This window comes from Dama dama, chromosome 17 (assembly GCF_033118175.1).
Source record: "Dama dama isolate Ldn47 chromosome 17, ASM3311817v1, whole genome shotgun sequence".
Classification (NCBI taxonomy): Eukaryota; Metazoa; Chordata; class Mammalia; order Artiodactyla; family Cervidae; genus Dama; species Dama dama.
The window spans coordinates 11,162,403-11,234,491 of NC_083697.1; positions in this window are offsets into that span (position 1 = coordinate 11,162,403).

A 72,089-nucleotide genomic window follows, 5' to 3' on the forward strand; every position below is an offset into this window, starting at 1 on the left:
TGTAAGTGTTTTTAAAGACCAGAGTTTCCTTATTAATTTTCTACCTGGGTGATCTCTCTGTTGATGTAATTGGAGTGTTAAAGTCTTCTACTATTGTTACTGTCTGTTTCTCCACTTATATCCCTAAATATTTGCTTTATGTATTTATGTGCTCCTATGTTGGGTGCATGCTTATTTATAATTGTCATATCTTCTCAGATTTATCCCTTGATCATTATGTAATGAATTCTTTGTCTCTCATCACATGTTTTGTTTTAAAGTCTATTTTGTCTCATATAAACATTGCTACTCCATCTCTTTTTGCATTTCTATTTGCATGTAATGCTTTTATCCATGCCATCACTTTTGGTTTGTGTCTCTTGAGATATGAAGTGAGGCTCTTATAGTGAGCATATATATATATGTATATAAATCTTTCTTTTTTAAAATCCATTCAGTCACTTTTTGTCACTTGAGCATTTAGGCCATTTGTATTTAAAGTACTTATTGATAGGAATGTACTTATTGTCATTCTATTTATGGTTTTGGGTTGTTTTTCTAGTTCTTTTTTTGTTCCTTCCTTGTTTTCCCCCCTGACATATTTCTTTACGATTTGGTGACTACCTTAGCATTATGTTTGTATTCCTTTTTCTATATGTATATATTATAGGTTTTTGGTTGTGGTTATTATGTCATGTATGGATGTGAGAGTTGGACTGTGAAGAAAGCTGAGCACTGACAAATTGATGCTTTTGAACTGTGGTGTTGGAGAAGACTCTTGAGAGTTCCTTGGACTGCAAGGAGACCCAACCAGTCCATCCTAAAGGAGATCAGTCCTGGGTGTTCATTGGAAGGACTGATGCTGAAGCTGAAATTCCAATATTTTGGCCACCTCATATGAAGAGTTGACACATTGGAAAAGACCCTGATGCTGGGAGGGATTTGGGGCAGGAGGAGAAGGGGATGACAGAGGATGAGGTGGCTGAATGGCATCACCGACTTGATGGACATGAGTTTGAATAAACTCCGGGAGTTGGTGATGGACAGGGAGGCCTGGCGTGCTGCAATTCATGGGGTCGCAAAGAGTTAAACATGACTGAGCGACTGAACTGAACTGAACCATGAGGTTTATATTTAACAATATATATGGTTATTTAAAGTTGGTGATTTTGAGTTCAAATGTATTTCAGCTCTGCACTTTTACCCTTACACCCATGTTTAATGTTTTTGACATCATATTTTATATCTTTTTGTGTATCCCTTAACTAGTTTGTATGGATATAGATAATTTTACTACTTTTGTGTTTTAATCTTCTACTAGCTTTTTACTGCATATTTGCCCATACAAGTAAGATTTTTCCTTTCATAATTTTCATATTTCTAGTTGTAGTCTTTTCTTTTTCACTTTGAAATGTTCCTTTAATGTTTATTGTAAAGGTGGTTTGACGGTGCTGAACTCTTTTAGCTTTTGCTTGTCTGTAAAACTTTTTATTTCTTCTTAAAATATGAATGATAGACTTGCCAGGTTGAGTATTATTGTTTTTATGTTTTTTCTTTTCATCGCTTTAAATGTATTATAACACTCCCTGCTGGTCTTCTCTTCAGATTTTTTGCTGAAAAATTAACTGAAAGTCTTATGGGAATTCCCTTGTACTTACTAGTTGTTTTTCTCTTGTTACCTTTAGTATTCTCTCTTTGTTCTTAGTTTTTACTATTTTAATTATAGTGAGTCTTGGTGTGGACCTCTGAGTTCACCTTGTTTGAGATTCTCTGTGCTTCCTAGACCTGTTTCTCTGTTTCTTCTCCCAAATGAGGTAAGCTTTCAGCCGTTGCATCTTCACTTTTGTTCTCTGCCCCCTTTTCTCTTTCTTCTCTTTCTGGGACCCATATAGTTCAGTGGCTCAGTTGTGTCCAACTCTTTGTGGAGCCATATAATGTGAATGTTCTTATGCTTGGTGTCATCCCAGTGGTCTCTTAAACTACCCTCATTAAAAAAAATCATTTTAGGAACTTCCGTGGTGGTCCAGTGGCGAAGACTCTATACCCCAGTGCAGGGGTCTCAGGTTCAATCTCTGGTCAGGGAGCTGGATCCCATATGCTGCAATGAAGGCCCAGTGCAGCCAAATAAATAAAATAAAAATAAATGTTAGAAATTGCTTTAAAAGTAAAATAATATAATCATTTCATATTTTCCATTCTACTTGGGTGATTCCACTACTCTCTATTCTGGTTCACTAATCCACTCCTCTGTATCATCTGATCTGCTACTTCCAGTGTATTTTAATATTTCAGTTATATTATTCAGCTCTGTTTGGTCCTTCTTTGTGTTTTCTAATTCTTTGTTAAACTTTTTTTTTTCCTGTTAAGAGTTGGTTTATTTTTATTCAAGAATAACTGTGGTCAACTTTCATTCACTGTGTTCATTTCTTCTTCCAAGTTTGTAAAGCATCTTTATTACCTTGAACTCTTTATTGCATAGATTGCTTACCTTCACTTTCCTTAGTTTTTTTTTTTTCCTGTGGTTTTATCTTATTCCTTTGTTTGGAAAATATTCCTTTGTTGCCTTGTTTGACCTGACTCTCTGTTTTTTGTTTTTTCCTGTGTGTTAGGTTGGTATGTTTCCCAGTTTTGGAGAAGCAGTGTTACCGTGGGCGATGTCTTAGATCCAGCACCCTCTCCCCTCTTGCCAGCAGAGCTGTGTGCTGCAGAAGGGCCTCTCTGCAGGCTGCATGCGCCTCTGTTGTGGTGGCCTGACTACTGTGGGCATGCTGGTGAGCGGCCTGGCCCCTGGCTCCGTCTCCCCAGTCCTGCCCAGAGCGGAGGCTGCCGGTGTGTGTGTGCAGGGCTGGGTTCTGGCGCAGATGGCACTCAGTCTGGAGAGCGCCAGTCCTGTGCTGGGGAGGGTGATGGGTCCTGGTGTGAGCAGCTGCAGGGTCCAGGGAACCCTGGTGCTGGTGCGTACTCACTAGGGGCATGGCTGATTCTCAGGCGAGTGGCAGGGAGTCCTGGGGCTGGTGTTTCCTGCTGGTGGCTGGTGTCGGGACTCAGGGAGGTCCTTTGCCTTACACTGGTCTGCAAGTGGGTGAGTCTGGGTCCCAACCTGCTGGTGTGTGGGGCTGGGTCCCCACGCATCTGGCAGCTTGACCTGTGTTTCCATTAAGGCAGTCGTCTGACCTGGCTCTCTGCATGCTTGGCCTGCTGGGTCCTGGAACTGATGCTGACCGACTGGGTATGAGTCTTGACTATATCACATTGCTTCCCCTCCTACCCATGCTGTTGTGGCTTCTTCTTTATGTCTTTGGTTGCAGAAAATGCTTTCTATGGCCTTGAGGTCATTCTGATAGATAGTTGCTCTGTGTGTGTGCTAAATTGTTTTATTTGTATCCAACTCTTTGTGATCCTGTGGACTATAGCCTGCCAGGCTCCTCTGTCCAAGGAATTCTCCAGGCAAGAATACTGGAGTGGGTTACCATGCCCTCCTCCAGGGGATCTTCCTGACCCAGGGGTCAAACCCCCATCTCTTATGTCTCCTGCATTGGCAAGCGAATTCTTTACCACTAATGCCACCTGATAGTTGTAATTTTGCTGTGTCCATGGCGGGAGGTGAGTTCAGGGTCTTCTTACCCTGCCATCTTGACTGCTCTCCCCTTGACAAATTCTTAAGTATACAGTACAGTATTGTTAACTATAGGCATACCGTTGCCTAGAAATTAACCATCCTGCATAACTGAAACTTTATACCTGTTGAATAGCAGCTTCTTTTTTACCTCTCTCAGCCTCTGGCAGCCAACATTCTACTCTCTGCACCTGCGTATTCGATTATTTTATACCTCATATAAGTGAGATCATGTGGCATTTCTCATTCTGTCATGGCTAATTTCACATGGCATAATGTCCTCCAGGTTCACTCATTATCATAGATGGAAGAATTTCTTCTTTTTATTGAAGTGTAGCTGATTTATGATATTAGTTTCAGGTTAACTGCTGTAACTATGATATTAGTTACAGCAAAGTGATTCATATATATATATATGTATATATATATGTGTGTATATATATATATGTATATATATATACACACACACACACACACACTTTTTTCAGATTCTTTTCTCATATAGTTATTATAAAATATTGAGTAGAGTTCCCTGTGCTATACAGTAGGTCACTGTTATTTACCTATTTTATATGTAGTAATATATATATATGTTAGTCTCAAATTCCTAATTTATACCCCTTACCTTTCCCCTTTGATAACCATAAGAGGATCCGAAGACATTTCTCTGACAGTCAGTAAACAGTTGTGCAATTTTTATTGGATTTTTTTTGGATTTTATTGGATTTATTGGATTTTTATTGGATTAAACTTTACAATGTTTTATAGGTTTCTCCTGTATAGCAAAGTGAATCAGCTATAAATATGTGTGTGTGTATTTATGTATATATCCCCTCTTTTTTGGATTTCCTCCTCACTAGGTCACCATATGTGAGCTATACCATAGGTTCTCATTAGTTATTTTATACAGAACATCAATAGTGTATGTATGTCAACTCCAATCTCCCAGTTCATCCCCTGCCTTTCCCTCCTTGGTGTCTGTACATTTGTTCTCTGCATCTGTGTCTCTCTTTTTGCTTTGCAGATAGGATCATCTATACCAGCATCTATGCCGTTTTCTATATTCCACATGTATGCATTAATATACATTATCTGTTCTCTTTCTGCTTCACCCTGTGTGAAAGCCTCTAGGTCCATCCACATCTCTACAAATGACCCAATTTAGTTCATTTTTATGACTGAGTAGTATTCCATCATGTATACATACCACATTTCCTTTATCCATTTCTCTGTTGATGAAAATTAGGTTACGTTCATGTCCTGGCTATTGTAAATAGTGCTGCAGTGCATGTGTCTTCTCTGGGTATATGCCCAGTAGTGGGATTGCTGGGTCATATGGTAGTTCTGTTTTTAATTTTTTAAGGAATCTTATACTGTTCTCAATAGTGACTATATCAGTTTGTATCAGACTGTATCATTCCCACCAACGGAGCAAGAGGGTTCTCTTTTCTCCATACCTTCTCCAGCATTTATTGTTGGTAGATTTGTTAATGATGGCCATTCTGAGTGGTGTGAAGTGATACTTCAGTGTAGTTTTGATTTGCATTTCTCTAATAATTAGTGATGTTGAGCATCTTTTCATGTGTTTGGCCATCTGTGTGTCTTTTTTGAGAAATGTCTATTTAGGTCTTCTAGTTTTTAATTTTTTTGTATTGAGCTACATGAACTGGTTGTATATTTTGGAGATTAATGCTTTATCTTTTCCTTCATTTGCAAATATTTTCTCTCACTGAGGGTTGTTTCTTCATTTTGTTTATGGTTTCTTTTGCTGTGAAAAAGCTTTTAAGTTTAATTAGGCCTCATTTATTTATTTTTGGTTTTTATTTTTATTACTTTAGGAGGTGGGTAAAAAAAGGATCTTACTGAGTGTTCTGCCTATGTTTTCCTCTGAGAGTTATATAGTTTCTGGCCTTACATTCAGGTCTCTGATCCATTTGGAATTTATTTTTGTGTATGGTGTTAGGGAGTATTCTAATTTCATTCTTGTATATATAGCTGTCCAGATTTCCCAGCACTACTTATTGAAGAGGCTGTCTGTTATCCACTGTGTATTTTTTTTCCATTTATTTTTATTAGTTGGAGGCTAATTACTTTACAATATTGTAGTGGTTTTTGTCATACATTGACATGAATCAGCCATGGATTTACATGTATTTCCCATCCCGATCCCCCCTCCCACCTCCCTCTCCACTCGATTCCTCTGGGTCTTCCCAGTGCACCAGGCCCGAGCACTTGTCTCATGCATCCAACCTGGGCTGGTGATCTGTTTCCACTGTGTATTTTTGCCTTTTGTCATAGATTAGGTGACCACGGTGTCTGAGTTTATCTCTGGGCTTTCTTTCCTGTTCTGTTGGTATGTATTTCTGTTTTTGTGCCACTGGCATCAGTTCAGTTCAGTTCGGTTGTTCACTCATGTCCGACTCTTTGCAACCCCGTGGACTGCAGCATGCCAGGCCTCCCTGTCCATCACCAACTCCCAGAGTTTACCCAAACTCATGTCCATCGAGTCGGTGATGCCATCCAACCATCTCATCCTCTGTCGTCCCCTTCTCCTCCTGCCTTCAGTCTTTCCCAGCATCAGGGTCTTTTCCATTGAGTCAGTTCTTCACATCAGGTGGCCAAAGTATTGGAACTTCAGCTTCAGCACCAGTCCTTCCAATGAACATTGAAGACTGATTTCCTTTATGATGGACTGGTTGGATCTCCTTGCAGTCCAAGGGACTCTCAAGAGTTTTCTCCAGCACCACAGTTCAAAAGCATCAATTCCTTCATGCTCAGCTTTCTTTATGGTCCAACTCTCATATCCATACATGACCACTGGAAAAACTATAACTTGACTAAACGGACCGTTGTTGGCAAAGTAATGTCTCTGCTCTTTAATATGCTGTCTAGGTTTGTTATAATTTTTCTTCCAAGGAGCAAGCATCTTTTAATTTCATGGCTGCAGTCAGCATCTGCAGTGATCTTGGAGCCCCCCAAAAATAAAGTCAGCCACTGTTTCCCCTTCTATTTGCCATGACGTGATGAGGCCGGTGCTATGCTGTCTTGATTTTGGTAGTTTCTTAGCATCATCTGAAGTCAGCGAGGCTGATTCCTCTAGTTCCATTTTTCTTTCTGAAGACTGCTTTGGCTTCTGGATCTCATGTGTTTTCATGCAAATTGTAAAATTTTCTGTTCTATTTCTGTGAAAAATACCATTGGTAATTATATTGGGATTGCATTCAATTTGTAGATTGCTTTGGGTAGCATAGTCATTTTCACAACATTGATTCTTCCAACCCAAGAACATGGTGTATCTTTCCATCTGTTTGTGTCAGCTTTCATTTCTTGCATCAGTGTAGCTTTTTAATGTTCTGAGTACAAATCTTTTGACTCCTTGTTTGTTTTGTTGAGTCAATAAAGTTGTGTCTGACTCTTTGTGACCCCACAGATTGTAGCATACCAGGCTCCTCCACTATCTCCTGGAGTTTTTTGAAATTCATGTCCATTGAGTCAGTGATGCTGTCTAACCATCTCATCCTCTGCCACCCCATCTCCTTTTGCCTTCAATATTTCCCAGCATCAGGGACTTTTCCAATGAGTTGGCTCTTCATATTAGGTGATCAAAGTATTGGAGCTTCAGCTTCAGCTATAGTCCTTCTGATGAAAATTCAGGGTTGATTTCCTTTAGGACTGACTGATTTGATCTCCTTGCTCTCCAGGGGACTCTCAAGAGTTTTCTCCAGCACCACAGTTTGAAAGCATTAATTATTCTTAGGTAGGTTGATTTCTAGATATTTTATTCTTTCTGTTGCAGTGGTAAATGAGGTTTGTCCCCTTAATTTCTCTTTCTGATCTTCTGTTGTTAGTGTATAGAAATTTAAGAGATTTCTGTGTATTAATTTTGCATCCTGTGACTTTACTAAATTTATTGATTAACTCTAGTAGTTTTTTGGTGGCATCTTTAGGATTTTCTATGTATAGTATCATGTCATCAGCAAACAGTGACAGTTTTACTTCTTTTCCCAGTTGGATTTCCTTTATTCTTTTTCTTTTCTCATTGCTGTAGCTAGTACCTCCAAGACTATGTTGAATAATACTGATGATAGTGGACACACTTGTCTTGTTCTTTGAGGATACATTTTCAATTTTTCACCATTGAGGATAATGTTTGCTGTGGGTTTGTTTTATATGGCTTTTATTATATTAAGGTATTTTCCCTCTCTGCTCACTATTTGGAGAGTTTTTTATTATAGATGGTTGTTGAATTTTGTCAAAAGCTTTTACTGCATCTACTGAGAGTATCATGTGGTTTTTATTCTTCAATTTATTAATATAGTGCATCACATTGATTGATGTGTATATTGTACAGTAGACTTAGAGAAAACTTGATGAAAATTTATGTATCATTTTCATTTATGTCATAACTAATTTGTGCTCATAAAGATTGTGTGGAAAGTGACTCAACCATGTCTGACTCTTTGCTATCCCATGAACTGTAGCCTACCAGGATCCTCCATCCATGGGATTTTCCAGGAAAGAGTACTGGAGTGGGTTGCCATTTCCTTCTCCAGGGGATCTACACGACCCAGGGATCGAACCCAGGTCTCCCGCATTGCAGGCAGATGCTTTGCCATCTGAGCCACCAGGGAAGCCCCTCCTAGTTCACAGATGAGGAAAAATTTAGGTGAGGAAAAATTTAGGTAAGGAAAATGGATGTTTATTTCTAAGGTAACAGAGTCAGTGAGGGCTAGCCAGGGTATAGGCTTAGTGTTTGACTTGATCTTTATTATTTCTTTCTGCTAAAGAAGATCATAGTGAAAGCATATGTATTTATTTTTATTTTACTTGCCTGTGGAGGGCACTGACTCTGCAGGTTGCAATAGAATTGTATCTATACATGAGACTGAAGTGGCCCTCTTTCCAAGAGTGAGGAGTGCATGAGTCAAGAGCAAAATATTAAGCCATTCCACCCCTCATCCCCTATAAGACTGAGGGCCCTCTGGATGGAATATATTGAGTAAGAACTTGAGGATATTACATTTATGGTAGTTTGTGCTTGTCTTCCTCTGTTTCTAAAGGTCCTCTCTCTGTAAGACGGTCACCTGGCCTGGCCCTAGGCCTGGGCATTGCTTACCAGCTGATTTCACAAGGGTTCCTCTTTGCTCCTTTGAAGATTGGAGTGCTTCCTGAGACCCTGAAAGTTTGCCCACAGTGCCCAGTTGTCTCATTCAATCCAGTTGCCCTTAGTTTGTCATAACTCTTTGAAAAGTACCAGTGCCAGTAAATTTTTCTTACTGTTTCTCTCTCTGCGTGGGAAATACACTACCTCAAATAGTGTGATCCGAAAGTGTAAGACCTCACTGTCACTGTGTAAATATCTTGAGATGTGTCCCCTTGTGTTACAAAATTTAACGGGCGCATTTGTTTCTCGGTAGTCTGACCAGACTGCCACCATATCAGTCTTCTTTCCCTGTGATGGGTTCATTGAGAGCCATTCACCTTCCTGCTGCACAGATCTTTTCATTATTCCTCCTTGTGCGTGGATTCCTTGGCTGGTTGCACATTACTGGTGGTTGGGCTGTTCAAATCTGTGGCCTAGAAGGAGATGGAATTCATTACATTTGAGTTGCATCCATGGGACCAGTCCCTGGATAAAGGGCACAGACAGTGTTGGGTTTGCAGGGCTGTTTTTAAAAATTTTACTACTTTCCCGTTGTTCATTGTTCAGTCGCTCATTTGTGTCTGACTTCTTGCTTCCTGTCCTTCAGTATCTTCTAGAGTTTGCCCAAGTTCATGTCAGCAAAATGATGTCTTTGCTTTTTAATACGCTGTCTAGGGACCCCTAAAGAGAATGATTTATTCACTAAGAAGCAGGACAGTAGGATTTCAGGCATGCCTATTGGATCAAGGCTGTCAGGAGCTTCTTTTTAAACGTGTTTGTGTCTGTCTGTCTGACTGCACGGGACCCTGGCTGCAGGTGTGGAATCTGCTGCGTCTTGCAGGATCTCTTGCTGTGGCACACAGACTCTCTGTGTCCACAGGCTTAGTTGCTTGCATCATGTAGGTTCTTAGTTCCCCAAGCAGGGGTTGAACCCTCGTCCACTGCGTTGAAGGCAGTTTCTTAACCTTTGGACCATCAGAGAAGACCCTTCTTTGCAAGTAAGTTTTTGCTGGCACTGACCGCTGCCCTAGGTATATCTTTGGGGAAGCAGCGCCTTATGGTGACTTTTGCTGAATTAACTTTGCTTCCTGGCTGAATTGCTCTAGCCTGTATGAATATGAATTAGAACTCTCTGAAGTAGTTCAAAATGGCAATATCTTTTCATGTTGGGTGAGGATTTACTGGGGCTTCCCCCAAAGACAGACATTAGAGCTTCTAGTCCCGTGCCTAAGTACTCACTTATCAGCCATGGTAGTAAGTCCTATCACCTGGATTCGGGACTGCAGGCTCTGTTCTTTTACAATCAGCTCATGATCTGCCATTGTTAAGCTTTTGCCATGTATTTCCTTCTTAGAGGAAACCAGAGGCAGAATACTCTTTGACATAATTCACTGCAATATCTGTTTTGATCTATCTCCTAGAGTAATGGAAATAAGAGCAAAAACAAACAAATGGGACCTAATCAAACTCAACAGCTTTTGCACAGCAAAATAAACCATAAACAAAATGAAAAGCCCACAGAATGGGAGAAAATATTTGCAAATGATGCAACTGACAAGGGATTAATCTCCAAAATACACAAACAGCTCATGCAGCTTTATGTCAAAAAACCCAAACAACCCAGTCCAAAAATGGGCAGAAAACCTAGATAGACATTTCTCCAAAGAAGACACACAAATGGCAGAGAGGCACACAAAAAATGCTCAACGTCAATAATTATTAGAGAAATGCAAATCAAAACTGCAATAAAGTATCACTTCACATTGCTTAGAATGGCCATCATCAAAAAGTCTAAACGGTAAATGCTGGAGAGGATGTGAAGAAAAGGGAACCCTCCTACACTGTTGATGGGAAAGTAAATTTTTATAGCTACTATGAAAAATAGTATGGAAGTTTCTTAAGAAACTAAAAATAGAGCTACCACATGATCTAGCAATCTCACTCCTGGTCATACACCCAGAGAAAACCATTGTTCAAAAGGATAATGCACCCCAATGTTCATTGCAGTGCTGTTTACAATAGGCAAGATGTGGAAGCAACCGTCCACTGACAGATGAATGGGTAAAGATGTGGTCCACATACACATTGGACTACCACTCAGCCATAAAAAAGAATGAAATAATGCCATTTGCAGCAACGTGGAGATGATCACACTAAAGTAAGTCAGCAAAGACAGATACACTATACTTAAAGTGAAAGTGAAGGTCACTCAGTCGTGTCCAACTCTTTGTGACCCCATGGACTATATACAGTCCATGGAATTCTCCAGGCCAGAATACTGGGGTGCGTAGCCTATTCCTTCTCCAGGGGATCTTCCCAACCCAGAGATTGAACCCAGGTCTCCCACATTGCAGGCAGTCCTTTACCAGCTGAGCCACGGGGGAAAATGAGGTATCAAAAATGTGATAAAAATGAACTTATTTGAAACAGAAACAGACTCAGACAAGAAACTTGAAGGCTGTATACTTTTAAAATTAGCTCATGATCTGCCATATCTTTTCCTCTATATTAAATCTTTCCATTAAACAGAACCTAACATATTGATAATTCAGCAATATTTCTTGCACAAAGAAATGAAGTACATTTTAGAATGTTTGTAAACTAGTAGACTAAATAGCTTATGGTCACTCACATGACTTTAAAAAAGTTATTCTGCAAGCATCGTTATTTGTTGGATAAGAATATAATATTCAGGGGGATTCCCTGACAGTCCAGTGGTTAGGATTCCGTGTTTCCACTGCTGGGGGGCCAAGTTCCTCCTTGGTCAGAGAACTAAGATCCCACAATCTGTGTGGTGTGGCCTAAACACACACACACACACACACACACACACAATACTTAGAGCACTATGCAAAAAGAACAACAAATCTTGCTGACCGGTACTTCATCCTGTTGACAAGAACCTGGTCATTATTATATTCATTTTATACTTCTGATAGTCTGAGGATTATCTAATCTTGTTTAGAAATATTACCCAGTCTGACAAGTCTCCAAAATACTGATCTTTACAGAGATTGTGGCACTTAAGAATGATTGCTCTGGTATTTCAAAGTGTAAATAGAATTTCCAGAGAATGCAGAGCTATTTCATTGATTTTTTGTCTCTCTTTCTATTTTACCATCTAATTTCTTTTATTTGGAAATATTTCTCAATTTATCTGCTTCTATACCTTATTTATTCCCTTCAAGTTCTTATGATACTCATTTCCTCCTTGAATGTAAATGGACTTCCTGCCCCCACCCCTGATTAAAAATATATTCTAAGTAAAAGGAATTCAATCAAAAAAGCCAGAATAATCAAATAAATGCTATTCATATAAGTAGAAATTTACTGTAAACCCAATACTTATGTGTATGTCAAAGCTTCTTTCCTCTCACATTAGAGGACAACCTAAAACTACACTTTAATGACAGTTTAAGCAATTAAAATTTTTATTATTTTGTAGTTGGATTTTGTTTAGACATTTTAAAAATACTCTTCTGTTATGGTTTATCCAAGGATGTTGGATAGAACTCCCTGTGCAATGCAGTAGGACCTCGTTTTTATTTGTCCTATACATAGCATTTTGCATGTAAACCTCCCCTCCCCTACCTCCTCCCGCTTGGCAACCAGAAGTCTGTTCTCTGTGTCTGTGGCTCTGTTTCTGTTTTGTAGAAAGGTTCATTTGTGCCATGTTTTAGATTTCACATATAAGTGCTATCATATTGTATTTGTCTTTCCATGTTTGACTTAGTATGATAATCTCCAGTTGCATCTATGATGCTGCAGATGGCATTACTTTTATGGCTGAGTAGTATGCCATTGTATATGTGTACCACATATTCTGCATCCATTCTTCTGTCGATGGACATCTAAGTTGTTTCCATGTCTTGGCTATTGTGAAAAGGGCTGCCATGAGCAGAGGGGTGCATATGGCTGTTTGAATTATGGTTCTGTCCAGGTGTATGCCCAGAAGTGGGATTGCTGGATCATATGGTAATTTTATTTTTAGTTTTCTGAGTAACCTCCATACTGTTTTTCATAGTGGCTGCACCAACTTACATTCCCACCAACAGTGTAGAAGGGTTCTCTTTTCTCCATATTCTTTCCAGCATTCACTAGTTGTAGACATTTTAGTGATGGCCATTCTGATTGGCGTGAGGTGGTAGCTCATTGTAGTTTTGATTTGGTAATGATAAGTATCTTTCACGTGCCTACTGGCCATCTATGTGTCTTCTTTGGAGAAATGTCTATCTAGATCTTCTGTCCATTTTTTGTTTGGGTTGTTTGTTTTTTGTTGTTGAGTTGTATAAGCTGTGTTGGAGACGGCAATGGCGACCCACTCCAGTACTCTTGCCCACTCCAGTACTCTTGCCTGGAAAATCATCTCATGGACGGAGGAGACTGGTGGGCTGCAGTCCATGGGGTCACTAACAGTTGGACACGACTGAGCGACTTAGCTGCAGCATAAGCTGTGTGTATATTTTGGAGATTAGTGCCTTGTTGGTAGCATCATTTGAAAATATTTTCTCCCATTCCATCGGTTGTCTTTTCACTTTTTTAACAGTTTCCTTTGCTGTGCAAAAGCTTGTAAGTTTGATTAGGTTCCAATTGTTTATTTTTGTTTTTATTTCTATGACCTAAGGAAACATTGGTATGATTTATGTCAGATAATGTTTTGCCTATGCTCTCTTCGAAAAGTTTTATGACATCCTGCCTTATATTTAAGTCTTCAAGTCATTTGGAGTTTATTTTTGTGCATGGTGTGAGGATGTGTTCTGACTTTGTTGCTTTAGAGGCAGCTGCTTAACTTTCCTAGAACCACTTGCTGAAGAGACTGCCTTCTTCCCGTTTTGTATTCGTGCCTCCTTTGTCAAAGAATAATTGGCTTTAGGGCATGGGTTTTTTCTGCAAGCAATGAACAGTTTTAAAAGAAAAAAACCTAAATGTTAACACATTGTGTTAATACCTAGTAAGACAGGTATTCCAATTAATTAACACCTGTTAGCAACAGTTAACAAAATGATGTGAAGTATGAGTGAATACCAGCTAAATATCAGATCTGTGTTTAAAGAAAAGCAAAATTTTCCCCTTAAAAAAGGAGCTACATTTGCAGAACTTACAAAATACTGTAAAGCTATTCTGTACCTTAGAGATCTATATAGCCAGGGCCTCCAAAAAACACCAAATATATGAACCAGATGTGTGAGCTACCGTGATGATCAGTTGTATGTGTCAAGTTGACTGGGCTGTGGTGTCCAGTTGTTGGTCAAATACCAGTTTAGATATTACCATGAAGATGATTTTTAGATATAATTAACATTTGAATCAACAGACTTGAGTAAGCCAGATTATCCTCCATAATGTGGGTGAAACTTACCCAATCAGTTGAAGGCCTTAACAGACCAAATGGGCTTTCCTGGTAGCTCAGCTAGTAAAGAATCTGCCTACAGTGCAGGAGACCAGGCTTCAGTCCCTGGGTCAGGAAGATGCCCTGGAGGAGGCAATGGCAACCTACTCCAGTATTCTCGCCTGGAGAATCCCAAGGACAGAGGAGCCTGGCGGGCTACAGTCCACGGGGTCGCAGAGAGTCGGACACAACTGAGCGACTAAGCACAGCATAGCACGACAGAACAGAGACTGAGGCTTCCCAAAGTAGAAGACATTCTCCTCAAGGTGATAACATAGAGACCCCATCGGAAAGGCAGACAGCCTGCTTCTCTGTGGAATTCAGATTCAGGACTCCAGCATCAATTCTTACCTGAATTTCCAGCCTGCTGGCCTGCCCTGAGAATTTGGAACTTGTCTGCTCCCACAACTTCATGAGATAATTCCTTAAATCTTTCTGTCATATGTGAATATGCGTCCCTTTGATCTGTTTCTCTGGAAAATCCTGACTAACAGTTAGTGACTAAGGTTGGTGGTAATCCTCTCTCAGGGTGCCCTAGAAAGGCCAAACTTGGGCCAGGGGACAGTGGCGAGCCTCGGGCCTCAGCAGGCCAGCTCTCCCACAGCAACCAGTGACCTCGTCTTCCTTCCATGTTGCTGGATAACAATTCAGTTTTCCTTATAGGGAATGCTGTTATATTTCACATGCATCATCACCTTGGCAATTTACCTGAATGAACACCTGTGATTTTGATATAGTTTTCAGAAGTGTTCTGTTTTTCTGTTTTCTTGATGAGTTCTAGTAACCCCAGGAGTCAGGACTCCTAACTAGATAAATATCTGTGGATTTAAGACTCCTCAGTAGCTGCTTTGCATATGGACCATACTCATGTTTTTTAAAAAGTTGAGATAGAATTGACATATTAGTTTCAGATTAGTTGTTTGAATACACTATGAAATGATCACAATGATAAATCTAGTTACCATCTATCACTATAAAAGTTACAAAAAATTGTTTTTCTTGTGATCAGAACTTTTAATATGTATTCTGTTGGCAACTTTCAAAAAATACTGCGATATGTTTTGCTATAGTCACCATGGTGTAGATTACATCCCTGTGACTTACTGAATGTACCTGTTGAGCTTCACCCCTTTAAACCACCCCCAGCCACCCTCCCCGCAGCACCCACCATTTTGTTCTCTGTATCTGTGAGTCTGTTTTCATTTCATTTTGTTTGTTTTGATTTTTAGACTTTATGTGAAAATAAAATCATGTGGTATATGTAGTTCTCTGTCTGGCTTATTTCACTTAAGATAAACATTTTAGGTCCATTCATGTTGTTGCAAATGGTAAGATTTCCTTTATTATGGCCGAGTAATATTCCATCGTGTGTGTATGTGTGTGCGTGCATACATGCATGCATGTGTGTATGTAGATATTACAACTTCTTTGTCTATTCACCTATTAGTATATACTTAGGCTGTTCCCATATCATTGTAAATAATGCTGCAATGAACATAAGAGTTCATATATCTTTTTAAATTAATGTTTTGTTTTCTTCAGAAAAATACCTAAAAGTGAAATTAGTTGGTCATATTACAGTTCTGTTTTTCCTTTTTTGAGGGAGCTATGTACTAGCTTGTTAGGAAGCATTTAACAGGAGGCTTCCTGTGTGCTGTTTTGGATCTGTCATGAATCCTCTGTTCCTTATTAATTCCTGAATATTCAGGAATTAAGAGGAGTGGCAAACCTCTCCCAGGGCTGAGGAATCCATGCATTTCCTTCGTTAGTTTTTCCATACGGTGAAAAGTAACTATTTAAGACCCTCTTTTGATATGGATCGCCTCTTGGCCTTATGGCCTCTATTGCTCCTTGCTTCCTTGGTAAACTTGTAAAGTCTGGTCTCTTGATCTTTATCTAAAGAAGCTACTGGTACATATACTCTTACAGAATTCAATAAAGCACCCTTGTTCCATCAGAGCTTGGGTCCCCGTCTCTCTCTCTCTCTCTCTGTTTCTGGCTGATTCTCTGGAGCGCAAAGGCCGGCTGTGTAACCCAGAGAATATTAGCCTCTTTCCTTCTTTCATTTTCTCATTATCGACTCCGGACCACCAGGTTCCGGTCCATTAAAGGACCACAACACTAGCTCCCATAGTGGTTGCACCAATTTATATTTCCCCAACGGTGCACAGAAGTTCCCTTCCTCCATATACTCACCAACACTTGTTATTTCTTGTCTTTCTGATAATAACTATTTTGACAAATATGAGATGATAACTTGTTTGCACTTTGCATTTGATTTGCACTTTGCATTAGTGATTTTTTATTGGAGTATAATTGCTTGACAATGTTATGTTCATTGCTGCTCTACAATTAAGTTAATCATCTGCATGTATAAATATATTTGTTCCCTCTCTCTTGAACTTCCCTTTCACCCCTCATCCCAGCCTTGTAGGTCATCACAGAGCACTGAGCTTAGTTCCCTGTGCTGCATAGCAGCTTCCCACTAGCTTTCTGTTTTACTCATGGTAGTGATGTATGTCAATCCTCCTCTCCCAATTTGTCTCACCCTCCCCTTCCCACAATGATTAGTGATGTTGAGCATCTTTTCATGTGTCTTTTGGCCATCCATATGTCCTTGGAAACTATATCTATTCAAATCCTCTGCTTATTTTTCAAACAAATTGATTTTCTGCTATAGAGTTGTATGAGTTTTTTAAAATATATTTTGGATATTAATTGTTGGATATGTGATTTGCAAATGTTCTCGCCCATTGAATGGATTGCTGTTTCGCAAAAGCTTTTTAGCTGGATGTAATCCCACTTGTTCATTTGCACTTTTGTTGCTTTTTGTTTTGGAGTCAGATCCAGAAAATTATCATTAAGATCGATGTCAAGGAGTTTACTTACCATTTATGTTTTCTTCTAGAAACTTTATGTTTCAGAGCTTATGTTCAGGTCTTTAATTCAGTTAATTTTTGTGTTGATGTAAGATGGTAATCTGGCTTCATTCTTTTACATATGACTGTCCAGTTTCCCAGTGCTGTTTACTGAAAAGGCTATCTTTTACCAATTGCATATTCTTATCTCCTTATTTGTAAATGAATTAACCATTTATGCGTGGTTTTATTTCTGGGCTTTCTATTCTGTCCCACTGATCTATGTGTCTGTTTTTATGTTGATACCATATTTTTTGATTGCTGCAACTCTGTTAAATAGTTTGAAATCAAGGAACATGATTACTCCAAATTTGTTCTTCTTTCCCAAGATTACTTTGGCTATTGGTATATTCCCTCCATGCCCACTTTTGTTGAGAGTTTTTTTTTTTTTTTTTAATCAGATGGATTCTTTACCCCTGAGACACCAGGGAAGCCCACTTTATATATTTTGTTGTTGTTGTTCAGTCATCCACTCCTGTCCGACTCTTTGTGATCCCATGTACTGCAGCATGCCAATTTATGTATTTCAGTACTCCTATATTGGGTGCATAAATATTGACAGATATTATGTTCTCTTTTTGGGTTGACTACTTTATTATAATGTAAAGACTTTTTTAAAAAACATTTTTTGTTAAAGTCTATTTTCCTGATATGAGTATAGTATATCACTTTTCTTTTGGTTTCCATTTGCATGAAGCATCATTTTCCATTCTTTCCTTTTCAGTCTGTCTGTATCCTTATATCTGAAGTAAGTCTCTTACAGGAAGCAGATAGATATATAGATGGGTCATTTTTTTTTTATTCATTCAGCCAATAATATATCTTTTGTTTGGAGAATCTAGTGTATTTATATTTAAAGTAATTAAAGTAATTATTGAGGATTCCCTGGTGGCTCAGACGGTAAAGCCTCTGCCTGCAATGCGGGAGACCCAGATTCGATCCCTGGGTTGGGAAGATCCCCTGGAGAAGGAAATGGCAACCCACTCCAGTACTCTTGCCTAGAAAATTCCATGGATGGAGGAGGCTAGTAGGCTACAGTCTATGGGGTCACAGAGTTGGACATGACTTCACTTTCTTTCTCTTAAAGTATTTATTGATAGATATGTACTTATTGCTATTTTGTTAATTTTCTGGCTGTTTTATAGTGCATCTCCTTTTCTTATTTTGTCCTCTTACCTTATAATTTGGTGACTTTCCTTGTTAGTATTATATTTCTTATTATCTTTGGTGTATTTATTGTATTTGCTTTGTGGTTACCATGAGTCTCATATATAAGAACCCATAAAGCATTCTATGTTAACTTGATAGCAACTTAAGTTTAAAAACATTATAGAATTCTACATTTTAACTCTCCCTACTCATTTTTGATATTTTTGATATCACATTTTACATCTTTTTGTGTATTCCTAAAGTCATTATTATAATTATAATTATTTTTTTCTACTTTTTTCCTCTTAACCTTCACACTGGCTTTATAAATGATTTACACACTACTTTTTCTATATATTTATCATTACCGGTAAAATTTATATTCATGTTTTTAATTAATTAAAATAATAAATTAATTACTAATTAATGCCCAGTTATTTTCTGCTTAAAAAAGTTCCTTTAACATTTCTTGTTTGGCTGATTTAGTGGTGATGAACTCTTAACTTTTGCTTATCTGGGAAACTCTATTTTTCCTTCAGTTCTGAATTATATATAATCTGGCTAGGTAGAGTATCCTTTGTTGGAATTCTTTCCTTTCAACACTTTGAATATATCATGCCACTCCTTTCTGGCCTTCAAATTATCTCTGAAAAATCTGTTGATGGTGTTATGGAGATTTCCTTAAAAAGACACATTTTTTTCTCTTCTTGCTTTTAAGATTCTCTCCATGTCTTTAACTTTTGACATTTTAATTGTAATATATCTTAGGGTCAGTCTTTTTGGGTTCACCTTGTTTGGAATTCTCCAGGCCTCCTGGGTCTTCCCCATGTTATGTTAGGAAAGTTTTTGCCATTATTTCTTCAAAAAAATTTCTGCCCCCCACCCTCTCTTCTTCTTCTGGAATTCTTATAATATACATGTTAATCTGATTGATTAACAATTAACATAGGTCACTCAAGCTACCTTTGCTTTCTTTTTTTTTTCTTTCCCCCTTCTGTTTAGGTGCCTTCCGCTCCTGTATTGTAGATCACTATCCTTTTTTTGCTTCACCATTGAAACAAAAAAAATCCACTGTTGAAACCCTCTAGTGTACTTTTCAGTTCACTTATTGTATTCTTCACCTCTGTGATGTCTCTCTTCACAGAGACATAAAGACAGTTTCTTATGTTTTCTGTTTGTTGAAGTTCTCACTGTCTTCATGTATTCTTCTTGCAAGGTCAGTGAGCATCTTTGTGATCACTATTTTGAGCACTTATCTTCCTTTTATTAAGATGTTGGTGGTGGTATTTAGTCCCTAAGTCATTTCTGACTCTTTGCAATCTAATGGAATACAGCACATCAAGCTTCCTTGTCCTTCACTATCCCCCAGAGTTTTCTCAAATTCATGTCCATTGAGTCAATGATGCCATCCAACTGGTTATCTCATCTTCTATTGTCCCCTTCTCCTCCTTCTCTCTTTCTTTCCCAGCATCAGGATCTTTTCCAGTGAGTCAGCTTTTTGCATCAGGTGGCCAAAGTATTGGAACTTGAGCACCAGTCCTTCCAATGAATATTCAGGACTGATCTCCTTTAGCATGGACTGGTTTGATCTCCTTGCAGTCCAAGGGACTCTCAAGAGTCTTCTGCAGCACTGCAACTCAAAAGCATCAGTTCTTCAGTGCTCAGCCTTCTTTATGGTCCAAATCTCAAATCCATATATGACTACTGGAAAAACCATCACTTTGACAACCTGCATCTTTGTCAGCAAAGTGATGTCTCTGCTTTTTAATAATGATGCCTAGGTTCGTCATAGCTTTTTTTCCCCCAAGGAGCGTCTTTTAATTTTGTGGCTGCAGTCACTGTCTGCAGTGATTTTGGAGCCCGAGGAAAGAAAATCTGTCACTGTTTCCACTTTTCCCCTCTGTTTGTCATGAAATGATGGGACCGGATGCCACGATATTCGTTTTTTGAATGTTGAGTTTCAAGCCAGCTTTTTCTCTCTCCTTTTGCACCCTCTTCAGGAGGCTCTTTCATTCCTCTTCACTTTTTGCTGTTAGAGTGGTATTATCTTCATATCTGAGGTTGTTGATATTTCTTCCAGTAATCTTGATTCAAGCTTGTGATTCATCCAGCCCAGCATTTCACATAAGGTGCACTACATAGACATTAAATAAATACTGTGGCAGTATACAAGCTTGTCATGCTCCTTTCCCAGTTTTGAACCAGTCCATTGTTCCATGTCTGATTCTACTGTTGCTTCTTGTCCTGAGTACAGGTTTATCAGGAAACAGGTAAAATTATCTGATATTCCCATCTCTTTTGAAGGATTTTCCACAGTTTGTTATGATCCACATAGTCAAAGGCTTTAGCATAGTCAATGAAACAGAAGTAGATGTTTTTCTGGAATTCTTTTGGTTTTTCTATGATCCAATGGATCTTGGCAATTTGATCTTTGATTCTTCTGACTTTTCTAAATTCAGCTTGTACATCTGGAAGTTCTTGGTTCACATACTGATGAAGACTAGCTTGAGGATTTTGAGCAGGTTTGAAGTTTTTTTTTTTAATGAAGTTTTATCTTGTTTTTTCATTTGGAATGTATTTCTCTGTTTCCTCATTTCTTTTTATACTCTGTGTTTGTTTCTATGTATTAGGTAAAACTCCTCCCTTTCTCTGTCTTGAAGGAGTGGTCTATGTAGAAGATGAAACTTATCTTTCAACCTTGAACTAGCTATTGGCTATTCCGTGAATCTTTGTGATTGTCTAAGTAGCCTGATTTACTCTTGATAGGTGCCAGTTGTTAAGGGTGTGCCAAGCTCTGTTAGTGTTTCAAAGGGAGAAATATCAGTCAGCACATAGGTTTAGGTTAATTGGAAGCCAAACTCTCAGACAGCAGCTTTTAGAGTAGCTAAATATGTACAGTCCTGTGGAACTGTAATCATTAGCCCTGCTGACCTCCAGACCAGGCAATCTGAACACATACCCTGGGGGAGATTACAGAAATTGAGGCTTAAGATGAATGTACAATATAAAGCTCCTTTCTGGTCAGGATCAGTGAACTGTGGGGAGGCTGAGGGAGTTTGGAAAGATGAAGGCCCCCTGCCTCTGTTCCCTGAGAGCAGCTCAGTACACTCTAGATGTGTGGCCAGCCTGAATTCTGCACTTGACGCTGAACTCCAGGATAAGTACAGAGGCCTTTTTTCACAGAAAGACTGGGGAGTGTCTCAATCTGCTGTCTTTGCAGTTCCTGTGGTGGTGGCCTGCCGAGAACTGTCTTTTCTGGTTGCTGCAGTCCTGTGGGACCCAGGACACAAGCCCCTCCAGCCCCCAGAAGCAGCAGATTAAGGGACAGTCCCTGTCTGCCCTGAACCTGCTGACTTTAGTGAGGCGGTGGAGGAGTGCAGATTCAGGTGTGCCTGTCAGTTTTCGCAGGGCAGAGGAGGGGGCAGGGCCACATGCCCCTCCTGGCTTTTGTGGGGCCCGCGGTGAGCCAGGACAGGGGCACACCCTCTTGTGTTCCTGTAGCCATATGGAATGCACAGCTGGGGGCATGCCCACCTATGTTGTCAAAGTGGAGGCAGAGTGCAGAAGTGGCAGCTGCTAGCACCTCAGTCTCCAGAGTCCCAGCAGATCCCTGCCCTCTGACAGATGCTTTTAAGATTAGCAAGTGTAACTTTTTCTTGTATAATTTAGATACTTTTCACATTGCTGTTTCTGCACTGGTCCCTGGGGCAAATGAGAGCCCTTAAAGGAAAGTGACACAATTTCCACAGCCCTTCAGGTCTCCTGGATATGAGCCTTGTGGTTCTCAAAGCCAGAAGTTTTGAGGGCGTGTTTTCTCCATTGCATATCCCAAGGGCCAGGGTTCCTGCTCTGGGGGCATGAACCCATCACTGCTGAGGGAGAAAGCTTGGAATAGTGAGACTCCTCCCAACTAGGGGTTGCTAGACTTGGTGGGTGGGCAGTGATTTGCAAGATTCTATCTCTGCCTCATCTACTCATATTGATGTGGCTCTTTTAGTGTTTGTTGTGAAGGAGCTATTCAGCTAGTTCAACTAGGAGCTGAAAACTGTATTGTTTGACACATAACTGTAGATTTAGTGTGTCTGTAGGATTTGGTGACTTCAGGAAAACCCTGTACCACCATCTTGAATTGCCACCCCTTGCTCTTGTTTTTTGCATCAGTGATAGGAAAAAAAGTTTCTGGATAGTTTTTGCCAAGTTGTTAAGATACATAACAGCTTCCCTGGTGGCTCAGATGGTAAAGAATCTGCCTACGATGTGGGAGGCCCAGGTTTGATCCCTGGGTTGTGAAGGTCCCCTGGAGAAGGACATGGCAACCCACTCCAGTATTCTTTCCTGGAGACTCCCATTGACAGAGGAGCCTGGTGGGCTATAGTTCATGAGGTCACAAAGAGCTGGACACAACTGAGTGACTAACACTTTCATTTTCATTTGATCCAGTGATAGAAAAAATTTTATACTCAATTTCTTGACATAATTTCTAGAAGTTATAGAGAATTGTTTTTAAAAAGCTACAAGAAAACTGGATAAAATTCATTTAATTTCACACCTAAAACTCATGAAAATTTTTAATGTAAGGAAGCACAAGCTGGAACAAGGTTGTTGGGAGAAATATCAATAACCTCAGATATGCAGATGATACCACCCTACTGGCAGAAAATGAAGAGAAACTGAAGAGCCTCTTGATGAAAGTGAAACAGGAGAGTGAAAAAGTTGGCTTAAAGCTCGACATTCAGAAAACTAAGATCATGACATCTGGTCCCATCACTTCATGGAAAATAGATGGGGAAACAGTGGCTGACTTTATTTTTGGGGGGCTCCAAAATCACTGCAGATGGTGATTGCAGCCATGAAATTAAGACGTTTACTCTTTGGAAGGCAAGTTATGACCAACCTAGACAGCATATTAAAAAGGAGAGATATTACTTTGCCAACATAGGTCCGTCTAGTTAAGACTATGGTTTTTCCAGTGGTCATATATGGATGTGAGAGTTGGACTATAAAGAAAGCTGAGCACTGAAGAATTGATGGTTTTGAACTGTGGTGTTGGAGAAGATTCTTGAGAGTCCCTTGGACTGCAAGGAGATCCAACCAGTCCATCCTAAAAGAGATCAGTCCTGAGTATATATTGGAGGGATTGATGCTGAAGCTGAAACTCCAATACTTTGGTAACTTGATGTGAAGAAGTGACTCATTGGAAGAGACCCTGATGCTAGGAAAGATTGGCAGGAGAAGGGAACGACAGAAGATGAGATGGCTGGATGGCATCACTGACTCAATGGACATGGGTTTGCTCAAGCTCTGGGAGTTGGTAAAGGACAGGGAAGCCTGATGTGCCGCAGTCCATGGGTAATAAAGAGTTGGACACAACTGAGTAACTGAACTGAAAAATTGATTATAACTTACAGTAGTATCAAAAGTAGCAAATAACTATTGTTACACTGCTAAGTAGTGATTAATATCTGCTAGGATTTATTTTGAGTAATTTAAAGGAGTCATCTTACTTGATTTCTCAATATCTCATGAAAATATTATTTTACTGTGAACATAGAAGAAATGGTTCAATAGTTTTTGATATTTCCATATTATAGAATATTGTACATAATCAAAATGGTGGTGGTGACATTGTCTTAAGCATATTAACTAATATGGCATAATAACTAATAATTAACTAATATTAAGTAATATGTTAAATTATTAATTAAAAAAAGCAGTATCCAAAATTTTGCAAATACTTCTGCCAAAATTATTGACTTACATAGAATAAAATATTTCAGAGAAATATTAAAATGTTAACAATAATTATTTCTGAGTCTTCTGTTTCTCAAAATATATTATGCTTTAGTTATTGTTACAATTGCAGTGTTAGAGTTTTCATCCATACTCAAGATAAGTCATAAAGTGCTATTAATGCTCTGTACTTTGTTTGATCATTTAATATTTTTAAACAATACTATTTAAATAGTGTTTCTTTAACTGTGAAACACACGAAGTAGATGTTTGTATCCCTAAATGCATTTTGTACTACACATGGATTTTTATCTGAGAGAATCCCAAGGAGACACACAGTGCTGTTAACCTGAGTTCAGGTAATAAATAAATCAAAGAGGACACAAATAGATGGAGAAAATATTTCATGGATCATAAGGATCAATATAGTGAAAATGAGTATACTATTCAAAGCAATCTATAGATTCAATGCAATTCCTATCAAGCTACCAATGGTATTTTTCAGAGAACTAGAACAAATAGCTTCACAATTTGTATGGAAATACAAAAAAACCTCGAACAGCTAAAGCAATCTTGAGAAAGAAGAATGGAACTGGAGGAATCAACCTGTCTGAGTTCAGGCTCTACTACAAAGCCACAGTCATCAAGACAGTGTGGTACTGGCACAAAGACAGAAATATAGATCAATGGAACAAAATAGAAAGCCCAGAGAAAAACCTATGCACCTATGGACACCTTATCTTTGACAAAGGAGGCAAGAATATACAATGGAGAGAAGATAATCTCTTTAACAAGTGGTGCTGGGAAAACTGGTCAACCACTTGTAAGAGAATGAAACTAGAACACTTTCTAACACCATACACAAAAATAAACTCAAAATGGATTAAAGATCTAAACATAAGACCAGAAACTATTAAACTCCTAGAGGAAAACATGAGCAAAACACTCTCCAACATAAACCACAGCAGGATCCTCTATGACCCACCTCCCAGAATGTTGGAAATAAAAGCAAAAATAAACAAATGGGACCTAATTAAACTTAAAAGCTTTTGTACAACAAAGGAAACTATAACCAAGGTGAAAAGACAGCCTTCAGAATGGGAGAAAATAATAGCAAATGAAGCAATGGACAAAGAATTAATCTCAAAAATATACAAGCAACTCCTGCAGCTCAATTCCAGAAAAATAAAAGACCCAATCAAAAAGAGGGCCAAAGAACTAAACAGACATTTCTCCAAAGAAGACATACAGATGGCTAACAAACACATGAAAAGATGCTCAACATTACTCATTATCAGAGAAATGCAAATCAAAACCACAATGAGGTACCATTTCATGCCAGTCAGAATGGCTGCTATCCAAAAGTCTACAAGCAATAAATGCTGGAGAGGGTGTGGAGAAAAGGGAACCCTCTTATACAGTTGGTGAGAATGCAAACTAGTACACCACTATGGAGAACAGTCTGGAGATTCCTTAAAAAACTGGAAATAGAACTACCATATGACCCAGCAATCCCACTTCTGGGCATACACACCAAGGAAACCAGAACTGAAAGACACACGTGTACCCCAATGTTCATCACAGCACTGTTTATAATAGCCGGGACATGGAAGCAACCTAGATGTCCATCAGGAGACGAATGGATAAGAAAGCTGTGGTACATATACACAATAGAATATTACTCAGCCATTAAAAGAATACATTTGAATCCATTCTGATGAGGTGGATGAAACTGGATTGTATTATACAGAGTGAAGTAAACCAGAAAGAAAACCACCAATACAGTATACTAACGCATATATATGGAATTTAGAAAGAAGGTAACGATAACCCTGTATGCGAGATAGCAAAAGAGACACAGATGTATTGAACAGTCTTTTGGACTCTGTGGGAGAGGGTGAGGGTGGGATGATATGGGAGACTGTCATTAAATCATGTATTTTCTCATATGTGAAATGAATCACCAGTCCAGGTTGGATGCATGAGATAGGGTGCTCAGGGATGATGCACTGGGATGACCCAGAGGGATGGGATGGGGAGGGGGGTGGGAAGGGGGTTCAAGATGGGGAACACATGTACACCCATGGCAGATTCAAGTCAATGTATGGCAAAACCAATACAATGTTTTAAGTAACAACAACAAAAAGTTACAGACAAGCCACTGTGTGGACACTCAAATTGCTGTACTAGTCAATTACTCTCTCTCTCAAAAAAAAAAAAAAAGAAAAGAAAAGAAAGAAAATTTGAAGAGAAGCACTTTCTCTTGAAGAATAGTAACCCTTTAATTTTTTTCTGTAGATAAGTGACCAGAGTTGGAGGAAAGGCAATGATCAGGGCAGTCATAAGAACTGAAGGTAATCACACCTAAATTCTACACCTTTTCTAATTGGGAAACTTTTGAAACTTGTTAAATAGACACTCTCCAGATAAAGTTAGGGAGAGAAGATATTTTAAGAGTGTAGAAAGATTTATTGCTTGTTAGCAGTAAATAATCTTAGTTTACTTATGAAAAGTAAGCTAAGAAAAGGTCAATACTAAGTCAGCCAAGACAAGCAAATTGTGGAGCATAGGCAAGAGACTTAGAAACTAAATCTAAGTAGGTAAATAAAACATTGAACATTCTACATTAGAACAGTTTTATAAAATCAGATGTCCTGTTTATAGCCAATTAGCTATATGTTTTAACAGCTAAAGACCAGCAAGATCCTGACCAGGGGAATTCCTGGTCCATTCAGAACCCCTGGGATTCCATGATGATGCTCCTAGAGTCTTGGCAGAGTAAATGGGGACAAATTTTTCTTATAGTTTCTGTAGTCTGTGTGGAAACCTAGAAGGATTGACTTTCCTATGGATCTACCATGTTGAATACCAGACTGAATCCAAGGAAGGCACTTGCAGAAAACAGTGTCACCAAAATTGGCCAAAAAGAAATGAGAGACTTGGGCTTATCAGTAAGAGTTAAGTAAAATTAAAATCAAAATACCTCAAACCCAATGTTTAAATATTTTATTCAAGTATACAATGTTGTGTCAGTTTCCGCTGTATAGTAAAGAGTATCAGTATCTACATGTACATACATCCATCCTTTTTAACATTCTTTTCCCTTAAAGGTCATTACGGAATACTGAGCAGAACCCCCTGTGGTGTAATTCTTACTAGTTCTCTGCGTTATGTAAGCAGTGTGTAAACGTCCATCCTAGTCTCCCACCTTATCCCCCCTCTCCCCACTGGTAACCGTAAGGTTTTCTTTATCTGTGATCTATTTCTGTTTTGTAAATAAGCCCATTCATACATTTTTTTTTCAGATTCCACATGTAAGCGATTTCATATGATATTTTACAGATGAGTGCTGATGATTTTTCAATTAAAAGCAGTTTTTTTCTTAAGCTATTCTAGGAAATAAAAAAGAAGCTAAGTTTCTCACCTTACTGTTTATGAGGCAAATGAAATCATGATTCCCAAACCAGACAAGAGTATGCTTCTTGCATAGTTAGCTAATATTTTATTTAAAATCTTGTGCTTATGGTATTATGGTATTAGAAGGGTCAACCTTTTGTTTATGGAATTAAAGGCAAAAAATCTTAAATAAAATATTAGCTAACTGAATCCAACTGTTTGAGCCAGAATACATTATAAAGTAGGCTCTATTTGAGTTATGCATGGATGATTTTCCATCAGAATATGCATCAGTATAATTCACCACATTAAAATATCAATAGAGAAAAATATCTGAGATGATACAGAAAATGTATTTCATATAGTGCAACAGTTATTTAAAATGAATTTTTAAATGTAATTTTAAACATAAGTTAGGAATAAAATGGAGCTTCTATTCTGTCATAAAAGTTATTTATCACAATCTTAGAGCAAATGTTACATTTAATGGAGAAACTCAGATGTTCTCTCTCTAGAATCAGAGATAAGAAAAAGCTGCTAAGTTTCATTGTAGCAGTTTAATATAGAGTGAGAAGTCCTGGTTAACACTATAAGAAAAAAAAAAAACTAACATGTAATATTGGCAGAGGTAAAACTTCTTACTTTGAGACTCTAATGCTGCATAGAGAAAGCACTAAAATTAACAGCAAGCTATTATTACCAATAAAAGTTCAGTAAGTTTGCCAGGTAAAAGATCAAGTTAAAAAGCCAATAGATAATTGGACAACAACTATCAAAAAATCAATCTTGATTTAAACTGCACATCATACATGAAAGATGTAATAATCATGGACTTAAAATGTGAATTATTAAACTTCTAAAATAGACTATGGGAAAAATATTCAAGACCTAGGAGCAGGCAAAGAGTTTTTAGACTAGATACCAAAAATATAATTTTAAAAGAAAAATTGACAAATTATGCCTTATTAAAATTAAAAACTTTTGCTCTGTGAGTGACCCTGTTAAAATGATGGAAAGACAGATTAAATGGATGAAAAGACAGATTACAGACTGGGAGGAAATGTTTCTAAGTCACATACCTAGAAGAGATCTAAAGTCTAGAAAGTATTAAACTCTAAAAAGCCAATATTAAGGTAAACAGTCTATTTAGGAAATGGCAAAAGACAGTCATTTCACCAGTGAGGACATACACTTGGCAAATAAACAAGAGAAAAGGTATTCAACAGCATCATTAGTCAATAGAGCAACAAAAAGTAAAGCTACAATGAGATATCCCTATATATCTATCAGAAAGATGAAAATAAAAAATAGTAATAATACAAATGCTGACAAAGATATGGAGAAGCTGCATCACTGATACATTGCAGGGAGATGTGTAAAATGGTACTGTCATGCTGGAAAATAGTTACGCAGTTATTTTCAAAACTAAAAATGGATTTGCCATAAGACCCAGGAGTTGTACTCTTGAGAATTTATTGTAAATGAAATAGATTTATTTTAATACAGGGCTTTGTACACAAATGTTGATAGCAGTTTTGTTCATAAGAGCCCTAATCTAGAAACTATCCAAAAGATTAAAAAAAAAACACACATAATAACTATGGTACATCCATATTATGGAATACTACCCAGCAATATAAATGAGTAAACTATTAACACATGTGAAACTTGGATGGCTCTAAGAACATTGTGTGTGTGTGTGTGTGTGAGTGTTAAGTCGCTTCAGTTGTGTTTGACCTTTTGCGACCCTATGTACTGTAGCCCACTAGGCTCCTGAGTCCATGGGATTCTCCAGGCAAGAATACTGGAGTGGACTGCCATGCCCTCCTCCAGGGGATCTTCCCAACCCAGGGATGGAACCTGCATCTCTTACATCTCCTGCATCAGCAGGTGAGTTCTTTACCACTAGCATCACATGGGAAGCCCTAAGAATATTATGCTGAGTTAAGAAAAAAAATAGTAATTTCAAAAGTTCACATGCTATATGATACCATTTATAATTCTTCTGATAAACTATGGAGAATGAGAACTGACCTGTTGTTAGTGGTCAGGAATGGGCCAGGACAGGAAATGTTTTTTATTTCAAGAGTAAGGAGAGGGAATCTTATAATACTGAATTCAATTTATGTGAATCAGAATACTGGATCAAGTAGGTCTATTTTAGTTATGCAGGGTTGATTTTACATTACAAAATCTGTCAATGTAATTCACCACATTAGAATTTTAATAGAGAAAAATAATTATCTCAGCTGATTCAGAAAATGCACTTGATATGGTACAACAGTTATTTAAAATGAATTATTGAAGGTTAGAATACAAGGAAGCTTCCTAAATGTGGCAAAAATTATTTGCTAAAACCTCACTTGCACTTTTTTCACTTTCATAGCAAATATAAATACTTGTACTCTTATAACTGTGTTCTATCTTTTTAAGAATTTTCCACAGTTTGTTGTGATCCACACAGTCAAAGGCTTTGGCATAGTCAGTAAAGCAGAAGTAGATGGTTTTTTGGAACTCTCTTGCTTTTTCTATGATTCAACAGATATTAGCAATTTGATCTCTGATTCCTCTGCCTTTTCTAAATCCAGCTTGAACATCTGGAAGTTCTCGGTTCATGTACTATGGAAGCCTCACTTGGAGAATTTTGAGCATTACTTTGCTAGCGTGTGAGATGAGTACAATTGTGCAGTAGTTTGAACATTCTTTGGCATTGCCTTTCTTTGGGATTGGAATGAAAACTGACCTTTTCAGGTCCTGTGGCCACTGCTGAGTTTTCCAAATCTGCTGGCATACTGAGTACAGCACTTTATCAGCATCATCTTTAGGACTTGAAATAACTCAGCTGGAATTCCATCACCTCCGCTAGTTTTCTTTGTAGCAATGCTTCATAAGGCCCGCTTGACTTGGGACTCTGACACCAAAGCCTTTGACTATATTCAGTTCAGTCTCTCAGTCGTGTCTGATTCTTTGCAAGCCCATGGACTGCAGCATGCCAGGCTTCCCTATCCATCACCAATGCCCAGAGACTACTGAAACTCATGTCCATTGCATTGGTGATGCCATCCAACCATCTTATCCTCTGTTGTCCCTTCCTCTTCCTGCCTTCAATGTTTCCCAGCATCAGGGTCTTTTCCAATGAGTTGGTTCTTTGCACCAGGTGGCCAAAGTATTGGAGTTTCAGCTTCAGCATCAGTCCTTCCAGTGAATATTCAGGACTGATTTCCTTTAGATTGACTGGTTGGATCTCTTCGCAGTCCAAGGGACTCTCAAGAGTCTTTTCCAACTCCACAGTTCAAAAGCATCAATTCTTCGGTGCTCAGCTTTCTTTATAATCCAACCCTCACATCCATACATGACTACTGGAAAAACCATAGCTTTGACTAGACAGACTTTTTTGGGCAAAGTAATGTCTCTGCTTTTTAGTATGCTGCCTAGGTTGGTCATAGCTTTTCTTCCAAGGAGCAAGTGTCTTTTAATTTCATGGCTGCAGTCACCATCTGCAGTGATTTTGGAGCCCCAAAATATAAAGTCTGTCGTTGTTTCCCTTGTTTTCCCATCTATTTGCCATGAAGTGATGGGACTGGATGCCATGATCTTAGTTTTCTGAATGTTGAATTTTAAGCCAACTTTTTCACTCTCCTCTTTCACTTTCATCAAGAGGCTCTTTAGTTGTTCTTCACTTTCTGCCATAAGGGTGGTGTCATCTGTATATCTAAGGTTATTGATATTTCTCCTGGCAATCTTGATCCAAGCTTGTGCTTCATCTAATCTGGCATTTTGCATGATGTTCTCTGCATATAAGTTAAATAAGCAGGGTGACAATATACTTCTTTCCTGATTTGGAACTAGTCTGTTGTTCCATGTTCTGTTCTAACTGTTGTTTCTTGACCTGCATACAGATTTCTCAGGAGGCTGGTCAGGTGGTCTGGTATTCCCATCTCTTTAACAATTTTCCACAGCTTGTTGTGATCCACACAGTCAAAGGCTTTGGCATAGTCGGTAAAGCAAAAGTAGATGTTTTTATGGAACTCTATTGGTTTTTTGATGATCCAGCAGATGTTGGTAATTTGATCTCTGGTTTCTTTGCCTTTTCTAAATCCAGCTTGAACATCTGGAAGTTCTCGGTTCACCTATTGCTGAAGCCTGACTTGAAGAATTTTGAGCAATACTTTGCTTGTGTGTGAGATGAGTGCAATTGTGCGGTAGTTTGAACATTCCTTGGCATTGCCTTTCTTTGGTATTGGAATGAAAACTGAACTTTTCAAGTCCTGTGGCCACTGCTGACTTTTCTAAATATGCTGGCATATTGAGTGCAGCACTTTCACAGGATCATCTTTTAGGATTTGAAACAGCTCAACTGGAATTCCATCACCTTCACCAGCTTTGTTCATAGTGATGCTTCCTAAGGCCCACTGATTTCGCATTCCAGCATGTCTGTCTCTAGGTGAGTGATCACACCATTGTGACTATCTGGGTCATGAAGATGTTTTTTGTATAGTTCTTCTCTGTATTCTTGCCATCTTTCCTTAGTCAATTTACAGAGAGGGAAATGGAAAGGCCATCATACATATGAAGAGAAAATGTCTTTTTTAATTGTAGAAATATAAATTGAAATGAGATGTTATTACACTGTTATAAAAGATGAAGATGGGACTCTGTTTCCAACCAGATGGTAAGGTAGGGACTGGTTTACCCTCTTGCCTGAAACAAGTAAAAATTTAGACAAAGCATCTGCAGAAATGATTTTTAAGACTTTATTTCAAGATACTTTGAAACAAAAGACAATGATCTTTGAGAGACAGGGAACCAAAGAGATGACACCCAGTATTTCCCCCTCTTACCATGCTGGGAGCGTTTCCAGGCCACCGTGCAGAAGGAACCCTGGGTCCAGGAGACGGAAGACATTCCACTGCCAGCACAAGGAATATGAAGAAAACTGTACCAAGACATAACAGAATTCAAATTGTTTAAAATTGATGAGAGAGAGAAAACCTTAAAAAGCAGCCAGAGGAAAAAAGATTTTTTTGTACCACTTTGGATGATAATTTTTATCTGTAAATTACATTTTCTTTTTTCTGTCCAACAGAGCCTGATTCTCATATAACACGTTTTGCTTCATAGTCACTAAACTATGTTGGAAAACAAAATCTTTGTTTATAGTTCGAGGGAAGTTTTGAAATTGCTGCATAAATGTACTTGAAACCTTTGCTTCATTTAAAAGTACTGGATGCTTTGAGAAAAATCTATAAACCGTATTCCTACAGAAAAAATATTCCTTATATAGAGAGAAACAAAGATAAACTTAGCAAATTTCTCATCAGAATCAATTCCAACTAGAGGAAGTGAAGCAAAATCTTTAAAAACTGTAAGAAAATATTGCCAGCATAGATTTAGATGCTAATGAAAATACCTTTTGACAAATCAGAACTAAGACCTTTTCAGACATACAAAAACTGAGATAATTTATCAATAGTAGACCTGCAGTATGAAAATGTTAGAGAAAATCTTTGAGGCAGAAGGATAATGAGGCAAGGTGAAAACTTAGAGCCACACCAATAAATGAAGAGTGCTGGAAACAGTAACCATATAGGTAAATGCAACTTTTTTTCTTTTTCAAACCTCTTTAAGATATAATTGACTATTTAAAGCAACAGTAATATAGTGTATCTTGGGGTTTATAACATGTAGAAGAAAAGTGTATGATGACCAAGCAAAAACCTAGGAAGAGAGATATAGAAGTGTATTATTCATGAAGTAGGACAATATTACTTGGAGGCAGACTTGATCAGTTAAAGATGTATGCTGTAAACCATCAAGCAATCACTAAAATAACAAAACATAGAGTGATGACTTACAAACCACCAGCAGTGAAAAAAGATAAAGTGGAATTGTAAAGAAATACTCAATTTATCCAAAAGAAGGCAGCAAAAGAAACCAAAGACCAGAACAAATGGAAAACAAGTTGCAAGATAATCAATTTAATTCAATCCTATTAATAATCACTTTAAATATAAGTGGTATAAAAGACAGATAAACCATGCTCACACTAATCCAAAGAAAGCTGGACTTGCTATATTTATGTCTGACAAAGATTTCATGTTAAACTGTCATCAGGAATAAAGAGGATCTTTTGTGAATGATAAAGGGGTCATTTCATCAAAAGGATATAATAATCCTGAATATTTATGCATTCAGTAACAGAATTTCAAAGTACATGAAGCAAAAACAGAAGTGCAAGTAGAAATAGAGCAATAATTTATAGTTGTAAATTACAAGATGTCTTTTCAATAAGTGATAGAACAAATAGAGAAGCAGTAAGGAATTAAAGCACTTAAACTGCTTTATCAACCAACTAGTCCTAATTAGCTTTTACAGAACACTCAAACTAACAGGAGAAAATGTATTCTTTCCAAATGCATATAGAACATTTATCAAAATAAATCGTAGGCTGGGCCATGACACAAGTCTCAATAAGTTTAAAAAGATTCAAGTCATACAAAGTATGTTCTCTAATCATAATGGAAAGAAAGTAGTAATCAATCACGGACAGCTATCTGAAAAGCCCCCAATATTTGGAAACTAAATGATACATTTTAAATGGAACCCAGGATATCATAAATTGTGGGTTGTTTCTAAAACAGTACTGAAGATGAAGTCTGACATTCTATAATGCCTATTTTAGAGGAAAAGATCTCCAAGCAAAAACTTTGACTTAATGAAGTATAAAAAGAGCAAATGAAACTCAAGGAATAATAAGATAAAATAATAAGAATCATCAGTGCAGAAATCAGTGAAATAGAAATCAGACAACAAAAGGTCATGAGAATACTATCGAGAGTGATTCATTATCTTGATATAGATTCACACATATACATATTTTAAAATTTCTGCCATTGAATATTCCAAATATATTTTATTATATATCAGTTATGTCTCAATAAAATTGTTAAATCTGGGAACTGCCAAGTGTTGATGGTGACGTGGACATGTAGGCATTCTTATGCCATTTTGCACTGATGGTGGCAGTATAGACGGGCACAGGCCGCCCTTAGTCCAACTAAGTAAAAATGTGATGTAGCAGTTCTGCTCCTGGGTGTATATCCTGATGAAATGTCTACATATATTTTCTGGAGGACATGTTTGAGGATCGTTATTGTAGTATTACTTGTGGTGTTGGGGAGATGGTAGAAAGTGGTTGATGGTAATAGGAAAATAGAATGTGCTAGATGCAACCCTGCGTGCTATGTAATTAGTGATGCTGTTAGATGTGGGTGGGCCTTAAAGCACTGAGGAGAGTGGAAAAGAATCTTAAGTATATGTGCATGTATATATCTCTATATATGAATATATATGCATCACAAGTTATAATTTATGTACAGTGAAAACACATGGGCACAAAACGACCCTATACATTTGTCCAGAACACACAGTTGTACTTGTCTTAAAATGGTTATCTATGGGGAGGGGTGAAGGATGGGACTGGGAAACAGGCTTAAATTAGAAAGAAAGATGAGGTGTTTTTGGTTCTAACCCGCATCCCAGGACTGTCAGGAAACACAGAGCTGTTTTGTATTCTATAATATGCTTCAAGTCTCTTGAGCTATATATTTTGATGTGACAAGTGACATAACGTTATTTCTTATGGGGTTTCAGTTCTACTCATCATCCTTAACTGATGGATGTGTGTCAAAGAACTCATCAACATGTTTAACTCTGGGATGAGATTTTAAAAAACCCAGAATCTCTTTCCTCTAACTCCTATTAAATGCATGTGCTCTGGTATGGTGGTGTGATTTCAGCCAAAGCTTAGATTTTTGGTTGAATAGCGCTCTGATAACAGGCTCGCTGGAGAGTTATTTGCCGAGCACCACCCATGTCTGGGCTGCACTTGTGACTGGGGCACTGTCCTAAGTGACACGGATACAAAGATGAGTCGGAGAGGCCTGCTGGCTCCCGTTTTACTGCTCTGGGAACAAGACAAGTATAAAAATAAGTCCTGTAAGTGTTCTTAAACGGGTCTGACCATAATGTGCATGGAGCAGAGTGTGGGCTTGAAAGGGAGAGTCGTACATTCTAACAGAGTGAGAGGAGAAACATGAAAGCTAGGAAAAAACTTCAGAAAGTCAAGTAGGGTCTTGAAATTACAATGAATGTCAGGTAGCTGGGAGTGGGGGATGCATGCAATGAAGAGGGCCCACTTGACATTAAACAGCATAATGATTTTGGAAGATGAAAGTGCTTAGGGAGATTTGGAACATAAATGGTTTTTGGCGCAAGGAGCCACGTGGCAGGCAATGTGGCTAGAGACCAGGGGCTCTCACAGTGTTAGAATCCTGGTGTTCTAGTATCATCTCTTTCTCTCTCATTGTGTTCTTTTAGTCCCTTCTGCTTGTATCTAACAAAGTTCTGGAAACTCTTTTTTTTTGCTGTAGAAATGGATGAAATTCTACAGCTGTAGAAATTGATGAAATTCTTTTATAATAGTGCATGCAAAGATATCATTCTTCAAATTTATTTTTGATGTTAGAATTAATGGGTATGGTATGGTAGATAATCTAAGTCTTGTACTTAGTAGCTACTTAAATTGTTAATCTATGAATTTTGAATTTTTTGTGTAGGTGCAATGAAAGTTGCCTCTACTTTTCCATTAATTTTCATACCATCCAACTTTTCTGCTTTCTTGACTATTACCATAATGGCTTTTGGTAGTCACAGTCACTGACTTTCAGTCAATAGCAAAGGTTTAATTTCATGGCTGCAGATGTCCTAAGTTATTTGGGTAGTGCTATGAGAAATCTTTTGCATCTGTGAATGATTTTCATCTATGACTGATCATTATATCACATGAAACAGATTAAAAATTGTGTAGATTATTTAATGATGGTTAATTTTGTTTACTGAGACATAAAATGCATATAGGGAAATACATATGTTTTGAATTTATACATCAATAAATTTTCAGGAAAAGAACTCTGTGCAACTGGCTTTCAGATCAAGAAACCCTTCCAGTCACTGCTCCCTATCTGCCACCATGGGAAGCAACTGCTGTAGCATCTAAGACTATAGATTGGTTAGTTCGCTCTCTATACACTTGAACTTTCTATAATGGGGTTCATTATGGTATATATTCTTTGTGGTCTAGTTTCTATTGCTCAACATTTTGGTTGCGAAATTTATCCATATTGTGGAGTGTAGTTGTAGCTTGTTCATTCTTATTGCTGTATAGTTTTCCAGTTGTAGAAATCCACATCATGCATTCTACCCTAGATGGATAGTAGAGCTGTTTTCAATTTTTTGTTAATTAAGAAGGATACCAAAGTATCAGTAGTTTGATTTTTTGAAATATATTTTAAAGATTTACTTATATATGTTTTGGCTGTGGTGGCTCCTTGTTACTGCCCAGAGGCTTTCTCTAGTTGCGGTGAGTGGGGGCTCCTCTTCAGTGTGATGTGCCCGCTTCAGGAGTTGTGGCCCATGGGCTCAGTTGCTCTGAGGCATGTGGGATCTTCTCGAACTAGGGATCGCGTCAGTGTCCCCCACATTAGCAGGCAGATTCTTAACCACTGTATCACCAGTCTAGTGTCAAGTATGGAGAAGGCAATGGCACCCCACTCCAGTACTCTCACCTGGAAAATCCCGTGGATGGAGGAGCCTGGCAGGCTGCAGTCCATGGGGTCGTGACTGAGTGACTTCACTTTCACTTTTCACATTGGAGAAGGAAATGGCAACCCACTGCAGTGTTCTTGCCTGGAAAATCCCAGGGGCGGGGAGCCTGGTGGGCTGCTGTCTCTGGGGTCGCACAGAGTCGGACACGACTGAAACGACTTAGCAGCAGCAGCAGCGTCAAGTATATACTGTCTTTTATGTGAAAGTGTGAATTATTGCTACAGTGTCCTATGTTGTAACACCAAATGAGAGGAATTGTGTGTGTCTATTACCTGGCAGTATCGTTGGTGGCAAAGCAGCAACGGTTATGTATCTTGTAGAACTCTTTCCCCATCCTAAACTGAAATCCTAATTTAAGCATTGCCAATCATAAGCCTATGAAGAGGGAGAGATAACCAGATCATGGGGACGATATTCATTCTGTAAATTAGGGAGAGCCTGAATGCCTATCCATATAGTGAAATTTGATCACCTAGTTCCGGAACCTCCACTAGAACCTCCTTGAAAATAAGCCCAAAGTAGTAACTGATTTAAGTGGTTATACAGAAACACTTCCTGAGATTGGAGCGTGCTGAGGAAGGAAAGGAGCTCACAGCATAAATATTGATACAGAGTGTTCTGGCCAGTATAATTTACTGAAGGAGAGCATCTGTGTGCAGCATAGCTCACAGAATTCCAAAAGCCTTCTGAAGAAGAGTTTCAAGCCAGTCACTTTTCCAGTGACAGGGATTATGCCCTTGGTAATTTAGTTGGGAAGAGAGTGTAGACGTATGACAGATTAGGGAAGATTCTAAAGGCAGCGATAGTGTGGGCAGCAGGAGGCTTCTGCTTTTCAGAACATGCTGGATGAAGGACATGCCTGTCTTGTTTACTGCTGTTTCCTCACTGCCTAGAATAGGCATGTAGCAGGTAATAAATACTTCGGAGTGGGGAATGAATGAAAACAAAGCCTTCTGCAGAAAATCAATTGGTTGAATGTTGGCTACCCAAATACTTAGCATATGAGTACAAGCAAAGACTAAACTTGTAGTACTTTAAGACCTGAAGCAACAAATAGATGCCCCCAGTGCAGATAGCAGGGTCCACAGAGTGAGGCTCATTGTTCCCCTAATCATTCTAATTAGGCAGCTTCCCTGGTGGCTCAGAATCTGCCTGCAATGCAGTAGACCCAGGTTCGATCCCTGGGTCGGGCAGATCCCCTGGAGAAGAGATTGGCTCCCCGCTCCCATATTCTTGACTAGAGAATTTCATGGACAGAGGAGGCTGGAGGGCTGCAGCATGGGGTTGCAAGGAGTCCAACATGACTGAGTGACTAACACTTTCACTCTTTCACTCACCAGTCCAGAATGAAGAGAAACTGGACCTTCACACCCATCTCCTCTTTGTTCACTGTATTCATTTACTGCTATTGAGAGAACTGGAGTCAGTGCATCTGGCAGCCCCACCACTACATTTAGAATCACAAAACAGCGTCTTCTCACGTTATTGTTTATGCTTAAGGCACATGGGCTTTCAAAGTCTGTGATGGCCCAGGAAATCTCTGTGCTCATAAACAAGTGACACCCAGCCTTTGAAGTATCGGTTTGGTCAGAAAGGTCATTCAGTTTACGAACTGTTTGGCCAACCCCAGTATATAATCTGGAATTTTCTGATAATTGAACCATGGAAAAGGAATGTTTTTCTGGTATTTCAGATACTCTCAGAAGTGTTGGAATAATGATGTTAGGAAATGAGGAGAGTTTTTAAAAAATAGATATTTATAAGTTGCACAGTGTGAAAAGTAAGATAACCAAGAGATTGCTTAGTTACGTGTTGGCAAGGCTGGTTTTGAGTCTCTGGGGAAAGTGGCAAAATCAGGGGTTGGTGGTTCTTGGATTTGTCTGTAGGAGAGGGAGATCACGGGGGAGCCAGGTTTCAAGAAATGCACATAATAACTCCAGAGAATTAAATGAGAAAACAGAAAATAGTATTTCTTGGTATGTGATTCTGCAAATATATTGCTGAAAACACACTGCAGGCACAGGAGATAGAATGTCAGCATAGTCTGCAGTAGGAACCCTGCACTTGTTTTCCTTCTCTTGAGGCTGTGCTACTTTCTTTGAATTGGCAGGATTTTAATGAAATAGCAAAGTGTAAGCACTCGAAGATTCTTATCTGACCTGGATTGTGTAGAAAATGTGCTGAATCTTATTTGTACCTAAAATACTTTGTATGAAATACTTGTATAGAGAAGGCTGAGAAAGAATATTTTCTTTGGGGATGAGTTCTGGGGTTCCCTTTGAAAATATTCTATTCTAATCAATGGGGTTTTCTGATTGGTAAAGTATAATTACTCAGCCTACAGACATGATATACAACAGTGTTCTGATACATTTGCAACTGCAGTTTCATTTTAAAAGAAGTGAGCATGTTGCAGGCTTACAATAAGTGTCTGCTAAAATTTCAGCTGCACAAATGTGCTGGGACAAATCAATCCTTAGAAGTGATTATTGGACAGAATTTTCCTAATTTCAAGACTGCCTCCCCTGGCTTCTGAAAGAGGTGCTGTCGGTGTGGCCTTATGGTAGGAGTGCACACATTATATCACACAGTGCTGTGATCTTGTTAATGTATTACCAGCTTCATGTGCAAACTGAAAGGATGGTACTTTTCTCCTGACATTGGGTTGGGGCAAGGTGGATTTTTAAAGAACAATTAATTTGGGGGATGAAGGTATGATTTGTGAATTTCCATTTTCCACTCATTATTTCATCCATTTTCATCTGCCTTTTGGTCCTTCTTACTTTTTTCAGTGAGATATAATTGATATAAAATTATATCAAGTTCATGTGTATAATGGAACAATTGAACATTAGTATTTATTGGAAATGGCCACCACAAAAAGTCCATCACTACACACAATTACAAGTAATTCTTTTCCTTGTGATGAGAACTTTCAAGATCTGCATATTTAACTACTTTAAAATATACAATATAGTATGGTTAACTCTAGTCACTGTGCATTACATCCCTATGGTTTATTCACTTTATAACTGGAAAGTTGTACCTTTTGATCCCCTTCATCCACTTCACCCATCACCCCTCCCCCTACCTCAGGGAACCAAAATCTGTTCTCTGTATCCATATTGTTCAGTCGCTAAGTTGTGTCCAACTCTTTGCAACACCATAGACTGTAGCATGGCTAGCTTTCCTGTCCTCCACTCTCTCCCAGAATTTGCTCAAACTCATGTGCATTGAGTTGGTGATGCCGTCTAACCCTCTCATTCTCTGTCACCCCTTCTTCTCCTGCCCTCAATCTTTCCCAGCATCAGGGTCCTTACCAGTATGTCAGCTCTTCGCATCAGGTGGCCAAAGTATTGGAGCTTCAGCATCAGTCATTCCAATGAATATTCGGGGCTAATTTCCTTTAGGATTCACTGATTTGATCTCCTTGCTGTTCAAGGGACTCTCAAGAATCTTCTTCAGCACCACAATTCAAAAGCATCAATTCTTTGGTGCTCAGCTTTCCTTATGGTCCAACTCTGTATCCATGAGCTTGGTTTTATTTTTATTATTTTTTAAAATTTTGTTTTACATTTCACATATAAGTGAAATCTTAGGGTGTTCTATCTTTTTCTTTCTGACTTATTTCATTTAGCATAATGACCTCAAGGTCCATCCATGTTATCACAAATGGCAAGATTTCATTTTATATGGCTGAATAATATTCATGTATGTATGTAAATGTATGCATATACATATTTGTATATACATTGTGGTGTCACTACATTTTCTTTATCCATTCATCTGTAGGTGACTTTTGGCTGTTTCTGTGTCTTGGTTATTATAAATAATGCTGCATTGAACATGGGAGTGTATATATCTTTTTTAGTTGGTGTTTTAATTTTCTTCAAATAAATGAATTTGAAGTGGAATTGCTGGATCATATGGTAGTTCTGTTTTTTGAGGAAACTTCAAACAGTTTTCCATCTTTGCTGCATAAATATGCATTACTACCAATAGTGTACAAGGTTTCCCTTTTCATCATATCCACACCACCACTGTAATTTGTCTTTTTGATGAGAGTCAACTTACCAGATGTGAAGGGATATATCTTTGTGATTTTGGTTTGCATTTCCCTGATGATTAGTGATGTTGAGCATCTTTTCATATACCTGTTGGCCATTTGTATGTCTTTAGAAAAATGTTTATGCAAATCCTCTGCCCATTTTAAAAAATTGATATATTGTTGATGTACACTATTATGTTAGTTGCAGATGTATTACATAGTGACTTGACATTTGCATATGTTATGAAAATATCATTTTAATTCTAGTAATTATCTGTCCACATGCAAAGTTATTATAATTTTACTGACCACTTCCCTTATGCTGTATTTTATACTCAAATAAATTTTGACTTATTTACTGTAAAATTGGAGACTTGTACCTCCTAATCCCATATACCTGTTTCCCCCACACCCTAACCCTCTCCCTTCTGGTAGCCACCAGTTTGTTCTCTGTATCTATGAGTCTTTTTTCGTTTTGTTCTGTTTGGTTTGTGTTTTAGATTCTACATATAAGTGAGACCATATGGTACTTGTCTTTCTCTGAGTTATTTCACATGGTATAATAACCCCTAAGTCCATTCATGTTGTTGTAAATAGCAACATTTCCTTCTTTTTTATGGCTGAGTTATATTTTGTTATATATAAGGCATTATATGTATAATGTGGCATATATATATGTGTGTGTATGTGTGTGCATATATATATGTGTGTGCATATATATGCATGCTTATATGTGCACATACATGTGTGTCTATATGTGTACATATATGTGCACATATATGTATGCGTGTCTGTGTGCATATGTGTATGTGTGCATACATATGCATGCATGTGTATATGTGTGCATATGTGTGTTGCATGTGTGTATGTGCACATATATGTGTGTGGATATATGTGCATATATGTGTGTGCACGCATATACATGTATGTGTATATGTGTGCATATATATGTGTGAATATGTGCGCATATGTGTGTGTATGTGTGCATATATATGTGTGTATATGTGTGCATATATATGTATGCATGTGTGCATATATGTATGCACATATATGTATGCATATATATGTGCGTGCATATGTGTGCACATATATGTGTGCATGTATATGTGCGCACACATATGTATGCATGTATATATGTGCATATATGTGTAATGTGCACATATATGTATACGTGCACACACATGTGTGTGCGCACATGTTTGTATGTGTATATGTGTGCATATGCGTGTGCATGTATGTGTGCATATGTGTAGGTATATGTGTGTTTATGTGTGTGTGTGCATTTTCTTTATCCATTTGTGTATCAGTGGACATGTGTATCATACACATGTCTTCGCTATTGTAAATAATATTGCATTGAACATTAACATACATATATGCTTTTGAGTGAGTGTTTTTATTTTCTTCAGGTAAATACCCAGAACTGAAATTGCTGAATCATATGGTAGTTCTATTTTAATTTTTCTGAGGAAACTCCATACTGTTTTCTGTAGTGGCTTCACCAGTTTACAATACCACAAAGAATGTAGCAGGGTTCCCTTTTCTCTACAATGCTAGCCAATACCTTTCTTGATTATTATCTTTTTAATAATAGTCATTCTGACAAGTGTGAGGTCATTTGCTCCTTGTGGTTTTCATTTGCATTTCCCTGATGATTAGTTGAGCACCAAAGATGCTGAGCATAAAGTTGTTGAGCATCTTTTCATGTCTGCTGGTCATATATATGTCTTTTTTGGGAAAATATCTATTCAGATCCTCTGTCCATTTTTAAAATCAGATTTTTCTGATGTTGAGGTTTTTGAGTCCTTTGTATATTTTACATATTAGCACCTTGTCAGATATGTCATTTGCAAATATCATATTCCATTCAGTAGTCTGTGCTTTAATTTTGTTGATAGTTTTTTTCACTGTGAAAATTATTTTTAGTTTGATGTAGTCAAGTATTTGCTTATTTTTGCTTTTGTATCTCTTGCCTGAGGAGACACATTCAAAAAAATAATTGATTTAAGATCAGTGTTAAAGAGCACCCTATCTTTTTTGTGTGTGTGTGTAATAAAGTTTTATTAAAGTATAAAGGAGATAGAGAAAGCTTCTGACATAGGCATCAGAAGGGGGCAAAAGAGTACCCCCTTTGCTAGTGTTAGCAATGGAGTTATATACTCTCCAATGAATCCAAAGAATATCTGGAGGTTGTAAAGACCTCACCAGACCCACTCCCATAATTTACATTTTAAGATAACAGAGTTGGCCAGAAGGTTTAATCCAAAGATTGTCCTCAGGCAGGATACATCCTTGTAAAGACCAGACCTACTCCCATAATTTATGTTTTAAGATAACAGAATTAGCCAGAGGGTTTAATCCAAAGACTGTCCTCAGGCAGGATACATTATTGTTATATAATCCGAAGGAATGTAGAGGAAAAAAAAAAGTTTGTCCTTTCTTCCTCCTTGAATATCCCAGACCTCTCTCTCCTTGGGGACCCCTAGACTTCTTATCAACTTGCCTAGGAAATGACTCTCTCATTCCCCCCTTTTCTTTTAGGAGAATTATGTTGCCTAGGGAAAAGGGGCGTCATTCTCATTCCATAACTGCTTCCGAGCTGACAAGGGGGGTTGTTCCTAAATTGGTGAGGCAACATATTCTCCTAATCCTCATAGTGAGGATGTCTGATCCAGGGGCTCCAAGTAATAGTTGGAGGAGGCTGTGGCACTCATAGGAGCTCGGACAACTATTTGTAAATAAAAAGCTTTTAGACGGTTAGAAAACCCCATTATACAGTTACAGATGTAAGGCAAAATAGTCATTAAACCAAGTTAAAATCAAAATGAAAACTCACATTATGTCCATAGTTACATCAGTCCATCTTAAGGTTGTTAGATGTCATCAGTTTAAGAAGAGGCATCACATGTGATTGTTGTCGAAGGTATTCGCAGACTTGGAGAAAGTCCTTTCCTTGAAGTGGAGATGTCCACCACGGGAAGCCTTCCACTGATGAAGTGGGGAGTGCTCCGCAGACCCAGCAGTTAGACCGATTGTGGAATGCAGCATAGGAGTGAGCCCAGGACAGGAAGGCATTGTCTTGAGGATCAAACGGCAGACTCAGGATTTCTGGAGTCAGCAGAAGACTCACATAGATTATCACGCCCATCTGAAAAGTACAAAGCCAGAGCATAGAAAGGAAAGACATAAAATGAAGTCACTTAGTTCTGGTCAGGGTGCCACCTCTTAACTCGAGTGTGATGTACCCATGAATCAATTCCTGGCACTTTGACAGCTGTGGGAGAAGAAAGAATAACCTGGTAAGGGCTTCCCAGAGGGGCTCGAGGGATGGGCCCCCAGACCCCAATGTTTTTATGAGGACCTCGGTTCCTGGCTCAAATAGAGGCTTGCTGGGTCAGGAGTCATCTCCCGGAGTTCTGTTAATGCCTGTTGAAAAGCTGAGAGCTGAGTTACATAATTAGTTAACTCCAAGGCTCCAGGGTCTATAACAATGTCGGTGCGTAAGAAAGGCCTTCCATAAATACATTCAAAGGGGGACAGGCCCTCCTTTTTGGGGGCAGTTCGAGCCCTCATTAAAGCTATGGGTAGGACTTTAATCCAGTTGTCCTGCGTTTCTTGAGTTAATTAAAGAGCACCCTATTTTCTTGCAGGAGTTTCATGGTTTCAAGTCTTACATATAAGTCTTTCATCCATTCTGAGTTTATTTTTGTATGTGGGGTGAGAAGATAGTCCAGTATGATTTACTTTATTTTTTGGCTGTGCCGGGTCTTCACTGTGGTGCATGGGCTCTTGGTTACAGCACGCAGGCTTCTCAGTTGTGACACATGGGCTTAGTTGCCCCATGGCATGTGAGATCTTAGTTCCCCAACTAGAGACTGAACCTACGTCCTTTGTGTTGGCAGATTCTTAACTACTGGACCACTAGGGAAGTCCTCAGTTTGATCCTTTCGCATATAGTTGTCCAATTTTCCCATTACCAATTAATGAACAGGGTGTCTTTTCCTAATTGTATATTGTTGCTTACTTTGACATAGATTAACTGACTGTAAGTATATGGGTTTATTTACGGACCCTTATTAAGTTATATTGATTTGTGTCGGTTTTTGTGTCAGTATGTTTTGATTACTGTAGCTTTGAGTATAGCCTGAAGTCAGGGAGCATGTTACCTCTAGCTTTGTTCTCTTTCTCAAGTCTGTTTTGGCTATTTTGAGTCCTTTTTGTTTTCATACAAGTTTTAGAATCATTGCTCTAGTTCTGTGATAAATGACATTGGTATTTTAATAGAGATTGCATTGAATCTGTAGTTTGCCTTCATTTTAACAATATTAATTTTTCTAATCCATGAACCTAGTATGTTTCTATTTGTTTATGTCATCTTCAGTTTCTTTCATCAGTGTCATATCATTTTCCAAGTAATGTTTTTACTTCCTTGATTAGACTTACTCCTAGGTATTTTTATTACTTCTGAATTGATTGTAAGTGGAATAGTCTTAATTACTATTTCTGATAGTTTGTTAGTGTATAAAAACATAACAGATTTTTTATATTAATTTTGTATTCTGAAACTTTACTGAATTCATGTTCAGTTCTAAATTTTTTTTTTTTTTTTGCATCATCTTTAACATTTTGATGGACAGTATCACATCATCTGCAAACAGTGAGAGTTTTATTAGATTGGTGCAAAAGTAATAGTGGTTTTGGACTCTGAATTTTAAATTATAACTAGGCTAGACACATCTTTAGTAATCAAAATAATTATCATTACAATCAATACATATTTGCCAATGAGAAATAAGTTGGTTTATTCCTGTGGCAAAAAAAAAAAAAAAAAAAAAATCTGTGCTTCATGATTCAATAAACTCTTGGAAAGCATTTTCTGCATATTGCTCATTGTGGAAGCATTTTCCCTACAAAAAGTTGTCCAGATGCTTGTGGTAGTTGGTTGGTGAGAGGTCAGGTGAATATGATGGATGAAGCAAAACTTCATAGCCCAATTCATTCAACTTTTGAAGCATTGGTTGTACAATGTGTGGTTGGGTATTGTTGAAGAGAATTAAGCCCTTTCTGTTGACCAATGCCAGTTGCAGGCATTGCAGGTTTTTATGCATCTCATTGATTTTCTGAGCATTACTTCTCAGATGTAATGGTTTTGATGGGATTCAGAATGCTGTAGTGGGTCAGACAGCAGCAGACCACCAAACAGTGACCATGACCCTTTGCGTGGTGCAGCTTTGGCTTGGGGAAGTGCTTTGGAGCTTCTTCTCAGTCTAACCCCTGAGCTGGTCATCATTGGTTGTCGTATAAAATCCATTCTTTGTCATGCATCACAATCCAATAGAGAAATGCTTTGTTGCTGCACAAAATAAGAGAAGATAATGCTTTGAAATGATTTCTTTTTTTGATTTGCAGTTAGCTTATGGGGCACCCACTTATCGAGCTTTTTTAGCTTTCCAATTTGCTTCAAATGCCAAATGACCATAGAATGGTCGATGTTGAATTCTTGGGCAACTTCTCATGTAGTTGTAAGAGGATCAGCTTTGGTGATCCTCTTACGTCTTACCAGGGCTTCCCTGGTGGCTCAGCTGGTAAAGAATCTGCCTGCAGTGTGGGAGACCTGGGTTTGATCCCTGGGTTGGGAAGAGCTCCTGGAGAAGGGAACAGCTACCCATGTCAGTATTCTGGCCTGGAGAATTCCATGGACTGTATCGTTCAAGGGGTTGCAAAGAGTCTGACATGACTGAGAAACTTTCACTTTCAACTTTGATGCTCTCAGTTGGTCATTGTCAACTTCCGATGGCTGGCCTTTATGCACCTCAGCTAACTTCTCGAACCACCGCTGCACTGTACGTTCATTAGCAGTCCTGGGCCAAATGTGTTGCTGACAATGCAAATTGTCTCTGCTGCTTTATGACCCATTTTGAACTTGAATAAGAAAACCGCTCAAATTTGCTTTTTGTATAACATTTCCATGAAAGTGAAAGTTGCTCAGTTGTGTCTGACTTTTTGCAACCCCACGGACTATACAGTCCATGGAATTCTCCAGGCCAGAATACTGGAGTGGGTAGCCTTTCCCTTCTCCAGGGGCTCTTCCCAACCCAGGAGTCAAACTCAGGTCTCCCATGTTGCAGGCGGATTCTTTACCAGCTGAGCCACAAGGGAAGCAACATTTCCATAGTCTAAAATATAAAATAAACAGCAAGTAATAATTCATTAGCAAAAAGCATGAAGGAAGAAATGTGCATTGAAATGATGTATAATATAACTACATTTATTTACAAATGTATTCCAATATCAAATGGCAAAGTGCAGCAATGCAAAACCACAATTACTTTTGCACCAGTCTAATACTTCTTCCTTTCTATTTTGGATGTCTTATATTTTGCCTGGTTGCTGTGAATTGAACTATGTTGAATAGAAGTGGGGAGAGTAGGCAATCCATGTTTTGTCCTGATATTCGAGGAAGTATTTATAGCTTTTCACTGTTGAGTATTATGCTGGCTGTGGGCTTGTCATATTATTTTTAATGTGTTATTAATTTGTTACTGTCATGTATCATGTTGAATTTGTGGCTATTGAACTATCCCTGCATTTCTGGGGTAAATCCCACTTGATCACAGGGTGAAATGAAAGTCGCTTAGTTGTGTCTGACTCTGTGCGACCCCATGGACTATACAATCCATGGAATTCCCCAGGCCACAATACTGGAGTGGGTAGTCTTTCCCTTCTCTAGGGGATCTTCCCAAGCCAGAGATTGAACCCAGGTCTCCTGCATTGCAGACAGATTCTTTACCAGTTGAGCCACAAGGGAAGCCCAAGAATACTGGAGTGGGTAGCCTATCTCTTCTCCAGGGGATCTTCCCGACCCAGGACTTGAACTGGGGTCTCCTGCTTTGCAGGTGATTTACCAACTGAGCTATCAGGGAATCTTTTTATTGTATTGTGAATTGGTTTGTTAATATTTTGTGGAAGGTTTTTTTTTTTTTTTTGAATCTATGTTCATCAGTGATACTGGCTTGTAATTTTCTTTTTTGTGTGTGTGATGTCTGTCAGGGTGATGCTGGCCTCATAAAATGAGTTCAGAAGTGTTCCTTCCTCTTCAGTTTTTTAGACTTGTTCAAAAAGGATATGTGTTAGGTGTTATATGAATGTTCACTAAAATTTACTTGTGAACCTGGACTTCTGTTTTTGGGAGTTTAAAAAAAAAATTACTAGTATATATTATTGGCAATCAATCTGTTCAGATTTTCTGTTTCTTCCTTATTTGATTCATCAAAGATAGTATGTTTCTAGGTATAGGATAGGAATTTATCCATTACTTCTGGGTTGTCCATTTTATTGATGTCTAACTCTTCATAGTAATTTCTTGTGATACTTCGTATTTTTGTAGTTTTGGTTGTCACTTCTCTTTCATTTAGACTTATTTGTTTTATCCCTTTCTTTTTCTTTCTTGATGAGTTTGGCTAAAGACTTATCAAATTTGTTCATCTTTTCGATGGAGAAGGAAGTGGCAATGTGTTCCCGGATTTTTGCCTAGGAAATTCCATGGATACAGGAGCCTGGAGGGCTGTAGCCCGTGGGGTCACAAAGGTTGGACATGACTTATGACTAAACATCAACAGCAGTCTTTTCAAAGAACCAGGTCTTAGTTTCATTTTTTTTCCTATTGCTTTTTTGGTCTCCATTTTATTTATTTTTGTTCTGATCATTTTTATATCTTTCTTCTACTAACTTTGGGTTTTGTTTGTTCTTCTTCCTCATTTATTTATTTATTTATTTTTACTTACTTTAGGAACAAGTTCCTTTAGATAGCTTATTTGAAAGTTTTCTTGTTTCCTTGTGTTGCTATAGCCTTCCCATTTTGTACTGCTTTTGCTGCATCTGTAGATTTTGGATTCTAGTGTTTCCATTTTCATTGGTCTCCTGGGATTTTTAAAATTTTTTTCTTTGATTCCTTCAGTGACCCATTAGTTGTTTAGTAGCATATTGTTTAGCCTTTATGTGCTTGTGTTTTTTCCAGTTTTTTTCTTGTATTTAATTTCTAGTCTCAGTGTTGTGGGCAGAAAGGTTGCTTGAAAAAAACCTTAGTCTTACATTTATTGACTTATTTTGTCACCTAGCATGTGATCTGTATATATAACTATATCTCTGTCTCTATAACTATATATATGTGTGTGTATATATATATTATATATCTATAAAACTGAAGGTGTATTTAAATTTTTTTGAAAAATATAGTTGATAATTTCTTAGGTTCAAATGCTTTTAACAACTCTGCATTTTACTCACCTTCCATGTTTAATATCTTTGACCTTATCTTTTGCATCTTTTTGTTTTATGTTTCCCTTAAATACTTTTTGTAATACAGTTGTTTTTTATTATTTTTGACTTTTAACCTTCCTACTAAGTTTATAAGTGATTTATCTACTACATTTACTGTTTCTTTCTGTTACCTATGAGATTTTTTTTCCTTTTATAACTTTCATGTTTCTTTTAGTGGTCTTTTCATTTAGAGAAATCCCTTTAACATGTATTATAAAGCCAGTTCAGTGGTGCTGATCTAAGCTTTGGCTTGTCTGTAAAAAGGCCTGTATCTCCTTGAAATCTGAATGATAGCCCTGATATGCAAAGAAATGGCAACCATTCCAGTATCCTTGCCTAGGAAATTCCATGGACGGAGCCTGGAAAGCCCCAGCCTATGGACTTCGAAGAGTCAGACACAACGTAGTGACTGAACATAGACTTTCTTTTTGTAGGTTTTTCCCGTCATCGCTGTGACCATGCTGTGCCAGTGCCTTCTGGCCTGCACCGTTTCTGCTGTAAAACCGGCTGATGGCCTCACAGGAGTTCCCTTACCTACTAGTTGTTTCTCTCCTGCTGCTTTTAAGCTCTCTCTTCATATTTAATTTTTGACATTTTAATTACAGTGTATCTTGTTGTGAACATCTTTGGTTCTATCTTGTTTGGAACTCTTTGTGCTTCCTGGACTGGGATGTCTGTTTCTTTCTCCAGGTTAGGGAAGTTTTCTGCTATTTATTCAAAGCAGTTCTCTGCCTCTTTTTCTGTTCTCCTTCTGGGACCTCTATAATGTAAATAACAGTGTGCTTTATTTTTTGTCTCAGATATTTCTTAAACTACCTTTATTTTTTTTTTTAATTCTTTTCTTCTTCTTTTTTCTATTTAGCTTAGGTAATTTCCATTACTTTGTCTTCCAGTTCATGGATCCATTCCTTTGTATCATTTAATCTACTGTTGATTCCTTCTATTGCTTTTTTAAAATTTCAGTTTGTTTCTTCATCTATTTGATTCTTCTTTATGTTTTCCAGCTCTTAGTTAAAATTCCCCTTGTGTTCATCCATTCTTCTCTTGAATTCATTGAGCATCTTCATGGCCATTATCTTTAACTCTTTATTGGATAGTTTGCTTATCTCCACTTTGTTTAGTTATTTTTCTAAGGTTTTGTCTTATCCCTTTATTTGGAACATATTCCTCTGTCTTCTCATTTTACCTAACTGTCTTTGTTTATTTATAGTATTAGGCAGGTTGCTTATGCTTCCTGATCTTGGAGAGTCGGCCTTATATAAGGACATGCCTTATGTGGCATGGCGGCTCCCTTCCCTCTGGTCACCAGTGCTGTGTGCTCTAGGACTGCCCCAATATGGGCTCGAGGGCCCCTTCTGTTGTGGCAGGACTGGCACATCGGGCATGCTGGCAGGTGGGCCTGGCTCCTGACTGACGGGCTGCCTGTCCCTGCTGTGCGCAGTGATTGTTGGATCGCTGGTATGCAGGACTGAGTCCTGGGGTGTCTGGAGCTGGAACACGAGGAGGCCTGGGCTTGGCGCCAGCCTGCTTATTGGCTGACAGTCCCAAATGCTAGTAGGCTAGATGAAAGATTCCAGAATGGCACATGCCAGTGTGCTGGTGTTAACAAGCTCTCAGAAATGACTTCTGCCATCATCTGTGTCCCCCGGGAGAGTCCCAGTTGTCTTCTACCTCTCTAGGAGGCTCTTCAATATCAGCAATTGGGTCTGACCTGGGATCCTTCAGATGACTTCCTCTGCACTGGAACTCAGAGCCTGTGAGACTTTTTGTGTGCATCCCTTAAGAGTAGAGTCTCTTTCCTATGGCCTGCCAGCTCTCCCATACTCAAGCCCTGCTGGCCTTCCAAGTCTGACATTCTGGGTATACTTATTTTCCTGGTGGAGGACTCTCAGGCTTGAGAGCCCACTGTGTGGCTGAGACCTTTCACTCTTTGGAGAGAATCTCTTTAATTGTGGTTACCCTCCTTCTTTGGATGTGTGGTCCTGATTGTACTGTGTCTCTGTCCCTCCTATTCATCTCACTGTGGCTCTTCAGTTGAAAATCTTTTCTGCTAGGGCTTGAGGTCTTTATCATTGATAGTTGCTCTGTAAATAATTGTGATTTTTTTGTGCCCACAGGAAGGGTGACCTTAGGGTCTTTCTACTTTGTCATGTTAGCCACACCCACCTCTGCCCATTGTTTTACTCACGTTTTTTTTCTTTTGAGTTGTACTAGTTTTTATATATATTTCATATATTAACCTCTTATCAGTATATGGTTTGCAAATGTTTTCTTTCATTTAGTAGATTGCCTTCTCATTTTGTTGATGGATTAGTTTGCTGTGCAGAAGCTTTTAATGATGTAGTCTCTTTTACTTATTTTTGCTTTTGTTGCCTTGCCTTTGAGGCCAAATCTAAAAAAATCATCACTAAGACCTAACCACCCATGGATCTAACCATCCTAACCATCAAGGATCTAACCACCCATGTTTTGTTCTAGGAGTTTTATGATTTCAGGTCTTATGTTCAAGTCTTTAATTCTCCTCTTGGTTTTTTTTTTTTTTTTTTTTAAACCTCATTATCTTTATTGATATTTGCTTGTATAGTTTATCAAATATTGACAGGGCTGGGTTAAAGTCTTCACTATTTTGTTAGATTTACTCCTTTCTTGTCATTTTCTAAGCTTTTGCTTTTAAGGGTTAGATGTTAACTTAAAACTTTATGTTAATATATATTACCTGTGAATTGAGCCTCTTAAACTGTTTTGAGACTCTGTTTTTATTTTTATTTTTTTCATTTATTTTTATTAGTTGGAGGCTAATCACTTCACAATATTGCAGTGGGTTTTGTCATACATTGACTTGAATCAGCCATGGAATTACATGTATTCCCCATCCTGATCCCCCCTCCCACCTCCCTCTCCACCCGATCCCTCTGGGACTTCCCAGTGCACCAGGCCCGAGCACTTGTCTCATGCATCCCACCTGGGCTGGTGATCTGTTTCACTATAGATAATATACATGCTGTTCTCTTGAAACATCCCACCCTCGCCTTCTCCCACAGAGTCCAAAAGTCTGTTCTGTACATCTGTGTCTCTTTTTCTGTTTTGCATATAGGGTTATCATTACCATCTTTCTAAATTCCATATATATGTGTTAGTATGCTGTAATGATCTTTATCGTTCTGGATTACTTCACTCTGTATAATGGGCTCCAGTTTCATCCATCTCATTAGAACTGATTCAAATGAATTCTTTTTAACGGCTGAGTAATATTCCATGGTGTATATGTACCACAGCTTCCTTATCCATTCATCTGCTGATGGGCATCTAGGTTGCTTCCATGTCCTGGCTATTATAAACAGTGCTGCGGTGAACATTGGGGTGCATGTGTCTCTTTCAGATCTGGTTTCCTCAGTGTGTATGCCCAGAAGTGGTATTGCTGGGTCATATGGCAGTTCTATTTCCAGTTTTTTAAAGAAATCTCCACACTGTTTTCCACAGTGGCTGTACTAGTTTGCATTCCCACCAACAGTGTAAGAGGGTTCCCTTTTCTCCACACCCTCTCCAGCATTTATTGCTTGTAGACTTTTGGATAGCAGCCATCCTGACTGGCATGAAATGGTACCTCACTGTGGTTTTGATTTGCATTTCTCTGATAATGAGTGATGTTGAGCATCTTTTCATGTGTTTGTTAGCCATCTGTATATCTTCTTTGGAGAAATGTCTGTTTAGTTCTTTGGCCCACTTTTTGATTGGGTCTTTTATTTTTCTGGAATTGAGCTGCAGGAGTTGCTTGTATATTTTTGAGATTAATCCTTTGTCTGTTGCTTCATTTGCTATTATTTTCTCCCAATCTGAGGGCTGTCTTTTTACCTTACTTATAGTTTCCTTTGTAGTGCAAAAGCTTTTAAGTTTAATTAGGTCCCATTTGTTTATTTTTGCTTTTATTTCCAATATTCTGGGAGGTGGGTCATAGAGGACCTTGCTGTGATTCATGTCGGAGAGTGTTTTGCCTATGTTCTCCTCTAGGAGTTTTATAGTTTCTGGTCTTACATTTAGATCTTCAATCCATTTTGAGTTTATTTTTGTGTATGGTGTTAAAAAGTGTTCTAGTTTCATTCTTTTACAAGTGGTTGACCAGTTTTCCCAGCACCACTTGTTAAAGAGATTATCTTCTCTCCATTGTATATCCTTGCCTCCTTTGTCAAAGATAAGGTGTCCATAGGTTCATGGATTCATCTCTGGGCTTTCTATTCTGTTCCATTGATCTATATTTCTGTCTTTGTGCCAGTACCATACTGTCTTGATGACTGTGGCTTTGTAGTAGAGTCTGAAGTCAGGCAGGTTGATTCCTCCAGTTCCATTCTTCTTTCTCAAGATTACTTTGGCTATTCGAGGTTTTTTGTATTTCCATACAAATTGTGAAATTATTTGTTTTAGTTCTGTGAAAAATACCGTTGGTAGCTTGATAGGGATTGCATTGAATCTGTAGATTGCTTTGGGTAGAATAGCCATTTTGACAATATTGATTCTTCCAATCCACAAACACGGTATGTTTCTCCATCTGTTTCTGTCCTCTTTGATTTCTTTCATTAGTGTTTTATAGTTTTCTATGTATAGGTCTTTTGTTTCTTTACGTAGGTGTACTCCTAAGTATTTTATTCTTTTTGTTGCAATGGTGAATGGCATTGTTTCCTTAATTTCTCTTTCTGTTTTTTCATTGTTAGTGTATAGGAATGCAAGGGGTTTCTGTGTGTTAATTTTATATCCTGCAACTTTACTATATTCATTGATTAGCTCTAGTAATTTTCTGGTAGAGTCTTTAGGGTTTTCTATGTAGAGGATCATGTCATCTGCAAACAGCGAGAGTTTCACTTCTTCTTTTCCTATCTGGATTCCTTTTACTTCTTTTTCTGCTCTGATTGCTGTGGCCAAAAGTTCCAACACTATGTTGAATAGTAGTGGTGAGTATTTCTCCTCTTGTTTTTAACACTTCTCCAAGAGGTATGCTGGGGGAGGGAAAAAATAAAATATTTGCATCTGTTTTATTACCTGTACACATTGTATATTTGGGAATGAGATCAGGGTTAGGAGAAGCAGCTTATTTGCTGTTTAAATAAGTTTATATTTTCACAAATGATAGTACACTTTGATTATTTATGATCTATGGTTATTCACATATTTTTTCTCATAATACTATACACAGTGATTAATTCACTGGTTTCCAGTGTTCCATCAGAATCAGGGAAGACCTGGATTGGCTGCTATAATGATTTGACTTTGAGACACGGTATTTACTATTATTATTGTTGCTGCCAAGCATATGTTTTATTTAAAAAAACTAATAGACTTTCTTAGAGCAGTTTCAGGGTTATGGGAGAATTGAGCAGAAAGTGCAGAAAAGTCTTATGTGTCCCTATATCTCCCCACCACCCCTGCTCCCCCTCTTATTAACATCTTGCAATGATACGGTACCTTTGTTACAACTGATGAACCAAAATTAATACATTATTATCAACTAAAGTCCAGTGTTTCCATCAGGATTTGCTCTGTTACGCAGTTTTTGAAATTTGTTAACTGTATAATGCCGTGCTACACAGAATAGTTTTACTGTCCTAGAAATATCCTGTGCTTGCCTAATTACCTCTCCAATCTACCACCCTCCTCCCTTAGAGCACCTGTAAACTTCTGATCTATTTATGGTCTCTGTAGCTTTTCTTTTCCTAGGCTGTGTTATGTTTGGAATCATACACTATATAACCTTTTCAGATTGGGTTCTTTCATGTAGCCATTTCCATTTAAATTTCCTACATGTCCTTTTGTGGCTTAACAGCTCCTCTCTTTTTTACTGTGGATGATATTCCATTGTAAAATCACCACAGTTTATTCATCTACCTATTGAAGGACATCTTGAATGCTTCCGACTTTGGGCTAGTCTGTTCTTTTGATGTTAACACCCTGACTCTCTTTCTACCTGTAGTAGACTAAAAAATAGCCTCCCAAAGATATCCAGGTGGTCCTAACCTCTGGGTCCTGGGAATGTTACCTTATGGCAAAAAAGGACTTGAAGTTGGGTCTAGATTAAGGTAATAATCTACCATCTTTAGATGGTAGATTTTTCTGGATTATCCCAAGTGGCAGAGGGAGGTTTTACGAGAAGAAGGTGATGTGACCACAGAAGCAGAGATTGGAATTTTGTGATTATAAGCCAAAGGATGCCAGCAGCCATCAGAGACTGGGGAGGCAGGAACCAATTCTTCTCAATGGCTCAGGGCTCTTCTTAGACTGTTATTTCAGCCCAGTGAGACTCATGTGCCACTTCTGGCCTCCAGAGCTATGGTAGAACAGATTTATGTTGTTCTAAGCCACCCGGATCATGTGATGTGTTGCATCAGTTGCTAAAAATGAATATACTGCCTGTGCTCCCTTGAGGGTGGCCGGTGAATTGTTCTCAGGGCACTCAGTGGGAGCTGGGTGTTCCCTGTGACCCATCACCCACCTAGAGTGTGAATTATGCACAGAGGAAACAAGGTCTAAGGGTAGTTGGGTTTTATTCGTCTTAGCAGGTCACCTGCCACTGTAGCTGACAGGACCTCTTCTTTTCCTGCTGCTGTAACTCTCTCAAGCTGCCCAGTTCCTCTTTCTTTCTGACACTGCTTCTTCAACCTTTTCCTCACTCCCATGAGTATATTGTTATCTTTCTAATAAACTTACTTATGACTTAATGTGTGCAGAGCTATCTTCTGTCTTTTGTACCAAAAGAATTATAGTTAGCAAGAAATATTGTTCTTTATTTCCTTGTTTTCACAAGTTACAATCTTATCATATATGAATGTGCAAGGGCTTCTAGAATATGTGAATGTTTTGGTGGAATAACTTTTTGTTTATGATATAAAATATCAGTAGGATTTTTCTCTTTAGCATTAATAGAGACTTTACTGAAAAGCAGAGAGTTGGGATTGGGAAAAGATGGAAGAATAATTGTAAATGTATACAATTATAGAATTGTAATTATGAAATTATAGAATTCATTTTTATTTGTCAATTGTAGTTTAGACTGTAAGAATATCTTTGTAGAAAGGCAATAATGACATACAGAACTAAGCCTGTATTATTTTTTCTAAAGCTTATTTTAATAAATACCAGGCTATGTCAGTTTTCTCAGCATTGATGGAGTAGAGACTTAGGACATGTCCTTAGTAGAGAACATGATATACAGCAGATGCCCAGTTATTATCAGTTGAATGAATGATTAAATGAATAAACATGAATCTAATGAGCAAGTACAAGGGTGAAAATTCACTTATTGAGAAGGAGGTCATTCCTAACAGATCACCTGATACAAATTGTCGGAAAGTTGTGAGAGAGACATCATCATTCTGTTTTATTGACCTGAAAAGTGGCAGAAAAGATCAAGGAGAGAAAATAAGTAGAAAATGATTTCCAGCCTGATCTCATAAAATGCAAAACAATGAGATGAAATCTTTCCCGTTTGTTGTATCGTAAAGCAGTGATGACCTGCATATGTAATCTACAAAGGAAATGTGTATGTATATATCCCTTAGCTATGCTTTTAATGCTTAGAATAGCAAAGAAAAAAAATACTGATCATTATTGAAAAAAATCTCACTAATAAGTAATCAGGCACATCCAGGAGAAGCAGGGAGTGGTGCAACTGCTCTTGGTTCCCTTCCTCCGATCCCACAGCCACTTCCAACACGCCGACCACGAGCAGGAGTCGCCCTCTTTGTTCTGCCTTTGACACCAGCCCTGCCTGATCTCGCCCACCGGTCCCACGCCTGCCTCTGTCCCTTCACACACAGACGCTCATGGAGCGCTGCTTCTTCATCTCCCAGGCTTTGATTTGAGCTGTCAGTTGTTCAGTTCATTTCAGTTTTTCCCTGGAAGCACCTGGAATGAGGGTGCTTCAGATGTGGAAAGAAGAAAAAAAGAATAAAGAAAAAGACAGCTTCCTGGTCCAACTTCAGGGAGATATACAAGGGAACAAGCTGCCCCCCTGCTAAGACAGACTGTCTCTCAGTGCACAATCCTGGGGCTTATTATGTTGATGGAGTCTTTGTGTTCCTTTGATTGATCAAGTCCTGCTAAGATTGCTCAATTTTTAGCATAATGTATCATAATATTAAAAAATTCTGTCAGTGATACATCCTTGAGGTATTATGCTAAAAAGATTCTCTGTTGCTTTCCTCTGCCTCCCATCTGTTTATCATTCTAGCAAGACAAGCTTTTGTAGAAGAGAGAGTAGACAGCTACAGACACAGTGTGATTTGGGACCTGGCGTAGGACCCATGTATTCACAATATTTTTTGAATTATGTACTTATGCTGTTTTTCTGTTTGTCTTTTTTCTGACATGTTTTAAAGGAGGCGTGTGTTTAGGCTATCAAGAACCTGTTCACAGAACCTAAAGCAGTTTCCTGTTCTGTATGTTTCCATCTGTGTGTTTTGTACATAGTATCCATAGTGAGCATCCTAGCTTCTCCTACCCCACTTCCTTCCCCCTTGGTATCCAGACACTTGTTCTTTACATCTGTGTCTCTATTTCTGCTTGGCAAGTAAGATCATCTGTACCATTTTTCTAGAGTCCACATATATGTGTTAATATACAATATTTGTTTTTCTGGCTTCTTTTACACTGTAGGTCCATCCACATCTCTACAAATGAGCTAATTTCATGCTTTTTATGGCTGAGTATTACTCCATTGTATATATATGTACCACATCTTTATCCATTCCTCTGTTGTTGGACATTCAGGTTGCTTTCAGGTTCTGGCTATTGTAAATAGTGGGGGCTATGAATATTGGGATGCGTGTGTCTCTATGATTTTCTGGGATTTCTGGGTTATATGGATATATGTATATGCATGGTTGATTCATTTTGCTGTGCAGTGGAAGCTAACACAACATTGTAAACAAGTATAGTCCAGAAAAAAATTAACTTAAAAAAACCAGAATAAAAAGAACTGATTTATATTAGTCTGCTGTGAGACAGGAGAGTCTTCTGGGTTTGAAATGCATAGGAGCTGATTTTAATGGGGGAGGGTGACAGTGTGGAGAGAAAGTTCTGGAGCCCTGAGTGCAGTACCCAGGAAAGTTCTGCTCAGGTGGAATGCCACAGTTAGTTCTGTGATAACCAGGGTACCACCTGAGGCAGGGATAGAAGACAAGGAAGGCCAGCTCTGCCTATAATTGCAGAAACTCACGAGTTCCAGGGGGTTGGGGATTCCTTGCAAACAATGCTCTTCTTGACTAAAGTTGTCTATTATTTTTAACTCTGCATTTGGAAATAATTTCAAACATGCAAACTGATAGCATTTTAAGAAAGCATGTATTTTGGTAAAATTAGTGAAGGCCTCAGGGAACAGGAAATCATGGAGATGGTGAGATGAATTCTTGTCTCATATTGTGGGTGGGTGGGTGCTGAGCAGGAAGAAGGCTCAGGAGTTACAGGGAACTTAACCCATGTTCCCTAGTGCTTCTCCATTTCCCCAGGCTGCTCTTTGCTTCCTGTAATTCTCTCCCCATCTCCCCCTTTGCTGCCTTCTCTCATCACCTACTGCCTGTCCTCACCTTCATTCCTTTCCTTTCTCCTATCCTTCCCTTCCATTTCCACATCCTAGTGAAATTTGCTTAATCATATAAGCCTCAGTTTCCTGAACCATAAAATGAGAATAAAAATGTTTTCCTTACACTGTTCAAGAAGAGTTAATATAGATAATAAGGGATTCCTGGGTGGCTCAGTGGTAAAGAATCTGCCTGCCAGTGTGGGAGATATGGGTTCAAGCCCTGGGTTGGGAAGATCCCCTGGAGGAGAAAATGCCAACCCACTTCAGTATTCTTGCTGGAGAATCCCATGGTCAGAGGAGAGTGGCAGGCTACAGTCTGTGGGGTCACAAAGAGTCTGATGCAGTTGAGCGACTGAGCACCCATTCACACACAATATAGGTAAAGTGAGATAATGTGTAGAGTTCCTAATTCAATGCCTAGAACAGAATAAGGGCTCAATAATCATTACTTGCCTTTCTTTTCTAGTTTTCATTATTTTTATTCATGCTGATTAATAGTAACTGTTTCCTTTTGTTCTGATTGTTTACCTCATAGAAATATTCCAAATTATTACAAGTAAAAAGTGCAGCATAACACTAGCAATGAACATTTAGAACTGAAAGTAACATTCACTTACAATAGCAACAAAACTATATAGAATATCCAGGAGTAAATCTAACAAAATGTGCATGACAACTATAGAGAAAGGTGTAAGCCTTTATTGACGGTCAGTAAATAAGAGCCAAGGAGACTCAAGAAATGGAGATGATGTACACTCAATATTTCACAATTTCAAAATTTGAAATAGCATTAAAGAATCTTTTTTAAAGTGTATATTAAAAACATTAAGGTAAGTTTTTTTCACTAAAAATATTCAACTGTAGTACAAACAAAACAAAAATCCTCTCACTATCTCAGAGTTACATGAATGATTAGTTCTGGGTTATACAAAGTTTCTGGAGTATCCTACAGAGATGCCAAGAAAATGTATCTTAAATAACCTAGAAACTAAAAAATATGCACCTGGTAATATACATGGAAACTGTTTCCAGATGACTTGAAAATGTCCTTATGATGATCAAAACAGTGATAGCAAGAGCAAATCAATTTGAAAATCAAACTGATTTTTAAAGTCAATTTCAATCTTAATCACAATAGGAATCCTAAAATTTACATGGAATAACAAATGTCTAAGAATAGCAGGTTAAGCCTCCTGATGAGGGTGAAAGATTAGAGTGAAAAAAACTGGCTTAAAAGTCAGCATTCTAAAAACAAAGCTCATGGCATCTGATCCCATCACTTCTTGGAAAATAGAAGAGGAAAAAGTGGAAGCAGTGACTGATGTTATTTTCTTGGGCTCCAAAATCTCTGCAGACAGCGACTGCAGCCATGAAGTTAAAAGACACCTGGTCTTTGGAAGAAAAACTATGGCAAACCTAGACAGCATGTTAAAAAGCAGAGAAATCACTTTGTTGACAAATGTGTAATTTGTCAAAGTTATGTTTCCCGGTGGCTCAAACAGTGAAGTATCTGTCTGCAATGCGAAAGACCTGGGTTTGATCCCTGGGTGGGGAAGGTTCCCTGGAAAAGAAAATGGCAACCCACTCCAGTATTCTTGCCTGAAAATTCCATGGACTGAGGAGCCTGGTGGGCTACAGTCCATGGGGTTGCAAAAGAGTCAGACAAGACTGATCGGCTAACACACATGGTTTTTCCAATAGTCATGTACAGATGTGAGAGCTGGACCACAAAGAAAGCTGAGCACCAAAGAATTGATGCTTTTGAATTGTGGTGCTGGGGAAGAATCTTGAGAGTCCATTAGACAGCAAAGAGATCAAGTCAGTTAATCCTAAAGGAAATCAACCCTGAATATTCACTGGAAAGACTGATGCTGAAGCTGAAGCTAGCTCCAATACTTCAGCCACCTGATTCAAAGAGCTGACTCACTGGAAAGAACCCTGATGCTGGGAAAGATTGATGGCAAGAGGAGAAGAAGACAATAGAGGATGAGATGGACATGCATTTGAGAAAACTCTGGGAGCTAGTGAAGGACGGGCAAGCCTGGAGTGCTGCAGTCCATGGAGTCACAGTCAGACACAACTCAGCCTCTAAACAACAACAACAGCAATAGCGAGATAACCTTTGAAGAACCAAGGCAGGGCTACTTGCTCTACTAGGTACCATATCTTCTATAAAAGTATGGCCATTAGGATGGTGTAGTGTAGACACAAAAGACAGACTAGGGAATGGAGTGGGGGAGGGGCGAGATGGCAGGAGAAATAGGCCAAAACAGACCTATGTGTATATAGAAATTTGATATTTGTAGAACACTGGGAAAATTACCTATAATTTTTGGAAAAGTGGCTCTTTCCATGGAAATGTTTCATCAATTCTCTACATTTCACAATATGCAATAATGACTTCTAGGTAAGGAAAAATTAAAATATGAAATGTAAAATAGTACAGCATTTAAAAGGAAATATAAATTTTAAAATTTATTTGGAAGCACAAAAGACCACAAAAAGCAAAAGCAATGCTGGGAAAATTAGACAGCTACATGTAAAAGAAAGAAATTAGAACATTCTCTAACAGTATACACAAAAATAAACTCAAAATGGATCAAATATTTAAATGTAAGACTGGGCACTATAAAACTCTCAGAGGAGAACTTGGGCAGAATAGTCTTTGACATAAATAGTGGCAATATTTTTTTTGATCCACCACCTAAAGTAATGAAAATAAAAACAAAAGTAAGCAAAGGGGACCTAATTAAACTTAAAAGCTTTCTTCACAGCAAAGGAAACTGTCAACAAAATGGACAACCCACAGAATGGGAAAAAATATTTGCAAAGTATGCAACTAATAAGTGATTAATCTCCAAAATATACAAACAGCTCATGAAGCTTTATGTCAAAAAAACAAACAACCCAATCAAAAAATGAGCAGAAGATCTGAATAGACATTTCCCCAAAGAAGACATACAGATGGGCAAAAAGCACATGAAAATATGGTCATCATCATTAGTTATCAGGGAAATGAAAAAGCTACAGTGAGGTATCATCTCATATTGGTCAGAAAGGCCATCATCAAAAAGTCTGCAAACAATAAAATCTGGAGAGGGTATGGAGGAAAGGGAATCCTCTAACACAGCTGGTGGGAATGTAAATTGGTACAACCACTGTGGAGAACTGTATGGAGATTCTTTCAACTTAAAATAGAACTACCATGTGATCCAGCAGTCTCACTCCTGAGCGTGTATTTGGAGAAAGCTGTAATCTGAAAGGATACTCGCATCCCAGTGTTCACTGCAACACTATTTAAGATAGCTGAAACATGGAAGCACCCTAAGTGTCCATCGACAGATGAGTGGATAGAGAAGCTGCGGTGCATGAACACAATGGAAGATTACTCAGCCATAAAAGGAGCACATCTGTGTCAGCTCTAATGAAGTAGGTGAGCCTACAGCCTATTATACAGAGTGAAGTAAGTCAGAGAAAAACAGATATTGCATATTAGTGCATATATGTGAAATCTAGAAAGATGGTACTGAAGAACCTATTTGCAGGGCAGGAACAGAGACGCAGATGTAGAGAGCAGACTTGTGCATGCAGTGAGGAAAGGAGAGGGTGGGACGGATTGAGTGAGTAGCATGCAAATATATACATTACCATGAGCAAGATGGTAATGGATAGCCAGTGAGAATTTGCTGTATGATGCAGGGAACTCAAACTAGTGCTCTGTGATAACCTAGAGGTGTGGCAGGTTGGAGGGAGGTTCGAGGGAAGGGACATATGTATGTCAATGGCTGGTTCATGTTAATGCATGGCAGAAACCAGCACAACATTGTATAGCAATTAACCTCCAATTATAAATAAAAAGAAACCCTAAAAAAAAAGGTGGTACATATATACAATGGAATATTACTCAAACTTGAAAAAGAATGAGATAATGAGATTTTCAGCAACATGGATAGACCTAGAAATCATCATACTGAGTGAAGTAAGTCAGACAGAGAAAGACAAAAATGATATCACTCATATGTGGAATGTAATTTTAGAAAGATACAAATTAACTTATTTACAAAACAGACTTAGAGAAATTGAAAACAAACTTATGGTGACCAAAGAGGAAATGTGGATGGGGGGAATAAATTAGGAGCTTAAGATGAAGACACACACACTTCTGTGTATGAGATAAATAACAAACAAGGACCTACTGTATAGCACAGAGAACTCTAACCAATGTTCTGTGATAACCTATCTGAGAGAAAAATCTAAAACAGTGTGAATACATGCACATGTATAACTGAGTCACCTCGCTATACCCCCGAAACTAACACCCTATTGTAAATCAACTGTAGCCCAATAACATTAAAATATTTAAAAAACAAACATAAACTCCAATCAGACAAAATAAGAAAAATAAGGAGAATATCTTTAAGACTTCAGGATAAGGGGAAATTTCCCAAAGCATACAGAAGTTCCTGTTATCAAGGAAACAACTGATAAATTTAGCTATGTTACATTTAGAAAGCTCTTCCCAGGTGGCACAGCAGTAGAGAGTCTGCCTGCAGTGCAGGGATGCAGGTTCGCTCCCTGGGTCAGGAAGATGATCTGGAGGAGGAGACGGCCACCTACTCCAGCATTCATGCCTGGAACATCCACGGACAGGGTAGCCTGGTGGGCTATAGTCCATGGGAGCACAGAGTCAGGCATGACTGAACACATACACAAATTTATAAATATAATACCATATATATACCATAAACAGGATAAAAACCAATTCATACAATAGGAGAAGATATGTACACCACATTAAGCTATCAATAAGTGTTCACAATATATGTTTGCAAAAATATCAAAAACTTAGAAGAGAACAGATATTTCACAAAGGACTAAACACAAATGAGTAATGATTGTATGAAAAGATGTTTAGTTTTTTCAGGCCCTCTCTCTGTTTTTTAATTGATTTGTTTGGGATTTTGTCTGATGTTGATTTGAACAAGTTATTTGTACATTTTGAATATTAACCCCTTATCAGATACATCATTTGCAAAAAGTCTTCTCCTATTCAATAGGTTGCACTTTCATTTTGTTGATGGTTTCCGTCATTGTGCAAAAGCTTATGTGTTTGATTAAGTCTTACTTGTTTATTTTGCTTTTGTTTCCATTGCCTGTGGAGACAAATTAAAAAAAAATTACTAAAACCAATGTCAAAGAATTTATTGCCTGTCTTTTCTTCTAGGAGTTTTATGGTTTCAGGTCTTATGTTTAGGTCTTTAATCCATCTGAGTTTATTTTTATATTTGGTGTGTGGAAGTGTTTTAGTTTGATGCTTTTACATGTATTTCCCAGTTTTTCCAACACCACTTATTGAGGAGACTGCCTCCTTTGTCATAGATTAGTTAACCATGTGTGTGGGTTTATTTCTGGGCTGTCTTTCTATTCCATTGATCTATGTGTCTGTTTCTGTACCACTAACATTCCATTTTGATTACTGTAGCTCTATAGTATAGTCTAGAGTTAGGGAGCATGATTTCCCCAGTTCTGTTTTTCTTTCTCTAGGTTGTTTTGGTTATTCAGGGGCTTTTGTGTCTAAAACAAGCTTCAGAATTATTTGTTCTAGTTCTGTGAAAAAATCATGGGTATTTTGAAAGGAATTGCATTAAATCTGTCAATTATTTTGGGTAGTGTGGAAATTTTAACAATTCTTCCAATCCATCAATACAGGATGTCTTTCTAATATTTATATTATCTTCATTTTCCTTAATCAGTGTCTTTAGTTTTCAGAGTACATGTCTTTCATCTCCTTGGTTAATTTATTCCTGGGCATTAATTTTTTTTATTGAATTGTAAATGAGATTGTTTTCTTGATTTTTCTTTCTGGTAGTTCATTATTCATGTATAGAAATGCAATAGGTACCTGTATAGTAATATCTCTATAGTAATATCACTAATACTTATACCAGCAATCCTGTAACTGAATTTATTGATGAATTCTAAGGTTTTTTTGGTGGAGTCTTCAATATTTTCTATACATAAATATTATCCTGTCATCTGCAAGAAAACTGAGTTACAGTGTTACTCCTTTACTTCCAATTTGGATGTCTTTTATTTCTTTTTCTTGTGTGATTGCTGTGGATACGACTTCCAATAGAATATTAATACAGTAGTGGGAATTGACATCCTTATCTTATTCCTGACCTTAGGGCAAAAGCCTTAACATTCATTCCCTGAGTATGATGTTACCATGGGTTTGTCTTAAATGAGCTTTGTTATGTTGAGACCTGTTCCCATCATATGCAGTTTGTGCCCAGGGGCTTTGATGAGGGAACTGGACTTGCAGACAGTGCAGACTGTATCTCCTGATGGTCACTTGTGGCTGACACGCTGGTGGGGAGCAATGCTGGCACTGGAGGGCTGGAGCCAAAGCCCAGGGTCAGCCCGGCTTCTCTCGTGAAATGGGGGTCTCTGCCACGCTGGGGTCTGAGGGGCTGGAGCCAGAGACCTGAGGAAGCTTGGCTTCTCCCTTGCATGGTGGTGGTCACTGCTCAGGCCAGCGTGGGGCCAGATTCTGAGGGCTGGAGTCGCAGTCCTGAGGGAACGCAGCTTCTCCTCGGCATGACTGTGGTTACCGCCTTGTCCAGGACTGGGATCAGGGCCTGAAGTGTTGCGACTGCAGTCCTGGGGGAGCTCACATTCTTCCTGGGCTGGTGGCAGGCGTCCTCTGGACTGAGGAGCCTTGTGTGAACCTTGGCTTCTCCTTGTGTGTGACAACGGCTGCTGCCTGGTTAGGAGCAGGGCTGGGGCAGGAGGTGCTGGAGCCAGAGCCCTGGTACAGACTGCAGCTTTCACTGGGGTGGCTCTGGCCAGCTGCCCAGGGCACACCAGGCAATTTTCAGCCTGCTGCCTCTGAGCTGGGAGTGGGAGCAAGCAAGCCTGTGCATGCACTCTCCAAGAGAAGCGTCTTAGTTTCTTACAGCCATCCAGTAAACCCCACTGATCTTTAAACCAGCCAAGGGTACACAAATGAGTGCTGCTCCCCTAGACTGGGGTGTCTACTGTGGGGCTCAAAACCCTCACTCTATAGGGAGGAGCCTCTAGCCTGTGCTATCTCTCTCTTCTTCTGGGTCATCTGCCAGGAGTATGGGTCATAAATAGGTTTCTTCACCTCCTTTTCTATTAGAATCCATGTGGTTCTTTCTTTATAACCCTTTTCATAGTGAGAGGGTAACAGGCAGGAAGGCCAGGGGTCTTCAAAAGGAGGAAATAGGCTGCAAGTGCCAGACATTTTTATCTCTCTTAAGCGGCAGGAGGAAACAAACCAGCGATATGTTTTTCCTTCTCTATACAAATTTAAAAGGAGGTTTCTCTGAAAATGCTGTGTTACCATGACACCTGGTTTCACCTGAAGCTAACTACTCTCAAACCTGGAGTTAACCAATACATTTCTTTTTCTTATGGAAATGTTGTCTTAAGCTATGTTAATGTACCCCAGACTCTATCTTCAAGTTGGTTCCGCCAAATGGCCTAACCTACTTACTCAGATATTGTTCCTTAATCTATGTAAATGAAACTATTTGTTTGGTAATCTGCCCTTCTACAAGATTCATGTCAATCGTTTTTATGGCCAGGGATGAATTATCTGGTGCCATTCTAAATTCTAAGACATTCCTTTCTTTTCATTAACAGACAGTGAGTGACTATATAACTTACAGCTAAAGTTTAGCAGGGGATACTCTTTCTGCTCCCTTCTGATGCCTCTGTCAGAAGCTTTCTCTATCTCCTTTATACTTTAATCAAACTTTATTACACAGAAGTTCTGAGCAATCCAGCCTCATCTCTGGCTCCTGATTGAATTCGTCTCCTCCAGAGGCCAAGAATCCCGGCGTCTTATCGTTCAGCAACAACCTTTCAATAGCAGAGGTATTCTTCTAGTTTTCAGATTATACTTAGAGAAAGTTGCTCCATATGTAGTTGTAATTTGGATGTGTTTGTTGTGGGAGGTGAGGTCAAACTCTTCTTACTCTGCGGTCTCCATTCTGCCTCCACCTGTTTCATTATTAACAGAAACTTTTCACAGTTAAAAAATTAAATACCAAACGTTCAATTTTATCTTAAAGACTAGAAACACTTTCAAGTTCACCGTACCATTTACAGTGTCATATCAAAGCTACATTTAATACATTTGAAAAGTTATAGTGGTAGAAAAAGAAACTAATAGGTAAAATATATTTGTAGCATACTCTTTGTCTTCAAAGAAGTGAAGTAGGCATGCCACGTGACTGAACTTCCTAGAAGATCATGTAAAATGAGAAAGTAAGTTCCGGTACTCAGACCTGTCTATTTTATTTAAAATTTAAAAGTCTGCTGTGGTATGGTACTTTCCTCACTCCTTCCCCCTAATAAAAGAAAAGTGCTGATACTTCATAAAAACTTTTTTCTGACTTTTACATAGAACTTTTGAAAGTTTGAAGCCATTCTCTCTCTTGAGAGCTTTCTGATTACTCCTTCAAACTCCTTATTTGTTATTGGTCTGCTCAGGCTTTCTATTTCTTCTTCACTCAGTCATGGTAGGTTATATATGTTTTGCTAAGCATCTTTATGCTTCTTACCAGAGAATACCTTGTTTCTTTCTAAGGTAAAAATAAGCACTTGTGTTTCTTCTGAAAACTTTAAGTTTTGCTTTTTAAAATTACTTCATCCAGAATTTATTAGTGTGTTTGTGTAGGGAATTTAATTTTATCTTTTTCCACATGGGTAATCAGTTGTCCAAAAACTGTTTATTGAATATTCATCCTCTTCTAACGATTTACAATGGCAACTCATAGCTTGAGTTTCCATGTTTATGTAAATTTGTTTCTAGAATTTCTATTCTATTTGATTGGTTTCTATCTTTTTCCTCAATAACAGCCTACACTGTCTTAATTTCTAAAACTTTAAAATAAATCTTGGTATTTGATAGAATAAATTGCTGCCACACTTAATTTATTCTTTGAGTGTTTTATCTAGTCCTGACATTTTGTATCTCAGTATAAACTTTATAATCCATTTGTTATGTTCCATGAAAAACTCATGTGCAACATTGATTAAAATTTTAATTTATATCAATTTGGGGAGAATTAACATTTTTACAATACTGAGTCTCCTATCAATGAACATGATATCTCTTTAGAATTCTTAGGTCTCCTTTAATGCCTTTCAATAAAGATTTATAATATTTTATATAATTTTGTATATATTTAACAATATATAAAAAAATACAGCCCATCACTATTCTAAATGGCATTTCTTTGTAAATTACATGGCCTATCTTCTTGTTACTGGTATATAGAAATGCAGTTGATTTTTGAAATTTATATCATTGTCAAGCTCTTTAATTATTCTAATCATTTATCTGCATATTTTAAAAGTCCAGGTGGTAGGATTAATCACATTCCCCAATCTGTGACACTTCATTCTTTTCTTGCTTTATTATTTACTTATTACTTTTTAATCTTTATTGCTGAGTGTGAAGTTTGTCATACATTTTTGTTAGATATACTTCTCAAGTTGCAGAACTTGTCTTACAATACTTAGAGTTTTATCAGGAGTAAAATATTGAATTAATTCAATGCTTTTTTGTGTCTATAGAGATAATGATATGATTTATCTATTTAATTTTGTTATTGTGGTGAGTAACACCAATAGATTTTCTAATATAAAACTTCCATTGCAACCCTTGGGTAATCCCATCTTAATCATATTTTATAGGCTATTGATTGGATTTGGTTTTCTAATGTTTTGTTTAGGATTTCTACACCTGTATCATGAGTTTGATAGGTTTTTATTTCTTCAATTGTCTTTGCCTTGCTTCTGTTGGAAGGTTCAGACCAACCTGATGGGAATCAAGAGACTGTATCAGATTAGAATTATCTGTCATTGACTGTTGGTAAAATCCTCTGGGCCTAGTTTCCTTGTGGAAAGGTCTTAAGTTACTAATTCAGTTCCTTTAATAGCTATGCATGCGTGCATGATAAGTCATTTCAGTTGTGTCAGACTCTTTGCGACCCTACAGACTGTATCCCACCAGGCTCCTCTGTCCATGGGTTCTCCAGGCAAGAATACTGGAGTGGGTTGCCTTTCCCTTCTCCAGGGATCCTCCTGACCCAGGGATAGAACCAGCTTCTCTTATGTCTCCTGCATTGGCAAACAGCTTCCTTGCCACTGGGAAGCTCATTAATAGCTTTATGTCTATTCAAATGTTTTATTTCTTTTTAATTCAATTTTCGCAAATTATATTTTTCTAGTAATTGTTAAATTTCATCTAAGTTTTCAGATTTACTGATGACATTTCACAGGTTTTCTCATTAAGAATCAAAATACTGAATTGAACAGATGGTGATGATACTAAATAGAGTGTAAATTTCTCTAAGACTGTAGTTTAAAGTGTTACATCTTATTAAAGTTAAATCAAGTACAAAAATATTTTAAAATTATTTTTCTTCTGTTTGGAGACTGCAGAATTATTTATCAGGAAAAGAAATATTGAGTCACAGTCTTTACCAGGAAAGGCAGCTTTTCTCTCAATTTTTCCTCTTAAGCCAAGATATATGGAGCCTCATAAAATGAATTACAAATCTATAATTTTTTAAAAGATACTTATTCACTTTCTAGCATAGGGAAAATATTGGGTTATACGGATAAACATATTTAATCATGATAATGCCTTGCATTTCCTTTTTCATACTTTATCTAATTATATCCTTTCAGTTCAGTTCAGTTCAGTCACTCGGTTGTGTTCGACCCTTTGTGACCCCATGAACTGCAGCACGCCAGGCCTCCCTGCCCTTTAGCAGCTTTATTTAGTTTTCTGCTTAAAGTCACAAAGGTTAGTTGTAAACTCTAAAATCATTTTGAGACAGGACTCTGGAGAGTCTCCTGAGAATAGTTTTCTTGAAAGTACATGAGTTCATTCTTAATAGACTCAAACATTTAAGTCCCTCAGTTCAGTTCAGTTCAGTTCAGTTGCTCAGTCGTGTCTGACTCTTTGTGACCCCATGAATCACAGCACGCCAGGCCTCCCTGTCCATCACCAACTCCCGGAGTTTACTCAAACTCATGTCCATCAAGTCGGTGATGCCATCCAGCCATCTCATCCTCTGCCGTCCCCTTTTCCTCCTGCCCCCAATCCCTCCCAGCATCAGGGTCTTTTCCAATGAGTCAGTTCTTCGCATGAGGTGGCCAAAGTATTGGGGTTTCAGCTTCTGCATCAGTTCTTCCAATAAACACCCAGGACTGATCTCTTTTTGGATAGACTGGTTGGATCTCCTTGCAGTCCAAGGGACTCTCAAGAGTCTTCCCCAACACCACACTTCAAAAGCTTCAATTCTTCAGCGCTCAGCTTTCTTCACAGTCCAACTCTCACATCCATACATGACCACTGGGAAACCCATAGCCTTGACGAGATGGACCTTTGTTGGCAAAGTAATGTCTCTGCTTTTCAAAATGTTATCTAGGATGGTCATCACTTTCCTTCCAAGGAGTAAGTGTCTTTTAATTTCATGGCTGCAATCACCATCTGCAGTGATTTTAGAGCCCTCCAAAATTAAGTCTGACACTGCTTCCACTGTTTCCCCATCTATTTGCCATGAAGTGATGGGACAAGATGCCATGATCTTAGTTTTCTGAATGTTGAGCTTTAAGCCAACTTTTTCACTCTCCCCTTTCACTTTCATCAAGAGGCTTTTTAGTTCCTCTTCACTTTTTGCCATAAGGGTGGTGTCATCTGCATATCTGAGGTTATTTTCATTTCTCCTGGCAATCTTGATTCCAGCTTGTGCTTCTTCCAGCCCAGCATTTCTCATGATGTACTCTGCATATAAGTTAAACAAGCAGGGTGACAATATACAGCCTTGACATACTCCTTTTCCTATTTGGAACCAGTCTGTTGGTCCATGTCCAGTTCTAACTATTGCTTCCTGACCAGCAAATAGGTTTCTCAAGAGGCAGGTCAGGTGGTCTGGTATTCCCATCTCTTTCAGAATTTTCCACAATTTATTGTGATACACACAGTCAGACTTTGGCATAGTCAATAAAGCAGAAATAGATGTTTTTCTGGAGCTCTCTTGCTTTTTTGATGATCCAGCCAATGTTGGCAATTTGATCTCTGGTTCCTCTGCCTTTTCTAAAACCAACTTAAACATCTGGAAGTTGACGATTCATGTATTGCTGAAGCCTGGCTTGGAGAATTTTGAGCATTCCTTTACTAGCGTGTGAGATGAGTGCAACTGTGCGGTAGTTTGAACATTCTTTGGCATTGCCTTTCTTAGGGGTTGGAATGAAAACTGACCTTTTCCAGTCCTGTGGCCACTGCTGAGTTTTCCAAATTTGCTGGCGTATTGAGTGTGGCACTTTCACAGCATCATCTTTCAGGATTTGAAATAGCTCAACTGGAATTCCATCACCTCCACTAGCTTTGTTCATAGTGATGCTTCCTAAGGCCCATTTGACTTCACATTCCAGGATATCTGGCTCTAGGTGAGTGGTCATACCATTGTGATTATCTGGGTCGTGAAGATCTTTTTTGTACAGTTCTTCTGTGTATTCTTGCCACCTCTTCTTAATATCTTCAGCTTCTGTTAGGTCCATACCATTCCTGTCCTTGATCGAGCCCATCTTTGCATGAAATGTTCCCTTGGTATCTCTAATTTTCTTGAAGAGATCTCTAGTCTTTCCCCTTCTGTTGTTTTCCTCTATTTCTTTGCATTGATTGCTGAGGAAGGCTTTCCTATCTCTCCTGGCTATTCTTTGGGTCTCTGCATTCAAATGGGAATATCTTTCCTTTTCTCCTTTGCTATTCACTTCTCTTCTTTTCACAGCTATTTGTAAGGCCTCCTCAGACAGCCATTTTGCCTTTTTGCATTTCTTTTCCATGGGGATGGTCTTGATCCCTGTCTCCTGTACAATGACATGAACCTCCGTCCATAGTTCATCATGCACTCTGTCTATCAGATCTAGTCCCTTAAATCTATTTCTCACTTCCACTGTATAATCATAAGGAATTTGATTTAGGTCATACCTGTATGGTATAGTGGTTTTCCCTACTTTCTTCAATTTAGGTCTGAATTTGGCAATAAGGGGTTCATGATCTGAGCCACAGTCTGCTCCCAGTGTTGTTTTTGCTGACTGTATAGAGCTTCTCCATCTTTGG